The 72,089-nt window shown below is 40.8% G+C and overlaps 1 long non-coding RNA gene across 4 annotated transcripts; it reads right to left on the reverse strand.

Annotated features, from left to right (window-relative positions):
• Nucleotides 1-13,728: 13,728 nt before the first annotated feature.
• LOC115029878 (uncharacterized) lies at nucleotides 13,729-52,042 on the reverse strand. Of its 4 annotated transcripts, none has more exons than XR_015046055.1 (7): nucleotides 51,955-52,042; nucleotides 34,906-34,968; nucleotides 33,671-33,958; nucleotides 33,153-33,196; nucleotides 32,453-32,605; nucleotides 16,751-16,989; nucleotides 13,729-14,145 (listed from the first exon to the last, which is right to left on the reverse strand). It is a non-coding gene; the product is annotated as an uncharacterized LOC115029878 (long non-coding RNA). The 4 variants fall into 4 exon arrangements; XR_015046054.1 differs by lacking the exon at nucleotides 16,751-16,989 and adding an exon at nucleotides 20,617-20,663; XR_003835466.2 differs by lacking the exons at nucleotides 16,751-16,989; nucleotides 51,955-52,042 and adding exons at nucleotides 20,617-20,663; nucleotides 47,395-47,646.
• Between the last annotated feature and the right edge of the window lie 20,047 nt (nucleotides 52,043-72,089).

Raw genomic sequence — 72,089 nt, forward strand, 5'->3', positions numbered from 1 at the left:
CGTTTATCAAATTGTATCTTATATCTTGGGTATCCTAAGTTTTGGGCTAATACCCACTTATCAGTGAATACATATTGTGTGAGTTCTTTTGTGATTGTGTTACTTCACTCAAGATGATGCTCTCCAGGTCCATCCATTTGGCTAGGAATTTCATAAATTCATTCTTTTTAATAGCTGAGTAGTACTCCATTGTGTAAATGTACCATAATTTCTGCATCCATTCCTCTGTTGAGGGACATCTGGGTTCTTTCCAGCTTCTGGCTATTATAAATAGGGCTGCTATGAACATAGTGGAGCATGTGTCCTTTTTACCGGTTGGGACCTCTTCTGGATATATGCCCAGGAGAGGTATTGCTGGATCCTCCGGTAGTACTATGTCCAATTTTCTGAGGAACCGCCAGACTGATTTCCAGAGTGGTTGTACAAGCTTGCAATCCCACCAACAATGGAGGAGTGTTCCTCTTTCTCCAAATCCTCGCCAGCATCTGCTGTCACCTGAATTTTTGATCTTAGCCATTCTGACTGGTGTGAGGTGGAATCTCAGGGTTGTTTTGATTTGCATTTCCCTGATGATTAAGGATGTTGAACATTTTTTCAGGTGTTTCTCTGCCATTCGGTATTCCTCAGGTGAGAATTCTTTGTTCAGTTCTGAGCCCCATTTTTTAATGGGGTTATTTGACTTTCTGGAGTCCACCTTCTTGAGTTCTTTATATATACTGGATATTAGTCCCTTATCTGATTTAGGATAGGTGAAGATCCTTTCCCAATCTGTTGGTGGTTTTTTTGTCTTATTGATGGTGTCTTTAGCCTTGCAGAAGCTTTGTAGTTTCATGAGGTCCCACTTGTCAATTCTCGATCTTACAGCACAAGCCATTACTGTTCTATTCAGGAATTTTTCCCCTGTGCCCATATCTTCAAGGCTTTTCCCCACTTTCTCCTCTATAAGTTTCAGTGTCTCTGGTTTTATGTGAAGTTCCTTGATCCACTTAGACTTGACCTTAGTACAAGGAGATAGGAATGGATCGATTCGCATTCTTCTACATGTTAACAACCAGTTGTGCCAGCACCATTTGTTGAAAATGCTGTCTTTCTTCCACTGGATGTTTTTAGCTCCCTTGTCGAAGATCAAGTGACCATAGGTGTGTGGGTTCATTTCTGGGTCTTCAATTCTATTCCATTGGTCTATTTGTCTGTCACTATACCAGTACCATGCAGTTTTTATCACAATTGCTCTGTAGTAGAGCTTTAGGTCCGGCATGGTGATTCCACCAGAGGTTCTTTTATCCTTGAGAAGAGTTTTTGCTATCCTAGGTTTTTTGTTATTCCAGATGAATTTGCAGATTGCACTTTCTAATTCGTTGAAGAATTGATTTGGAATTTTAATGGGGATTGCATTGAATCTGTAGATTGCTTTTGGCAAGATAGCCATTTTTACAATGTTGATCCTGCCAATCCATGAGCATGGGAGATCTTTCCATCTTCTGAGATATTCTATAATTTCTTTCTTCAGAGACTTGAAGTTTTTATTATACAGATCTTTCACTTCCTTAGTTAGAGTCACGCCAAGATATTTTATATTATTTGTGACTATTGAGAAGGGTGTTGTTTCCCTAATTTCTTTCTCGGCCTGTTTATTCTTTGTGTAGAGAAAGGCCATTGATTTGTTTGAGTTAATTTTATATCCAGCTACTTCACCGAAGCTGTTTATCAGGCTTAGGAGTTCTCTGGTGGAATTTTTAGGGTCACTTATATATACTATCATATCATCTGCGAAAAGTGATATTTTGACTTCATCTTTTCCAATTTGTATCCCTTTGATCTCTTTTTGTTGTCGAATTGCTCTGGCTAGGACTTCAAGTACAATGTTGAATAGGTATGGAGAAAGTGGACAGCCTTGTCTAGTCCCTGATTTTAGAGGGATTGCTTCAAGCTTCTCACCATTTACTTTGATGTTGGCTACTGGTTTGCTGTAGATTGCTTTTATCATGTTTAGGTATGGGCCTTGAATTCCTGATCTTTCCAAGACTTTTATCATGAATGGGTGTTGGATCTTGTCAAATGCTTTTTCCACATCTAACGAGATGACCATGTGGTTTTTGTCTTTGAGTTTGTTTATATACTGGATTACGTTGATGGATTTCCGTATATTGAACCATCCCTGCATCCCTGGGATGAAACCTACTTGGTCAGGATGGATGATTGTTTTGATGTGTTCTTGGATTCGGTTAGCAAGAACTTTATTGAGGATTTTTGCATCAATATTCATAAGGGATATTGGCCTGAAGTTTTCTATCTTTGTTGGGTCTTTTTGTGGTTTAGGTATCAGAGTAATTGTGGCTTCATAGAATGAGTTGGGTAGAGTACCTTCTGTTTCTATTTTGTGGAATAGTTTGTGAAGAACTGGGATTAGATCTTCTTTGAAGGTCTGATAGAACTCTGCACTAAACCCATCTGGTCCTGGGCTTTTTTTAGTTGGGAGACTATTAATGACTGCTTCTATTTCTTTGGGGGATATAGGGCTGTTTAGATCATTAACCTGATCTTGATTCAACTTTGGTACCTGGTATCTGTCTAGGAACTTCTCCATTTCATCCAGGTTCTCCAGTTTTGTTGAGTATAGCCTTTGGTAGAAGGATCTGATGGTGTTTTGGATGTCTTCAGAATCTGTTGTTATGTCTCCTTTTTCATTTCTGATTTTGTTAATTAGGATGCTTTCCCTGTGCCCTCTAGTGAGTCTGGCTAAGGGTTTATCTATCTTGTTGATTTTCTCAAAGAACCAGCTCCTTGATTGGTTGATTCTTTGAATAGTTTTTCTTGTTTCCACTTGGTTGATTTCACCCCTGAGTTTGATTATTTCCTGCCGTCTACTCCTCTTGGGTGAATTTGCTTCCTTTTGTTCTAGTGCTTTTAGGTGTGTTGTCAAGCTGCTAATGTGTGCTCTCTCTAGTTTCCTTTTGGAGGCACTCAGAGCTATGAGTTTTCCTCTTAGAAATGCTTTCATTGCGTCCCATAAGTTTGGGTATGTTGTGGCTTCATTTTCATTGAACTCTAAAAAGTCCTTAATTTCTTTCTTTATTCCTTCCTTGACCAAGGTATCATTGAGAAGAGTGTTGTTCAGTTTCCACGTGAAGGTTGGCTTTCTATTATTTATTTTGTTATTGAAGATCAGCCTTAGTCCATGGTGATCTGATAGGATGCATGGGACAATTTCAATATTTTTGTATCTGTTGAGGCCTGTTTTGTGACCAATTATGTGGTCAATTTTGGAGAAGGTACCATGAGGTGCTGAGAAGAAGGTATATCCTTTTGTTTTAGGATAGAATGTTCTGTAGATATCTGCCAGATCCATTTGATTCATAATTTCTCTTAGTTTCACTGTGTCCCTGTTTAGTTTCTGTTTCCATGATCTGTCCATTGGTGAAAGTGGTGTGTTGAAGTCTCCCACTATTATTGTATGAGGTGCAATGTGTGCTTTGAGATTTACTAAAGTTTCTTTAATGAATGTGGCTGCCTTTGTATTTGGAGCATAGATATTCAGGATTGATAGTTCCTCTTGGAGGATTTTACCTTTGATGAGTATGAAGTGTCCCTCCCTGTCTTTTTTAATGACTTTGGGTTGGAAGTCAATCTTATCAGATATTAGAATGGCTACTCCAGCTTGTTTCTTCATGCCATTTGCTTGGAAAATTGTTTTCCAGCCTTTCATTCTGAGGTAGTGTCTATCCTTTTCTCTGAGATGAGTTTCCTGTAAGCAGCAAAATGTTGGGTCTTGTTTGTGTAGCCAGTTTGTTAGTCTATGTCTTTTTATCGGGGAGTTGAGTCCATTGATATTAAGAGATATTAAGGAAAAGTAATTGTTGTTTCCTGTTATTTTTGTTGTTAAAGTTGGCATTCTGTTCTTGTGGCTGTCTTCTTTTAGGTTTGTTGAGGGATTACCTTCTTGTTGTTTCTAGGGCGTGGTTCCTGTCCTTGTATTGGTTTTTTTCTGTTATTATCCTTTGAAGGGCTGGATTCGTGGAGAGATAATGTGTGAATTTGGTTTTGTCGTGGAATACTTTGGTTTCTCCATCTATGTTAATTGAGAGTTTGGCTGGGTATAGTAGCCTGGGCTGGAATTTGTGTTCTTTTAGTGTCTGTATAACATCCGTCCAGGATCTTCTGGCTTTCATAGTCTCTGGTGAAAAATCTGGTGTAATTCTGATAGGCTTGCCTTTATATGTTACTTGGCCTTTTTCTCTTACTGCTTTTAGTATTCTATCTTTATTTAGAGCATTTGTTGCTCTGATTATTATGTGTCGGGAGGTATTTCTTTTCTGGTCCAGTCTATTTGGAGTTCTGTAGGCTTCTTGTATGTTCATGGGCATCTCTTTCTTTAGATTTGGGAAGTTTTCTTCTATAATTTTGTTGAAGATGTTTGCTGGTCCTTTGAGTTGAAAATCTTCATTCTCATCCACTCCTATTATCCGTAGGTTTGGTCTTCTCATTGTGTCCTGTATTTCTTGGATGTTTTGAGTTAGGATCTTTTTGCATTTTACATTTTCCTTGATTGTTGTGCCGATGTTCTCTATGGAATCTTCTGCACCTGAGATTCTCTCTTCCATCTCTTGTATTCTGTTGTTGATGCTGGTATCTATGGTTCCAGATTTCTTTCCTAGGGTTTCTATCTCCAGTGTTGCCTCATTTTGGGTTTTCTTTATTGTGTCTACTTCCCTTTTTAGGTCTAGTATGGTTTTGTTCATTTCCATCATCTGTTTGGATGTGTTTTCCTGTGTTTCTTTAAGGACTTCTACCTGTTTGATTGTGTTATTCTGTTTTTCTTTAAGGACTTCTACCTGTTTGATTGTGTTATCCTGTTTTTCTTTAAGGACTTGTAACTCTTTAGCCATGTTCTCCTGTAATTCTTTAAGTGAGTTATTAAAGTCCTTCTTGATGTCCTCTACCATCATCATGAGATATGCTTTTAGATCCGTGTCTAGCTTTTCCGGTGTGTTGGGGTGCCCTGGACTGGGCTAAGTGGGGGTGCTGGGTTCTGATGATGGTGAGTGGTCTTGGTTTCTGTTAGTAAGATTATTACGTTTACCTTTAGCCATCTGGTAATCTCTGGGGTTAGTTGTTATCGTTGTCACTGTTTAAAGATTGGAGCAGAAGCTGTGTTCCACTCACCAGCAGTCTCAAAATCCTGCGGCGGGGGTCTTGGGTAGCTGACGGTACCCCGGTGCTGGTCCAGCCGGAAGAGGCCTGTGGTCCTACTCAGGCCGGTTTCTGCTTCCCTAACTAATGCAGTCTCTGGTCCCACGTGCAATTGGATTGGAGCAGAAGCTGTGTTCCACTCACCAGAAGTCTTAAGATCCTGTGGCGGGTGTTGTGGGTAGCTGGCGAGTGTCAGCCGACCCTGCGCCCCAGCTGCCCCGGTGCTTTTCTGACCGGAAGAGCGTCAGGAATTTTCTAAATTTAATATTTTCTTTGCCTGATTTATCTATTTCTTGTATTGTATCTTCAGTACTTGAGATTCTCCCTTCCATTTTTTGCATTCTGTTGGTTAGGCTTGCATTCCTAATTTTTCTTTTCCATAATTCCCTCAGTTTGTGTCTTCTTTATTGCTTCTAATTCCATTTTTAAGTGTTGAACAGTTTTCTTTGTTTCCTTCAACTGTTTGCATTTTCTTGGCTTTCTTTAAGGTATTTATTCATTTTCTTTACTCTGGAATAAACATACAAATTAATAAAATTAATAAAAGTAATGGATGTATTTAACATCTAATTTGCTTGTTGTTGTCAAATGTTCCAGTAAGTCTTTCCTCCCTTGGACACCAGACATACTGAAACCTCCAGAGTCAGAACAGCTGAAGCAAGCAAGTGATGAGTGAAGAATTAGTGATGGTAAGGAATATTTCAAGAATCTTGGAAAGTGAAAGGTAGCGATTGCTCTTTATGAGGAAGCACCAATGTCCACTGAAGCGCAAGAATCACCAACTTATAGCAAGAGTGGCTAATCTTTGCCTTAATGAGCTCTTTTTTGTTGTTTCAATGCAAGGCTATCTCTGTGTTCTCTGAACTTTATGCTTCTACGTCTTTCTGTCAAGACATCCATGAGTTTTTCACCCCTTCTTCCCTCCTGCCTTTAGAGGTATAAACTGATTGATACTATCATGCTAACCTTTCTTCCCACGCTATGCCCCATGCTCTACCTGAGCTTTTCTCTATTTACTACACCTTATGTTTCTAATAATTATACATGGACCACATGGTCTCAGCTTCGTAATTTATTCTTTTTTTCTCTACGTATAATTTTTCAAGTATATTCTCCTGTAGTATGTGTTCCCCAAGGTCAGGTGCTGTGACCTTGTAATTTTAAGTGAATTAACAATTTCCTGGGATACTGTGGTGGTTTGAATACACTTAGCACAGGGAGAGGCCTTTTTTAGAGTACATATAGCCTCAATAGAGAAAGTGTGTCACTGTGGTGGTGGACAATGAGGGAACCATGTGGGAACCAGTCTTCTCCTACTGGTCTTCAGATGAAGATGTAGAGCTCTCAGCTCCTTCTGTACCATGCCTACCTAGATGCTGCCATGCTCCAGCCTTGATGATAGTGGAATGAAACTCTGAACCTGTAAGCCAGCCCCAATTAAATGTTGTCCTAATAAGGGTTGCCTTGGTCATAGTGTCTGTGCACAGCAGTAAAATCCTAACTGAGACAGAAATACCAAGAGTAGGTTATTGCTGTAACAGGCCTAACCATGCTTTTGTTTGGAGGAGTGCAAATTTGGAGATTTTGGAAAGCAATGGAATACTTTAAGTAGGGCTTATTGGGCTATCCTAGTAATAATTTGGAAGACTTTGTTGCTGAGGGTGATTTGAACTGTGGAAGCCTGGCTAAAGAGGTTTCAGAGGAGAAAATTTTTAGTATGTGGCTGAAAGGCTGTTCTTGTGATATTTTGATGAAGAATTTGGCTGCTTTTTGCTCTTTCTGAAAAGCTTGCCTGAAGCTAAGGTGAAGAGAATCAAATTAATTGCATTGACAAAGGAGGTCTCCAACAGCCCATTTTAGACTCTTGTGCTGTGGTTTAGTCTTGTGAAGAGCCTTTTACTGAAGTATAGCAAGCTTAAAAAGAAAAAAATACAAAATATATGGTTCAAGTATTAAAGGGGCACAAAGAAGTAGAATGGAGCTGAATCCTATGTTCTGAGACATAAACAGATTAAACGTATGCTGGCCTCAAAGCAAGTTCAGGCAAGGTGGTACACACCTTTAATCCCAGAAGATCTCTAAGTTCAAGGCCAGCCTGGGACAGAGCAAGTTGTAGGTAAAGAAAAGCTTAAGTCCAGGCATGGTGTTACATGCTTTTAATCCCAGCATTCAGGGGACAGAGCCATGCAGATGTCTGAGTTCAAGGTCAATCTAAAGAGCAAGTTCTAGGACAGCCAAGCATAGATAGTGAGATAATTCTATTACAGAAACCTGGTAATAGAATAAGGGGGTGGGGGATGGTCCATCCCCAACAAGCAGCAGAACTCAGCAGCTTCAGCCATGGGGCTATAGCTTTAGAGTCAAGAGTAGAAGGGACTACTAGGACAATGGATGCTGGTTAGCTGTAGCTAAGAAATTAGCAGTGATTAAGAGGAGACCAGCATCACTGAGGTAACATCTTCTGAGAAATGTTTTCTGAGATCATAAAGAAGCTGTGTTCCAAAGACAGCAAAGGTTGTACCTCATGTTTTAGCTAGACTTGATAATGTATAAGAATCACTCAGATGGTACTAGTTTTGAAGGTGTGAAAGGGTCAAGAAAAGTAGCTGAGGCTTGCCACTGTGAGAGGCCAGGGACGGTCATTCATTGGTAAAGGAGAAGGCTCAATTGAAGTTAATGGCCCAGGTCTGAAGGGGTTGTGCAAAGAATTTGAGGATTGGCACCATGAAATGAGCCTAAGTGCAGTGGATTGAAGATGTTTAGCCCAAGGAGTGGCACTTTTAGGAGGTGTTGCCTTGTTGGAGGGAGTATGTTATCATGGAGGTGAGTTTTAAGAACATCCTCCTAGCTCTCTTTTTTAGTTGGGTCCTTGTGTCGTTTAGGTATCAGAGTAATTGTGACTTCATAGAACGAGTTAGGTAGTGTTCTTTCTGTTTCTATTTTATGAAACACTTTGAGGAATCTTGGTATCAGGACTTCTTTAAAAGTCTGGTAGAATTCTACATTAAATCCATCTGGCCCTGGGCTTTTTTTGTTTGGGAGGTTTTTAATGACTTCTATTTCCTTGTGCAATATGGGCCTGTTTAGATAGTTTACCTGCTCTTGATTTAACTCTGGTATGCAGTATCTTCCTAGAAAACTATCCATTTCATCTAGATTTTCCAGTTTTGTTGAGTATAGGCTTTTATACTAGGATCTGATGATTTTTTTTTATTTCCTCCATCTTTGTTGTTATGTCTCTCTTTTCATTTCTGATTTTGTTAATTTGGACACAGCCTCTGGGCCCTTTAGTTAGTTTGGCTAGGGGTTTGTCTATCTTGTTGATTCTCTCAAAGAACCAGCTTTTGGTTTTGTTGATTCTTTGTATTGTTCTCTTTGTTTCTATTTGGTTGATTTCCCTGAGTTTGACTATTTCCTGTCATCCATTCCTCTTGAGTGAATTTGCTTCTTTTTGTTCTAGAACTCTCAGGTATGCTGTTAAGTTGTTAATGTAAGATCTCTCCAGTTTCTTTACCAGGGCACTTAATACTGTGAATTTTCCTCTTAGCACTACTTTCATTGTGTCCCATAAGTTTGGGTATGATGTGTCAGTATTTTCGTTAAATTCCAGGAAGTCTTTAATTTCTTTCTTTATTTCTTCCCTGACCAAGTTATCATTGAATAGAGAGTTGTTCAGTTTCCACATGTATGTGGGCTTTCTGTGGTTTTTGCTGTTATTGAAGACCAACCTTAGGCCATGGTGGTCTGATAGGATGCACGAGATTATTTCAATCTTCTTGTATTAGTTTAGGGCTGTTTAGTGACCAATTATATTGTTGATTTTTGAGAGAACTTCAGACTGATCTCGCTTATGAATATCGATACAAAATTGCTCAGTAAAATTCTTGCAAACCGAATCCAAGAACACATCAAAACCATCATTCACTATGACCAAGTAGGCTTCAACCCAGGGATGCAAGTGTTGTGACCTGAGTTCACAGGAAATCCAGATGAGCCCAAGAATTGCAAAGTCTGCTGCAACTTGCAAAGGAGTCTTTTATTTTCAAGTTCTAACTCAGTTCACCCACCTAGCACTCATTGCATGAATGCTGGCAGGCGACCCAGATGGGAAAGATCTCAGAAAATGGAGAGATCTCCCATGCTCATGGATTGGCAGAATTAATATAGTAAAAATGGCCATCCTACCAAAGGCAATCTACAGACTGAATGCAATCCCCATCAAAATCCCAACACAATTCTTCAAAGACATGGAGAGACCAATCCTCAAATTCATCTGGAAAGACCAAAAAAAAAAAAAAAACAGAATAGCCAAAACAATTCTTAACAATAAAAGATCAGCTGGGGGAATCACCATCCCTGACCTGAAGCTTTAATACAGAGAAACAGTGATTTTTTTGTTTAAAATTTCATGGTATTGGTACAGAGACAGACACATTGATCAATGGAATAGAATTGAAGACCCAGAAATAAAACCACATACTCACGGACACTTGATCTTTGACAAAGACACCAAAAATATACAATGGAAAAAAGAAAGCATCCTCAATAAATAGTGTTGGTCTAACTGGCTGTCTGTATGTAGAAAAATGAAAATAAACCCATATTTGTCACCTTCCACAAAGTTCAAGTCCAAGTGGATCAAGGACCTCAACTTTATGTTATATTAGATTCACTGAATCTAATAGAAGAGAAAGTGGGAAAGAGCCTTGAAGTCATTGGCACAGGGGAAATTTCCTAAACAGAACTCCAATGGTTCATGCTCTAAGATCAAGAATTGATAAATGGGACTTCATGAAACCGGAAAGTTTCTTTAAGGCAAAGGACATAGTCAATAAGACAAATCAGCAACATACAGATTGGGAAAAAAGTTCTTCAGTAAGCCCACATAGAAAGCTAATCCAAAATATATAAAGAACTCAAGAAGTTAATCACCAAAAAAAACAAACAACCCAATCAAAAAATTGGGTATAGATCTAAACTGAGAATTCACAACAGAGGAATCTCAAATGGCTGAGAAGCACCTAAAGAAATGTTCAGGGACTGGAGAGATGGCTCAGCGGTTAAAAGCACTGACTGCTCTTCCGAAGGTCCTGAGTTAAGATCCCAGCAACCACATGGTGGCTCACAACCACCTGTAATGAAATCTGACACCCTTTTCTGGTGTTTCTGAAGTCAGCTACAGTGCACTTATGTGTAATAATAAATAAATCTTTGGGTTGGAGCAAGCGGGGACTGAGCAAACAGAATTGACCAGAGTGAGTAGAGGTCCTAAAAGAAAATTCAATTCAATTCCCAACAACCACATGAAGACTCACAACCATCTGTACAGCTACAGTGTACTCATATAAATAAATAAATAAATAAATAAATAAATAAATAAATAAATAAATCTTTAAAGAAGAAGAAGACGACGACGAGGAGGAGGAGGAAGAAGAAGAAGAAGAAGAAGAAGAAGAAGAAGAAGAAGAAGAAGAAGAAGAAGAAGAAGAAGAAGAAGAAGAAGAAGAAAGGAAGGAAGGAAGGAAGAAGAAGAAGAAGAAGAAGAAGAAGAAGAAGAAGAAGAAGAAGAAGAAGAAGAAATGTCCAAAGTTCTTAGTGATGAGTGAAATGTAAGTCAAAACAACCCTGAGATTCTACCTTACACCAATCAGAATGGCTAAGATCAAAACCTCAGGTGACAACACATGTTAGAGAGGATGTGGGATTACAAACTGGTACAACCATTGTGGAAACCAATCTGGAGGTTTCTCAGAAACTGGAAATAGATCTACCTGAAGACCCAGCAATACCACTCTAGAGAATATACCCAAAAGATGCCCCCCCATGTTATAGGGGTGTGGGGCAGTGAGCTGTGCACAGACAGCCTGGTCCCCAGTTGAGCAAAGGTCTGGAACCCCGTGACCCGATGGGTGGTCACGGGGACACCTGCAGAGGACAGCAGATGTTCGGCCACGCCTCCTGGGTCCCTGGCTCCTGTCATATAGCTTCAGCCTCCCACACACACACACCCCAGAGAGGTAAGTGACCATCAGTCATGTAGGAGCAGCACCAAGCCCTCCCACACGCAAATAAGGTTTCCCCAAAGCTCTCAGACCAAACCAACGAGAAGTACTGTTGTCAGACCCTTACCCATCCCAAAACTGTATATAAGAATCCTATCTGGAAGGATTAGGAGTGCGAGAACTACTCCATCATCTGAGCCTTTTGTCCTAAGAACTGTAACACTTGGGAAGAGATTTGCTCTCCCAAAGCACCGCCTGAGGCTCCTCACTCCTCACTGGCTAGTTGGCCTCTTGTCGGCTCAGCCCAGCCCTACCCTACTCAGTGCAGGGTGGCACGGAGTTACTGAGTAACCTGGAAGGCTCATCAGAGATGGAGGTGGAGCCAACCACCCACCAGGCCTAGCCAGAGATCTCCTGGAAAGTCTCTGGTACTCAGAACCACACAGGGGCACATGTTCCACTATGTTCATAGAGGCCATATTTATGATAGCCAGAAGCTGGAAACAACCCAGATATCCCACGACAGAAGAATGGATACAGAAAATGTGGTTCATTTACACAATGGAACACTACTCAGCTATTAAGAATGAGGAAATCCTGAGTTTTGCAGGCAAATGGATGGAACTAGAAAATATCATCCTGAGTGAGGTAACTCAGACCCAAAAGGACATGCATGGTATATACTCACTAATAAGTGGCTAATAAGTGGATGTTAGCCAAAAAAAAAAAAAAAGGGCATAAACTACCCAAGATACAGTCCACAGAACTCAAAAAGGTCAACAAGCTGAAGAGCCCAAGTGAGGACACCTCAGTACCACCTGGGAGAGAGAAGAAAGCAATCACAAGGGGGGAGGGAGGGGGAACCTGGGAGGGAAAGTGGAAGGGGTCAGGAGAGGGGAACCTGGTCTGGCATTGGATGAGGGAAAAGGACTGAAGCCCCGAGGCCCAGCAGAAAGAATGGAAACAGGCAACCTCAGGAAATAGGAGGTTGGGGGAACCCTCCAGAATGCACCAGAGACCTGGGAGGTAAGAGACTCTCAGGAATCAAAGGAAGGGACCTTCGATGAAATGCCCAACAGTAGGGAGAGGGAACTTATAGAGCCCACCTCCACCAGGAAGACAGGGCATCAAGTGAGGGAGGGGGTGGCCATCCCACAGTCAAAACTCTGACCCATAATTGTTCCTGTCTGAAAGAATTACAGGGATGGAAATGGAGAGGATCCTGAAGAGAAGAAGGTCCAGCAACAGGACCAAAGTGGGATCCAGCTCAAGGGGAGGTCCCAAAGCCTGACTTTATTACTGAGGCTGTGGAGCGCTCACAAAAAGAGACTTATCTTGACCACACTCCGGAAAACCCAACAAGCAGCTGAAAGTGTCAGACCCAGATATTTGCGCCCAACCAATGGACAGAAGCTGCTGACCCCTGTGATTGCATTAGGGAAAGGCTGGAAGCAGCTGAGGAGGAGGGCAACCCTGTAGGAGGAACAGCAGTTTCAGTTAACCTGGACCCCCGAGATCTCTCAAACACTAGACCACCAACCAAGCAGCATACACAACACACGTATACAGCAGAGGACTTCTGGGTCTGGGTCCAGTCGGAAAAGGTGCACCTAACCCTCAACAAACTGGAGGCCCCAGGGAGTTTAGAGTTCTGGTTGGGTGGGCGTGGGAGGTGGGGCATCCTCGTGGAGAAAGAGGGTGGGGAGGAGGTATGGAATGTGGAACTGTCGAAGGGTGGACGGGGTGGGGGGGATAAAATCTGGAGTATAAATAAATAAATAAATGACAAAGAAAAAAGAAAAAGAACATCCTCCTAGCTGCCTGGAAGTCAGTCTTCTAATAGCCTTCAGATGAAGATGCAAAACTCTCAGCTCCTCCTGCACCATGCCTGCCTGGATGCTGCCATGCTCCTGCCTTAATGATTATGCACTGAACCTGGAAGCCAGCCCCAGTTAAATGTTGTCCTTATAAGAGTTGCCTTGGTCATAGTGGTTGTTCACAGCAGTAAAACCCTTAGACAGACACTGACGTGCTTAAGATAAAGTGACAAGTGTGTGTGTCTTCAATCACCACAGATATGAAAATAAGTTGCTCCCTGGTCCTTTAAAGAATCTGTTGTTTACAGCTTTGTGTTATGCCTTTGCATTTTCAAGATGGTTTTGGTAACAAAGCTAACATTACTTTACTTATAAATGTCAATAAAAATGGTGATTTTTTTTACACAGTCCCACTCAACACCTCGATATTTTTATATATATTTGATACATGTCAAACAATTTTTATATGATCCTCTTTATATTTTGGCAGCAAACAAAGTATACACACTGGTACATATGTACGTCTTAAAATAGATTTGTTGAATCATTTTATTTTATACTATTTTTACATTTCTTCTCTTTTTTGTTCACTTTACATTCTGATCACTGCTTCCCACTCAGTCCCCCCTCCCATGGTCCCTCCTCCCATCCCCATCCCCTTCTCCTCTGAGAGGGTAGAGGCTCCTCCATGGGTATCCCCCCACCCTGACACATCAAGTCTCTGCAGGGTTAGGAGAATTCTCTGCCACTGAGGTCACACAAGGCAGTCCAGCTAGAAGAATATATTCCATAGACAAGCAACAGCTTTTGCAATAGCCCCCACTCCAGTTTGGAGCTCACATGAAGACTGAGCAGCACATCTGCTACGTATGTGCAGGAGGGAGAGGGTATCATGTCCAGCCCATGGATGCTCTTGGATTCACAGTTCAGTCTCTAAGAACCCTCAAAAGTCCAGTTTTGTTGATTGTGTTGGTTTTCCTGTGGAGCTCTCATCCCCTTCCGGGCCCTTAATCTTTCCCCAAATTCTTCCATAAATGTCTGCAAGCTCTAACCACTGTTTGGCTGTAGGTCTCTGTATCTGTCTCAGTCTGCTGCTGAATGGAGTCTCTCAGAGGACAGCCATGCTAGACTCTTGTCTGCAAACATAAACAAAGTATCATTAATCATGTCAGGGATTGGCGTGTGCCCAAAATTATTTCATTGAAATTATAATTTAATTGCATTTCTCTATTCCATTTTCTCCTTTCAAACCCTCCCATAGACTCATCTCCTCTTTGCTTCAAATTCATGGCCTCTTTTTGTTTTTACTGGTTGTTGTTGCATTCATATATGTATATACATAAATATTCTTAAATACAGCCTGTTCCATAAAAGTAATGATACCTGTAGGCATGATTGCAAGACTGTTTGGCACTGGGGACAATCACCTCTCATGTTCCCAGCTTTCCTCATTTACCAATCATTCTTTCGGTAGGGTCATGTAGTTTTGGTTTGGGTATTTTGTTTTGGTTTGGTTTTGGTTTTGGTTTCTTTAACGTTTGTTCTCAGTTCTTTTATAAGACATGTATAGAAGACAGAGAATTTTTCTCATTGCATGGGCTTCCTCTTCACCCAGTTCATTTAACTGTGCAGAAGGTTTTAAGATTCATGAAGCCCCACTTGTCAATAATTGACCCTAATTCTCGGGCGAATGGAGTCCTACTCAGAAATTTTTTTCCTATACCTGTAGGTATTGCCTAAGATTCTTCTAGTACTTTCACTGTTTCAGATTTCACAGTTTAGGTCTTTGATCTGTTTAAGGTTAGTCTTTGTGCGAGGTACTTGATACTATTCTAATCTGGTTCTTCTGCTTGTGGACATCGAGTTCTCCCAACACCATTTGCTGAAGATGCTTTCTGTTTTCCAGTATATCTTTTAATGTCTCTGTCAAATAGTTAGTGGTTAAAGTTATATGTACTCATTTTAGGTCTTTGACTTTGTTTCATTGGTCCACATGGTTGTTTTTGTGCCAATGCTATATTGTTTCTATTACTTTGGCTCTGTAATATACCTTAATATCTGAAATGGAAATCCCTCCAGTTGTTCTTTTTGCTCAGGATTGTTTTGGCTATTCTGGGTCTTTTGTGGGCCCATGTGTATTTGGGGCTTTTTTTTTTCTATTTTTGTGAAGAATGGTATGGGGATTTTGATTGTGATTGCCCTGAATATGTGGATAGTTTTTGGTATATTGATCATTTTCACGATGTTGGTAATACTAATCCATGAACATGGAATGTATTTTTATATTCTAGTGTGACTCTTTCTTCAGAGTTTTTAAATTTTCATTGAATATGCCTTTGGCTTCCTTGGGTAGGTATGTTCCTATATCTCACCTACTGATTACAGCTAGTTGGTTCTGTATTCTACAACAGTGCTGAATTTGTTTGTTGTTACAAGAAGATTTTTGGCAGGATAGTTTGTATCTCAAATCTATAGTATCATGTCATCTGCAAATAGGGATGGTGTGATAGTGTGAGGTCTTCTTTCCCTATTTGTATTTCTTTAATTTCCTTGTCTCGCCTTATTGCTCCAGCTCGTATTCTGAGTACAGTGCTAAAAGTAGTGGGCATGGTAAACATAAACCTGTCTTGTTCCTGAATTCAGTGGCATTGCTTCTAGCTTTTTTCCACTATGATTATGTTAGCTGTGAGCTTCCCATGAATAACTTCGTGTTGAGGTATGTTCCCTCTAGCCCTACATTCTCAGTGACTTTTATCACTAAAGTATATTAGATTTTGTCACAGACTTTTCCTGCATCTATTGAGACAATTGTGTGAGTTTTGTCTTCAAGTCCATTCACGTGGCTTATTACATTTATTGGCTTGCTTATATGGAATCATCCCTGCATTTCACTAGTAAAGCCAAGTTGGTCAGCTGTAAAGTCTTTTTTCAATGTATGTTTATGTTGTGTTTGAAAGAATTTAATTGAGTATTTTGAGTCTGAGTTAATAAGGAATATAGTTTTGTTTTTTTATTGTATCTTTACATAACTATTCCCTTATAATAGTTTCTTTGACTTTCTTCAGTAGCTGTTGTTACCTATGCATTTCTGATTTGGCTAATTTGGGTCCTCTCTTTCTTCTGGCTACTTGTTTTGAGTCTACCTATTTTGTTTATCTTGTCAAAGAACCAGCTATTGAAATTGTTGATTCTCTGCATTGTTTTCTTTATTTGTATTCATAGATTTTTGTTTTCTGTTAGTTCACTATTTTTCACCATCAACTTGATGATACAAAGTGTTCCATATTCCCTGTGTTTCTTTCCTGTGTCTTTTTTTATTTTTAAGTTTTCACATTCCCTATTTATTCCATCTATATACTCTGTTTTATCACTGAGACGTACTTAATATTCTGTCTTCTGCTAGAATCATTCTATGTATAAGGCTTTCCTTTGAGTTTTCTAGTTGAACTACTTAGTTTTCCAATTCCATCTTCATTTCATCTTGAGTTCTCTTCAATGTTTCTATCTCCAAATTCAATTTTGTCCTCAAGTCTTGAGTACCCTTCATCATTTCCATCAGCCTTATATTTTTGTTTTCTGGGAAATCATTTGGTAATTTATTTTCCTTCATCTCTTTATTTGTGTTCCATTAAGGTATTTCTTTGTGTTCTTGGGGTGTTTGGGAGGGGGTGCTTTGTTTGTTTGTTTGTTTGTTTGTTTGTTTTGAGACAGGGTTTCTCTGTTGGCTGTCCTGGAACTTACTTTGTAGACCAGGCCTGCCTCTGCCTCCCAAGTGCTGGGATTAAAGGTGTGTGCCACCATGCCAGCTCTTCTTTGTGTTCTTTTAAAACTCTGTGAATTCTTTGGCAAGTTTTATGATCATTCGCTTAAGTCCTATGTCCTGAAGTTCATCTGAACAATTCTCATTGGCAAACATTTCTACTGGACTGGCAGGCTTTGAAGAGAAGATGCTGGCTTGGTCTTTCATATGGTTGGTATTCCTGTAATGAGATATGGGCACGTGGACTTTCATTATTTGTTTTGAGTTGTTTATGGATTAAAAAAACAAGTTGGGGAAGAAAAACTGATGGTTGGGTCTAGAGACTGAGAATTTCTTGGGTGGAATGAAGTCTAGTGGACAGAAGGGACTGGGCTAGTATACCAGGTGTGCTTCCCATTCCAAGACAATGTAATGTGTTGGGGTAGATAGGCCTGAATGGAAAAATTGGGTATGATGTGGGAGAGTCCTGTAGTTTCGTGGAGAGGTGGAGAGAATCCTGACTTAAGTCTCTATAGGCTTTGTAGTGAGGGCAGGAAAAGCCAGAACAAGCTAGCACACTGGTTGTGAGTCCCAGGAATGGGGTGGTAGAGACTAGATTAAGAGCTGAGTAGATGCAGAAGGGGTGGGTCCTAATAACCTAGGAGGTTGATAGGAGGAGGTAGTCAGAGTGGGCAGAGACACTGGCTGTGAGACCCAGGGTAGATCTACTGGGAAGAGAGAGGGGCAATCAATTTGTAGGGGATACTCATCATAGTAAAACTTAACACAGGATGTCTGGTGTCTGTGTATTGGATAGGGTGGCGGAGGCAGTACTGAGGAACCTGTGGGTGAATGCAGTAACTATTCTATTCTTAGCCTAAATATTGAACTAAGATCAGTGGTATTTAAAAAAGAAAGGTTCTTTGTGTATAATACTTTGTACTGAGTTAATATAATAAACTATGAATCTCAGAGTGAGACTGCTGTGCTAGAATGCAGTTCCCTCTGTCTTCTACAAACTTGTCAATGGCATCTGAATATAGTGTGTTAATGAATGCTGTCTGCTTAATAAAAGGTGACTCCCTTTCCAGTACTTCAGAAAAGAGACTTAGTAGCTTACATTCTGAAATTCAAAGTCTTCCTCTAAACTAAAATTATCTTTTTACTAATACCTAAGTGTGTATGTGTGTGTGTGTTTTATTGGTGTGATTATCAGGCTGTAGTCCAAATAGTCCAATACTGTATGTCTCTTAGAAAGTCCAAGAATCCGATAGTTATTGAGTCCACATCTCAGGTTGTCTTCAGTATACACTGAAAACCCGAAGAAATTGGCACTAATGCTAGTGAAGAAATGAACGTGCCAGTGAGAGTGAAGGCAAACAGGCAAAAAGCAAGAGCTTCCTTTTTCCACATCCATTATTCAGGCTGCCACCAAAAGGTGTGGCCCAGATATGAAGTCAGTCTTCCCACTTCAAATGATCTGGATTTAGGGTGGGTCTTCCTACCTCAAGAGATTCAATCAAGAAAAATCCCTCACTGCTGTACCCAACAGCTTCGACTTTAGCCAACTCCAGATGTAATCAAGTTGATAACCAAGAATAACTAAGCCAAGAGACTTTCATTAGGAATACTGAGAGCTTTGGATCTGGATGCAGTTACAAACAAAAGCAAAGACGGGGCTTTGTGCACAGACGGGCAATTGCAACACATTTAAAAACATTTGAAGATTTTATAAAATGACAGTAAATATGTATTTTTAGGTTGTATTTTATTGAAATGTTTCAGGAAATCTTGAAGGCAGTCATAGTTCTTTTGCACAGACAAAAATACTACATACAGTGGGCTCAACTACTATGTGATACCACCCAAACTCATGTACAATTATGGAAATCAACCTAAATTCTTTTTTCATGTTTTTCAAGAACATTTAATATCCCAAAATGTACAGTGTTAAAAACAACTTACCGATGTGTTCAAATGAACAAGTACTTTTCATAATCTTTGAAAATTCAGCTGTGAATGCTACAGCTGAGAAAGGTAAAGTCGGTGGGGAAGTAGAGTATAATCAATATCATCAATGATTTCATGGTCTCCTTCTCATAACAAAGCAGCACAAAAGAAGATGGTAGAAATCAATTTCAGAGTGTGGATCCTCAGCTATAGGGAATAACCCTACCCTGACATGGCAAGTTAATTATCTACAGTTGTTCCTGAAATCCAATATGCAACACACTTTACATAAGAATGAGATAGTTGAATGGGATATATTCATCATCCGAAGTTAGGATTGACATAGGCATAAGGAGAAGAAATTCATGTTTAAGGTCATCATCACTATAATAGAAATATGTGATGTGCTAAATTTTCTCCCAAATGTTTCTGTAAAGTAATGTAAAGCTCTAATTATAAAACATACTGGTATTCTTTCTTATCAGTTACCTTCCCCTCCTCCTTCTACTCCTCCTCCTTCATTTCTTTGTCTTTAATCCATAGGCTTTTTAGAAACTGTGCTTTAAATACTACTATATAATAACAACTTATAACCACATTTATTCTGACATCAAAGAGTAAGAATAAATCACATTTATCTAACTTAAACATTCAGAACCAAAATTAATTGTTAGCAGCCATTTTAAAGAAACATGGTGTTAAGGGATGAAACATGTCGTTTTCTGTGATTGAAAACAAATAGGTTTTAGCCTCATCCTTTTCCTCCAAGATAGGAGTTATTTACTGCCACATGCCCGTTATGTGCATCATCAAAACCCCTAGATTCATCAAATCTACAGCTTCCATCATTGATAATGAATCTTTACAGAAGATAGTATGTAGAAAACAGTGACTTCTAGGTTGGTGCATGAAGGTATTTCGTAGGTGCAGTAGTCATTTAAATTGCATTGACTTTTCCTCTATGAAATACTCTTAAGAATATATACAGGGCCTCCTTCAATAACTTGAAGTACTTAAAGGTAAAACTCAGCTTTCCTATGTAAAGAATTCTGCTCCAAGTCTTCCACATTAATTTGGGTCTGCCATCTTGCTTCTTTGCCTACAAATTTTGAACTTGCAGCTTGCCAGCAAGTGCAATAATGTAAGGCAATGCCTCACAAGTAAATCCGAGCAGACAGGAGCTCCCCTGCTCAAAGTTAGCTGCACAAGAGCCTCCCATACTTTTCCATATTCCATGATTCTTGTCATCTCTAGGGAAGGACAAATGCCACCAATACTAATGCCCAAGAAGCAAGGATGCTGTGCCTTACTGGATATCTGTGAACTTAACTATACTCTTGATTCTATTATCTTTGTGCAAGAAATAATGTCAACAGCTTTCTTTATAGATCTTTGAACACATCACATTAAACATTAACTAAGACAGTATGCTTTCTTATCACTGGGTAAATTTCAGGGTATTTCCCTAGTCCTCATGATGAATTATAAGTTACATTTTCTAACTCTTTGCATTTACAGAAGTTGACATTTGGTATCAAGGCTTGACCCTGATCTTCCCTAGAAAGAAATCCAAGTTTTATTCTAAAGAATCTCCTAAAACATCTTCTATCTAGCAGTTATTTTCATATTCTTGTGTTACACATAAATAATCTTCAGGGAATTAAACAAAAGAAAAACATATTTCTGGCGCATGTTGTATGAATCATTAATATAAGATACACTATTTGCAAAAATAGATACTTCCTCTCAGCAGAGTAGAAGGTAAATACTATTAAAACAAATGATAGATGAAATTTACAGTTTGCTATGTGAGCAGAAGAATGAGAACATTAACTAGAAACACCTGGGGAAATTGTGAGTAATAAATTCATTCCTCTTTTGCAGTTTTATATTTGTTTCTTATAAATCAGTTACTTACTGATCAGTTTACATTCCCTGGGACATTAGCACCATTCTGATTGTGATCTGTGATGAAAAAAAAAAATGTACACAAGTAATTCCTGGCCTCAAATGTAATCAATGTCTGATCAATGTCTAATGGATGTTCCAATGAGTAGCACTGTATTAAAAGTTTCAAATGTATGATTTTCTTTAACAATTCAGCATAGGTTCATTCCCTCTCTCCCGAAAGAATTTATAATAACATGAAGGCTCAATCATTCTCACAGGATCATCAAGTAACAGAATGATTTCATTCTGGGTGTTTGGAATCCAAACCATAAAATTATCATGTTCAAGCTATAAATCAACCAGTAAAGAAAAGCAAAACAACAAATTATGGAGATAAGGTAATAGACAATACAACCCCCAAAGGCTGAAAATGTGACATTCAATATTATGTAGCCAAGAAAAACATCAGTCTACTCAGAGTACTAGTTAGTTTTGTTGTTGCTGCTGCCGTGCTAAACTATGACCAAGGCAACTTAAAGAAAAAAAAGAGTTTATTGGGGCTATGGTTCTAAAGCAATAAGATTCCACTGTGGTGGGGTGAAGACAAGTGCAGGCATGAGAGCAGAACAGTGAGAGTCCACATCTTCAAATGCAAACAAGAGGGGAGATCAGACTGGAAGCAGGCTGAGGTGACATACTCTCAAAGCTAAGACCACAACTCCTATACCTCCACAAACAGTGTATTCAAACAACAGATTCTATGGAGACAGTTTTCATCCAAACCCCTACATATAGGTTTGTGTCCTTCAAAAAAGAATTTTTTAATTAAAACAAACAAACAAAAAAGGAGCCAAAGATTACCTAACAAACCCCCAAAAACAAACATGAGAAGCTTTTGTTTGAGTTATGTTCAGGGATGTCCAGGAGACTCCAAAAACATACAACCTACTGTTGCTGCCTTTGGTCGCCCCCAGAGGTGGAAGGCAAGTCTCTATTGCTGAAGATACCATGCACTTCAGAAACAGAGAGCTCTTATCTGGAATTGACCTGAATGTCCCCTCCCTGAAGACTAGCTTTCATGGCACAGAAGGCTCCATGCAGGCTTCCAAAGGAGGGAAGTAACCAACAGTCCTGTATAGCTTTGATCTCTAGGAACCATATCAACAACCATTATGAAAAGATAGCCCTAAGGCTGCAGGAGTAGCATGCATACCTTGCTGGTAGCCACTCTCTATTTGGGCTTATGGCCCTCTCATAAATGAAGAAACAGTGTCTGGAACTAGAAACCTAGCTAATCTCTTGATGCTAGTGACGTCATGGTTATTGGAGGAGACTCTACAACCACTAATTTACTAAACCAGCACAATCCCTACCAACAGTATATAAAAACTTGCCCTTATCACCACAGGTAAGTATAGTCCTCACCCCTCATCAAGGAAACTTCTTGTAACAGACAGAGATCACTAGAGAAAAACTCAATAAATCAAAATGCAAAGTTGTGGAGACCAATTCCAATGGAAACATCTACAAAGCACTCCCAGGGCTCAGGGAACGCTGTGGAAGTGAGAGCAGAAAGATTGTAAGAGCCAGAGGATACGGGAGTTTGCTGTAAGATTGTGTCTTCTAGAAATGTTGGAAGCTGTCTCCTGAGAGGCTCTGCCAGAGACAAATACAGAGTCAGATGCTCACAGCCAACCATTGGACTGAGCATGGGGACCCCAATGGAGGAGTTAGAGACAGGACTGAAAGAGCTGAAATGGTTTGCAAAACTATAAGAACAACAATATCAACCAACCAGACCCCTCAGAGCTCCCAGCAACTAAACCACCAACCATGGAGAATTCCATGGCTCCAGAACACAAACATAGCAGAGGATGTTACATCAATATTGTTGGACATCAATAGAAGGAGAGGCCCTTGGTCCTGGGAAAGGCTTGATGCCCCAGTGTAGGGGAATGCCAGGGGGGAGAGGCAGGAGTGGGTAGGGGGTGAGCACCCTCATAGAGCAGGAGAAGGGAGATGGGATAGGGGGTTTGCAGAGGGGAAACTGGAAAAGGGAATAACATTTGAAATGTAAATAAATAAAATATACAATGAAAAAAAGAATGAAGTTAGCTTGAAAAGAACTACATTTAGACTAATACCATATCACATATTTGATGACTTTATATACCTGTGTTAATTTTCTAATTTAACTATTTCTAAGATACTTATATATGGCAATGTATTGTAGTTTAAAAAATATTCTTTATATTCTAGGAAACTAGGACTTTTGCTGCACCTCACAGTCAAAGTTAAGTCACTTAAGACTTAAGGCTGCTCAGTACAGTAGAACGCAGTGGAACACCAGGGCCGAGAAGTGGGAGTGGGTGGGAAGGGGAGTCGGGGGGAGGGTATGGGAGACTTTTGGGATAGCATAGGAAATGTAAATGAGGAAAATACCTAATAAAAAAAAAGACTTAAGGCTGCTATCCTACTGTGTGCTCACCCTAGTTATTGAACCTGCTAGTAAGAAACAATGTAACTCTCAATCTTAGTTTCCTTGGATTTCCCATGTAACCAAGTTTTACAACCCAAGCTAATGCAGAGTTGCAATTTTAGTTTATGTACTCTTCCATGACCAAGACCCAAAATGATGTATATGCATCATTTGTAGAAAGTCACAAGTATAGGGATTTAAAAACATCTTCTATAGAAGATACAATTTGCTAAACGCATGAAACTCAAGAAGAATGAAGACCAAAGTGCGGACACTGTGCCCCTTCTTAGAATTGGGAACAAAACACCCATGGAAGGAGTTACGGAGACAAAGTTTGGAGCTGTGACAAAAGGATGGACCATCTAGAGACTGCCATATCCAGGGATCCACCCCATAATCAGCTTCCAAGCGCTGACACCATTGCATGCACTGGCAGGATTTTGCTGAAGGGACCCAGATATAGCTGTCTCGTGTGAGACTATGCCGGGGCCTAGCAGACACAGAGGTGGATGCTCACAGTCAGCTATTGGATGGATCACGGGGCTCCCAATGGAGGAGCTAGAGAGGGTACCCAAGGAGCTGAAGGGATCTGCAACCCTATAGGTGGAACAACATTATGAACTAACCAGTACCCCAGAGCTCTTGACTCTAGCTGCATATGTATCAGAGGATGGCCTAGTTGGCCATCACTGGAAAGAGAGGCCCATTGGACACACAGACTTTATATGCCCCAGTATGGGGGAACGCCAGGGCCAAGAAATTGGGAATGGGTGGGTAGGGAAGTGGGGGGGAGGGGGGACTTTTGGGATAGCATTGGAAATGTAGTTGAGGAAAATACATAATAAAAAAAATAAAAATAATAAAAAATAAATAAAACAAGGCTTACCAACTGGCCTTAGTATGGAAAGCCTTCTGGGGTACTGTTTGGCAGGAGTCTGACATTGGCCAAGGACAAAGAAATGGGCTTCAGACAGGAATCTGACATTAGGGCATAATAAGGAAGTAAGTTTCCACAAGAATCTAACTTTAGGCTGTAATAGACAAGTAGGGTAAGGCAGGAATTTTAGTCTTAGGGTGAAACAGAAGAACTAGGCTTCAGGCAAGATTTTGGGCTTGGATGAGGAAGTGGGCTCAAGTATTTCGGTCATTATGACAAGCCCTTTTAAACAACTGTCATGGGAATAATTTCAGGACTTCACTTGCTGCTTTGTTAGCTCCTTATGGTACTGCTTGCACATAATACTTGCTAGTAATTAAAATGGTATAAAAAGTAGGTTGGAAAATAAAAATTTGCCTCAGAATTGACTGGGGTCATGCTGAAAAAAAAATTAAAAAAATAATCTTCTAAAATAAATATCCATTTATGGATATTGACTGATAAACAACAATGTTTGTAATGCAGTTATTGTCTAAGTCAGTTGGTATCAGCTGGACCCAGTGACATAATCCTTTGTAAAACCTCATTAAAGATTTCTGTAACATATTCCAATCACTCCCCACATGACACTTTCTGTGCTAGTTAATAAAGACAGTGTGAATCCTGAGTACCAGTGTTTTAAAGTCTTTTGTTGCACACACATACACACACAAACACACACACACACACACACACCTCATATTGAATACAAACAAATCTAGGATGTCACAAGTACAATTTACAGAAATCTAAGATGTCACTTAAAGAGATATGCTACTGAGTGGCAGCAAGACTAAGTTAATCAATCTTGGGTCAGAGGAAGAACTCAAACTGTTTAGGGTAGAAGTGACTTCGCTCAACTTTAATGTATCTGGTTTATTTTAAGCTTATCAAAAATAAGCATACTCCTATGCCAGTCTCTAATGGTTGCATGCATAGTGGTTGAGTATGATCAATAATTTTCTGTCTTTCAACCTTAACATGGCATGAAGGCAACACATATGGAGTAAAAAGTGAGTTTGAATGTTGAATTTAGAGCTTATCCTGGACTAGTGATATAATAGTATGAGTCTCCTTTGCCATGCTGAGCAGCTATTGTGGGTCACAGTCTTCGATATGCTGTATCAAAAGTTACAAACAGCCATACTGTAACATATGCGCTTCAACAAAGAATAAGAGTAGTAACCCTAAGATATTGGGGGCTACATAAAAATCTCATTGTGTTTCTGAGTAGGACGAGGTCTTGAAGGAATGCAGCTGGCAGAGTAACCATCATCTATTGCTGATCATGAGACCAGAGAGAAGTGAGAACAGAGCTTGCTGGGCAGAAAAGTCTGATTTTCCCTGCTCTCGTAGTAGATAGAAGCAGGAAGGCATGTCCCAGAGGAGGGAAAATGACATTATTTACAAGCATCACTGATGTCTACCACGTATTTGTCATCTAATACACTTAAAATGCCTTCCCTACTCAGATAACCCCCTACTTGTGATTTCTTCACTAGCATGTTGTCTACATTATTCTCATTTATGCTTAGATTTTTACAAAGGTTTGTCCCTGAAAATCAAGAGTCTACTCATTAAATCTCATAACATAACTCAACAATAGAAGGACTTTAGTGCAATGAGTGAAGGTCATATTCACTCTTTCTATAGGGATGCACCCTCTTACAAAAAACATCAATAGAAGGGCATGTAAAAGCTCCAAACAGGATTACCTGTAATAATTACAATATAATCAATATCATTATGTTACTTTTGAGATGAAATGGTGTATGAATTAAAAACATTAGTGACTAACTCTGAGTCACCAAACATACATCAGTGTCACATTAAGAAATGAAAGCATGTCCCCTTGGCGTCATTTAACCAAGGGCAAGTTCTCTACTTCATGCTTCCTGTATCTTCCCTCATGTCTATTGTATGACTCTTAATCCATACCTGCCTAAAGGCTGTCTAGTGAATCTGTCCTTGTCTCTGTGTGTGCCTGTGTCTTCTGTCTATGTGTGTCTGTACTTAACAAAGGGTTTCACTCTGTATTTACTGAACAGCACAGAAAGTGTAACATAGAGAAGAATGAAGGATACTTTACAGAAATATTTAAGAATATGCAATAGATTAAATCATTGGCTCCAACTGACCCAGATAACAAACAGTACTACAAATATCATTGTTTACCAATCAATAACAATGGGTGTGTTTTTTAATGTTTAATGTTTCATCTTAGCAGAGTTTCAACTTCTGTGTTTGCTGCTTTCAACAAATAATATTGTTCTGGATCTGGAGCATGAAAGACTATATAACTTAAGATTACAGTTATGCATTAGCTTGGGATGTAAAAGTTGATTACAGGAGAAATTCAAGAAAGGTAAGGTTGATTGTTACATTGTTCTCTTGAAAGTAAGTTAAACAAAAAACATTACTTAACTGATGCTTATACTTCTGTATATACATTAACAAAATGCCATTGATTACCATAAAGATGATAATCTTGACAGACTCCAAGCATACCTAATGATCGAGCCACAGTTATTGCATTCATATGCATTACAGATATAGTAAAACCCTACTAAAAGTCATCAACTACATCTGTATTATTCAAACCATAGCTCACTGAGGGTAATGACATAGATGAAGAAATCCATCACTTACACGTGTTGAGAATCCAAATGTTCTCTCAAATAGAAGATGCTGGTTTCAAGGCTTAAAGCTATAGTGACAGGGACCATATATTAATACTTGAAGGGAAAAATATAACAATTACTTATCCATTGGGTTTCTTATCAATTCATTCAAAATTGGCCTTCTCATGGTATTACTGCCATGTCCAGTTATTCCAACACTGTATTACACCAGAATCCTACTTTGAAATATCCCTCATTCAAACTATCTTCTACAATAAAAAAAAAAATGGTCTCCATGTTTTTCCACAATTCAACATCATTTTAGACTGCACCCCTTCCTCATGCCTGAGTAATGGTATACTGTATGGTTAGTGCTGTGGGTGTAGTTCCTGCTTAGATCCACACTATCTCTGAAATTTTTTCCATCATAAGTAAATACCTAAGGCAATTAGCTTATAAAGAAGAAAAGGTTTTGCTTCCATACCAAGTGGCTCTACAGCTTTGGATCATTGGTAGGCAGCACATCTTGTCTGGAGTGTATAATGGAGAAGGCCACTCATATCATGAACCAGAAAGCAACAAATGATAAAGGGGCCAATGTACTATGCACAACATTCTAGGATATAGCCTAAGTGAGCCAGGGTCTGCCAACTGCAGTTTCCACAACTTTTCAATGGCAATACAATGAGGACATTTTTTTAAATAGACTGGAGATATGCAATATATAAACTATAGTCATCTCTTACCCAAGTTATTGCAACAATGGCTTCTGAAGGCTCTTTTGTCGTTCCTCTATAATATTTTTTTCATTTGTAATTCAATTTATCTTCATAGACCACAAGTCAGATAATATCTGTTGCTTTTTAAAAGTGTAAATATGCCTTTGTTTCCTATAGCATAAAGCTTAAACACTCTAGTGTGGATTGAATTATTATGCTTTGTATTTCTGTAGTTTCAATAGATTCATATTCTTCTTCTCCATTCCTATTTCATACAAAACAAAAAACTAAACTAAACAGACTTTCAAATTTCAGGTATCTTTTGTTTACTTCTTTTATACAAAGTTACAAGAAATTTAGTGAAAAAGCCATTCAAATACTATAATCAATTATCAGTCTCTATTTATATATACAGCTATATGTTGACTATATGTCAATCAATTACTTTTTTGATGTGTATACACTTATTGGACATTCAAAAAGGAAATAACTTCTATCTGCCTGTTAGAAGGAAGCAAGAAAAAAATAAGAAGTAAACATATATTCTAAAATGTGGGCCTTTCTAATGTCCAGAACTTGAACAAATCACAAAATAGTTACAATACACAGCATGCTCCTGACCACAGGAGAACAACACAAGATACGATAGATGAAAGTATTGAGAGATTCCAGCCATTGTGAAGCAAAGAATTCAAGTCTAAATTGTGGGTTTGCTGGGGGAAAAAAAATCAATTGACACCCAGGATCATAGGATCAGAGGTAAAGAGGACACAACATCTGCTCCAACACCAGAGGTAACTGGAGGCAGCAGGACCTGGGCATCCAGGAAATCTGCCTGACCAGTGGTAAGGGTTCCTTCCTGTCTGAGCCAGTGACTTAAGCAGACCTTGGATGCTAACTCCACATCCAGTCCCACAACACCCAGGAGAAGCTCCACTCCCAGGCTTTCTAATACACTCAGGACCACAGGATCTGAGGATGCCAGGATCCCAAGACCTTGATCACACCAGGATCTCAGGGTCCCAGAGGCTTTAGTCCCAGGAGCTCTGACATACCCTGGATCTCAGGATCACAGAATCCTAGAATCACAGGATCACAGAGACAGCTGAACTCTAAGGAGCTCTGACACAACCAGGATCACAGGACGAACAGGTTCCAGTCAAATATAGCAAGGGCAGGTAGCACTAGAGATAATCAGATGGCAGGAGGCAAGCATAAGAACATAAGCAACAGAAACCAAGGTTACTTCGCATCATCAGAACCCAAGTCTCCCACCATAGCAAGTACTGGATACTCCAACACACTGGAAAAGCAAGACTCAGATCTAAAATCACTTCTCATTATGATGATAGAGGATATTGAGAAGGACATAAATAACTCCCTAAAAGAAATACAGGTAAACAGCTAGAAGCCCTTAAAGAGGAAACATAAAAATCCCTTAAAGAATTTCAGGAAAACACAATCAAATAGGCAAAGGAAATGAACAAAATCATTCAAGACCTAAAAATGGAAATAGAAACAATAAAGAAATCACAAAGGGAGACAACCTTGGAGTTAGAAAACCTAGAAAAGAGATCAGGAGACATAGATCCAAGCATCACCAACAGGATACAAGAGATAGAAGAGAGAATCTCAGGAGCAGAAGATACCATAAAAAACATTGACACAACAGTCAAAGACAATGCAAAAAAGCAAAAAGATCCTAACCCAAAACATCCAGAAAATCCAGGACACAATGAGAAGACCAAACCTAAGGATAATAGGTATAAAAGAGAGCGAAGATTCCCAACTTAAAGGGTCAGTAAATATCTTCAACAAAATTATAGAAGAAAACTTCCCTAACCTAAAGAAAGAGATGCCCATGAACATACAAGAAGCCTACAGAACTTCAAATAGACTGGACCAGAAAAGAAATTCCTCCCACCACATAATAATCAAAACGCCAAATGCACTAAACAAAGAAAGAATATTAAAAGCAGTAAGGGAAAAAAGTCAAGTAACATATAAAGGCAGATCTACCAGAATTACATCAGACTTCTCACTAGAGACTATGAAAGCTAGAAGATCCTGGGCAGATATCATACAGATCCTAAGAGAACACAAATGCCAGGCAATTATACCCAGCAAAACTCTCAATTACCATAGACAGAAAAACCAAAATTTTCCATGACAAAACCAAATTTACACAATCTTTCCACAAATCCAGTCCTACAAATGATAATAGATGGAAAACACCAATACAATGAGGGATACTACACCCGAGAAAAAGCAAGAAAGTAATCTTTCAACAAACCCAAAAGAAGATGGTCACACAAACATAATTATACCTCTAACAACAAAAATAACAGGAAGTAACAATCACTTTTTCTTAATATCTCTTAACATTAGTTAAAATAAATAAATAAATAAATAAAAAGACATAGACTAAGTAAACAGGACCCAGCATTTTGCTGCATACAGGAAATGCACTTCAGTGGCAAAGACAGACACTACCTCAGAGTAAAAAGTTGGAAAACAATTTTCCAAGCAAATGGACCTAAGAAACAAGTTGGAATAACCATTCTAATATTGAATAAAATCAATGCTCCAAATCTATGCTCCAAATGCAAGGGCATCCACATTCATTAAAGAAACTGTACTATAGCTCAAAGTGCACATTGCACCTCATACAATAATAGTAGGAGACTTCAACACCCCACTCTCATCAATGGACACATCATGGAAACCGAAACTAAACAGACACACAGTGAAACTAACACAAGTTATGAACCAAATGGATCTAACAGATATTTATAGAACATTTCATCCTAAATCAAAAGAATATACCTTCATCTCAGCACCTCATGGTACCTTCTCCAAAACTGACCATATAATCAGTCACAAAACAGTCCTCAACAGATACAACAAGATGGAAATAATCCCATATATCCTATCAGATCACCATGAACTAAAGCTGGTCTTAAATACCAAAAAAAACAACAGAAATCACACATACACATGGAAGCTGACCAACGTTCTACTCAGTGATAACTTGGTCAAAGAAGATTAAAGACTTTTTAGAATTTAATGAAAATGAAGCCACAACATATGGGACACAATGTAAACAGAACTAAGAGGAAAACTCATAAATCCTCCAAAAAGAATCTGGAGAGAGCTCACACTAGCAGTTTGGCAGCACACCTGAAAGTTCTAGAACAAAAAGAAGCAAATACACCCAAAAGGAGTAGATAGCAGGAAACAATCAAACTCAGGGCCGAAATCAACCAAACAGAAACAAAAGGAACTATACAAAGAATTAACAAAACCAGGAGCTGGTTCTTTGAGAAAATCAACAAGATAGATAAACCCTTAGCCAGACTAACCAGAGGGCACAGAGACAGTATCCAAATTAATAAAATCAGCAATGAAAAGGGAGACATAACAACGAAATATATCTTAAAATAATTATTCTGTTCATTGAATATTAGCAGTTGAAAATATTAAAATCATGTTCTACAAACATCATGGAAATATTATTGATAATTTTTCTCACTGTGCTTGAAATTAGCACTTTCTTAATGTTTAACTTCACAGAGTTTATACTATTTTGAAATTTTTAAAATATACTAACTGGTAAAATAATTTCTCTCCTAGAAACACTGATAATCTTTTTTAAGTTAACTGATTGTTAGACAATGTATACCGATAATAATGTGTTTTAAATATGTTCTCACTATATCAGGTGGTATTATATAAGGGCTTTTGAATATATTTCTTAATGATTCACTTTTAATATTATATTCTCTTTTACTATGTTTAACTCCCAAAGAATATTTTGTATGTTTTGAAACAATTTAGTATCCAACATTAGATACAGGATCCTCAGTTATGGATAGTATTAAATATTCATTAATGATATTTTAGGGTATCAAGGGATATGAATATAAAAGTTGAACAAATTTTTATGTATTATTTGATTCTCAAAATACTCAATATTATTAATATGTTTGATGTATAAAATGAATTTAAATAATGAAATTTTAAGGAAAAAAGAAAGTATTGAAGAAAATTATATAAATACATGAGGGAGGACCTCTGAGTTCAGTGATTGAGTTTGTGAAATCAACTGAAAGTAAGCAGATTGACAGGGAAGGTGCTTACTCCATGTATGGAGTCATGTTATGAATAAAACTTCAGACATCTATAAACTTTGGGCCCTATTCAGAAGGAAGAAGGAAGATGACATGTGTGGAGTTTAGGGTGAGGCATTAAATGAGTTTTAGTGAAGGTAAGTGGCCCTCAGAAGAAGAATGGACAACCTGTGACAATGTCTATCCCCATATGATGTGAACCCCTGGTCTTTCTCTTATAAGAGAAATGAATCTTTCTTGGTTGTTGAGATTCTTAGGGACAGATTTATGACATTTCATTCATTAGTTTTTCTACAGGTAGATAAACATGTTCAGAGGAAATGCCTTCCTATATATGCTGCTCACCAAATGTCCCAGTATGAAGTAATTAGCATTCTGAAGTGGCAAATGAGAGAGTGTTGCCTGGACTCCTTTCTGGGTACACATGTACTCTTCAACCTCCACCTTTTGCCATCTATGTATGGGGCAGTCATATGCTCAGAGTAAGTGTATACCTAGAATTATATATGTTTATTTCCTAAGAGGTTTCATGTTGCAAAGAAGACAAAAATGTTCTATGAGGAGGTGAGTCTATAGTGTATCAGTAAGCACATGTAGCATATGGAATTCAGGATTTCAGAGTTCCATGTCACTTCTTGAATTGCTGACAACAAATGCAGACAATAGAGTCCCTGCATTGTAAGATGATGCTCAATTCTAGAGCTATGGAATAAGAAATTTTTATATGGTTATTGCTTATTTCATAGCACAATCCTATGAATGCTTTGCCAATATTTTGCTGATAATCAATGGGGTGAGCAACAATTCAATTCTGTTCTGACAATAGGTGCATTGCTGACTTCAAATACATGTTACATGTCTCCATAATGGCCTGCCCTTCTGACCAAGTATTTGAGATGCCCGTGACCTTCTTAGGCTTGACAATTTTGTAGAACAATTTATAGAACTCTTAAATATAGGGCAAGGTCTGAAAAGTTTCAAAACATCCAATTTCATTACCTTGTTCTGGAGAGCCAGTATACATCAAATTCTCTGTACTTGGTGTATTTACCAAATAACAGGAAGGCACCAACAAAACTGGATGTCCATAATTCTTATTGGACATTTCAATCTTCAGCCGCCACACCTTCACTCTCAGGGAGTTTGACTGCCCTGTCAAGAAAATAAAAGAATAACTTTAAATGATAAAGTAGTGTATGAGGACACTTAATATGAAATTGGGAAGCTATTGGGAGTCCGATCTTAGATGCATAGCTAAACCTCTACCTCAATGGATAATGTAAAGTGACCTTAGACATCACTAACTTCAGCCAACCTTCAGATGTAGAACCCTGTTGCCCACAACAATCGATATTGAGACAAACCTAACACTTTGCTACAGACCCACTTAGCTTTACAGCCTCAATCATAATTCATAGTAAATAATAAAGCGGTGAACTCCTTTTCCAGAAACTGCCATTTCATAAAACTCTTACAACATATTTTCAAGATTGCTTGAATCTGTGCTTTTTAGACTATACTGCTCAGATTCATGGGTTTTTCTTTTTTTTTTTTTCAACTAGATTGATTTTCTTCTCTATCAACAATACTAAATTTCCAAACTTCTAATTGCATAATGTGTCTTTCTGGTGACCAGCTGTCAGCCTAAAGCTATTAGGGGTCTCATTTGTCATGTTATTAGCACAAAGTGTACTCTTACCACTCAGAGGACTTCAGGTTTTTAGATGTTCTGCACCAGGAAATCTGGGGAGAGAATGAATAAATAAGTACATATTTTATTGTGCAACACCATCCATCGTGGGTTCTTTTTGCCATTAAATTCTGAACAATTTTAATAAATAACTAATTTCTTCACTTACACAATGTAGGAAAAGAAGAGTGAGAAAAGGACCATTCATATCCTTTATCCAATTTACCCTATTGTTACCATGCAGCCTTATTTGCTTACTTCATCTCTTCATCTTCCCCTATTCTCACCCCCATCCACATTTTTTTCTCTGAACTGTGTGACAGTATGAACATGCACTACACTTAGGTTACCATTAAATACTTGCTTATCACATTTTACTCCTTGTCCGTACAAGTGTGTTTACATTCATTGCATCGCATATTTCATTTCTACTTTGTACTGTCACCAGTTGTGTTAGTTACTTTGCTGTTACTCTGATAAAATACCACGACCAAATACAACTTGAAGAAGGAAAAGTGTATTTCTACCTTAAAGTTTCAGGGAAAGGGTTCACGATGTTTAGGGAAGCAGTCAGCCACAGCAAGAAATGAAAACATCTTTCTTCAACCACAAACATAAAGCAAAGAGAGCAAACAAGAAGTTGCAGAAGGCTAGAAACTCTTAAAGGCCACTTGGTGATATACTTCTTCCAGCAAGGCAGCACCTCTCCAGAACCTCATGAAACAGCATCACCAGTTGGGGACCAGGTGTTCAAAACTGTGAGCTTATGGGGACATTTCTATTCAAGCCACCACAGTAGTTAGGTTCATTCTGACCTGCAAAGACACCAATATTTTACATACAAAGCCTCAGCCCCACTATTAGTTGCAACATAAACCTTATCTTATGAAGATAAGGAACAATAATCTCTAAAATATTCCCACATTTTTCCAGAACCCTGGAGATTCCACAGAATCTTTCAAGGACGCAGCTTTCCTCCTTCCTGTGGATTCTCTTGTTCCTCTCTTCCCCTTCCTTTTTGTCAGCCACAGAATCCTAGAAATACTTTCTAACTAGTAACCCCAGAGGATGTGCCTAACAGAGACTCAGACAGGTGATTCATACTATCTTTCCTGTTCTCCATTACAATCCTTCCACTGTCACCATCAGCCTAGTAGCAACCTGCTTTCAGGTGCCCCTTCTCCACCTCAACTCCATCCACTCCAACTTTTAGTTCAGGATTAGAGTTCCCATAGCCCTTTCATCCCTGTCTCTTCAGATTCTTCTATGTCTTTCTTCAATATACTTATAGGAGCCTTTCCTCTTACAACACTTCCAGCCTTCCTGGGGACCGTGCCTCTCGGTGTGGACAGAATCCTCTTAGCGCTTTCTTTTAACTCTTTCTCCTAACCCAACTCTATTCCTTACTGTCATCCCTGACAAACAGAAGCACTGTCTACCCAGAAACCCACCACACTTTCCTAAGAGCCAGAGAGAGCAACAAATTAAAGTCCAGGGCCAGATGGTTTCAGATCTGAATTCTACAAGACCTTCAAAGAAAAATTAACACTAATACTTCTAAAATTACTCCTCAAAGTATAAACTGAAGGAATGTTGCCCAATTCTTTCTATGAGGCCACAATTACTATGATAACTAAACTACATAAAGACCCAAGAAAGAAAGCAGACTGCAGACCTAATGATCATATATGAAATTTCTCTCAGTAAAATACTTGCAACCCAAATCCAAGAATGCATCATAAAGATTATCCACCATACTCACCGTGGCTTCATCCCAGAAAAGAAGGATCATCTCAATATATGGAAATCAACACATAATTTGACTCTAAACAGATTCAAAGACAAAAGTACATGATTATATCACTAGATGCTGAAAAAGCCTTTGACAGCATCCAAATTTCCAACACAATAAAAGTCCTGGAGAAACTATAAATACAAGAGACATAGATTAATATAAGAAAGACAATGTACAGCAAATCCATACCCAGCATCAATATAAATGGAAAGAAACTCAAAGCATTTCCACTAAAATCAGAACCAAAACCAGGATGTCCACTCTCTCCATGCATATTCAGTATAGCACTTGAAGTCTCAGTTAGAATAATAAGACAACTAAAGAAGATTAAGGGGTTACAGGTGGAAAGAAAGATGTCAAAGTATCTCAATTGAAGATGATATGACTTTATACAGAAAAGACCCTCAGTACTCCACCAGGAACCATGTACAGCTGATAAACACTTTCAGCAAAGGAGTAGAACATTGAGCTAACAAACAAAAATCAGTAACCTTCCTATACACAATGGCAGACTAAGAAATAAATCAGAGAAATAACACCTTTCCCAATAGGCTCAAAAAAAAAAAAAACATCTTGGTATATCTCTAATTAAACAAGTAAAAGACTTGTACAGTGAAAACTATAAAACACTGAAGGAAGGCATTATAGATAGGAAGATCTCCCATATTAATGGATCAATGGATCAGTGGTATTAATAAAGTAAAACTGACCATCCTACTAAGAGCAATCTACATATTCAATGTAGATTAAAAAACACAAGAAAACTCTTCACAGAAATTGAAAGGACAAATTTAAAGCTCTTGGAGAAAGCTTTGTCAGGCCAGATGAGAAAAGTTCACTTAAATATTTATATATATATATATATATATATATATATATATATATATATATACAAAATTATATGTATTGTAACTATTTTAAGTAAATAGCCAATAGTATGAGTTCATAACTTTTTCAGACATCATTATTATTTTACCCTCCTCCCTCTTTCTTCTGTATCTACTTCACCTGCTGTCTTAGTTAGGGTTTACTGCTGTGAACAGACACCATGACCAAGGCAACTCTTATAAAGACAACATTTAATTGGGGCTGGCTTACAGGTTCAGAGGTTCAGTCCATTATAATCAAGGCAAAAACATGACAGTATCTAGGCAGGCATGGTTCAGGAGGAGTGGAGAGTTCTACATCTTCATCAGGATGCCACTAGGAGAAGATTGGCTCCCACATAGTTAGGAAGAGGGTCTCATTGCCCACCCCCACAGTGACACACTTCCTCCAACAAAGCCACACCTCTTAATAGTGCCATCCCTGGGCACTATTAGGAATGAAAACTACAACCTTCCACTTTCTGGTCCCCATAGGCTTGTTCCAACACATGAGTCTATTGAAGCCATACCTAGTCATTGCATAATTAAAAAATACATTTAGTCCAACTTCCAAAGGCCCCATAGTCTATAGCAGTCTCAACAATGTTAAAAGTCCAAAGTTCAAAGTCTCTTCTAAGATGCATCCAATCACTTAACTGTAATTCCTGAAGCAAGCCAGAAAACCACCTAGGCAAACTATAAACTCTGCATCTTCATGTCTGATGTCAAAGCAGTCTTCAGATCTCCAACTCCTTTCTGCTTTGTTGACTTCAACAAACTTCTCTCTCCTGGGCTGGTTCTACTCCCTGTTAGCAGCGTTCCTCAGTGATATAGCACTGCTCTGGCATCTCAAACCTCTTGGGGTATCCAAGGCAACTCAATAATAGAGCTTCTTTTTCCAATGTCTGGGATCCACACATGAACTTCTGGGCTCCTCGAAAGAGCTTGGGTCACAGCTCCAGCTCTGCTCTTTGTAGCATTCTAAGCTTTGGTTTTCTCCGGTCCATTGCTACTGCTGTTCTTGTAGATCATCATAAGGTACTGACATCTCCAATACACTGGAGTCTTCTGCTGCAATTAGGCCTCACCAAAAGCCCTTTTGTAGGCTCTCTTCATGGTACCCAGCCTCAACTCCTTTGCATGATCCTTTCAGTCCTCACTCCTCAACTGTAACTGAGGCTGCACCTCCACCAATGACCTTTCCTGGCCTCTCATAGTGCCAACCCTCAGCTGCTCTCCATGACTCCTTCATGACAATAAAACCAATATCACTGGAGTGATTCTTACACATTACCAAGTCCAGCTGTAGCACAAGGTACAGCCTTGGCTAAATCTGAAGCACAGCTTCTTTGTGCTCTCAGAAAACACTTCCCAGATTTTACCTCAGTGATGTTGATCTCTTCTTAGTCACTACTAACTTCTTGGCTACAGCTAACCAGCATAAATTGTCCTAGTAGCTCCTTCTATTCTTGAATCTAAAGCCAGAGCGACATGGCTGAAGTTGCCGAGTTCTGCTCCTTGCTGGAGCTGGAACATGGCTCCCTTGTTCTATTATATTATCACCAGCTTTTGGTTTTCCAGCTCCTTCACTGCTAAGCTTGGCTGTCCTAACTTGCTCTGTAGATTGACCTTGAACTCAGAGATCAGCATGGCTCTGTCTCCTGAATGCTGGGATCAAAAGCATGAACCACCATGCCTGGACTTAAGCTTTTCTCTACTTTGTTGCCTGCTTTTCTCCCTCAGGCTGTCACAAAATCCTGAGTTCACAAGTGTCACTGACAATTTCTTTTTCTTTTTCTTTTTCTTTTTCTTTTTCTTTTTCTTTTTCTTTTTCTTTTTCTTTTTCTTTTTTTTTTTTTTAGACAGGGTTTCTATGTGTATCCCTGGCTGTCCTGGAACTCACTTTGTAGACCAGGCTAGCCTCGAACTCAGAAATCTACCTGCCTCTGCCTCCCAAGTGCTGGGATTAAAGATGTGTTCCACCACTGTCCAGCCACTGACAATTTCTTAATGAATTTTTAGAATACAAAATTATTTACCAGAAACTAATACAAAAGTCTGCAATCAAAATCTATGGAGATGGTGAGATTCTTGATTTTCTAGGTTTTGTATAAATGGTTTTGACCATGACTAGGAAATGCTTAGCTTATTGACAGAAGATGCTAAGTCAAGATAAAGAGAGTGACATAAAACGTCATCCTTCACAACACATAAAACTTGTTCTAGAAAGCCTTATCAATAGAGTGGGGTATAGTCGCTTGGCCTAATGCTGCTTGGTTGATCCAGAGACAAGAGAGTCCACATATAAGACACTGAATGACCATGACCCCAAGTTATTTCTAATTGGTAAATAAAGATGCCAACTGCTAATTGTTGAAGAGACGTAGGTGGGGCTTAGGTTTCAAGAGCTAGGGGGTTGGGAGGAGGACAAGAAAGAGAAGGACATGCAGGAGAGGGGAAAGAGAAGCCACCTGGCTAAAATGTCAAGAGAATATGGCCTTGAGGGCTGCCCAATTGGAGTTAAGAGCAGCCCAGATGGTATATAGTAAATGGTAAGTAATGACTTGGGGTTATAAATAGGAAAGAAGATTCTAGCAGCATGAAGGGTAGGCAGCTGCCCAGCTCTTGTGTTGTTTAAGGCTTATTGTAAATATAAAGGCTGTGAGTGTGTTTTTTATGCAGGAACTCAATAACCAAAGGCAGGGATAGAAACCCCAGGCCAGGAATTAAAGTAATTTCTACAACATATACAGAATTTAAAGTATAAAATAATTTCTTGTACACATATACAGAAGTACAGCTCTACACTCAGGAGCATGAAATGGCTTTGGAGGGAAGAGAGCCCTCCTGCACTTTATGTCCTCTGGATTCTTAGACTGGCTTTTGGAATTAGCTTTCTTTGTTTTCCTTTCTCTCTTACTTTATTTTGTAGCTAGACTCATCAAAACGGCTTCAACTTGGTATAATTATTTTAATTGTATGACTGCTATAAAGCCATTAAAGCAATTTTAATTTTTACCAGTAAATAGGTTTTATTACAAAGGTATATTGTTGCTTATAGCTATCCGATGTAATGGGTACTTAGAAACGTATTTCAGTCTGGGTTATTATGACTCCTTTTTCTACTGTATACCTAGCCAAGTGTTAAAAATTTTGCCCACAGGATAGCAAAAACATGCTAATAGGAGCAATTAAAGATATGAATAATATCGACATCTTTTTATTATCTTCCAGGTGCCATTGGAACTGCCCAGAAAATTAAATGGTAATGATGCAGTTACAGTTATTTGCTAATTGAAGTGTTTCCTGGGGAAGAACAGAGATATTTATTTCCAAATCTTAAAGGCTTTTGTACTTCATTATTAGGTGTGAAAAATAAATTAGACATCTACAGAATTTTCCAAATGGTGATAATACCACGGTCCTGCAAGCATTCAGCACACACACAACACTTTTTATCCAAATAAGGCGTAGCTTCCAAGGCAGTTTTGCAAGCAAGGTCGGCCTGTTATGGTTGTTTTCATTTTTTGTCTTTCTGCCTATTTTTCCCTCCTATTACTCCTCTTGATGTCTTTGTTTTGATCTTGTGATTCTGTGTTCTCTCTGCAAACCCTCATATATTCCCCACAAGTGAAGAATTGGACCCACCCACTGCTTATAAACCTGCAAGTTGAAAAGTACAACCTGCCTAACAGGGCTCTTTATCATGCTCCCTGTTCATTCGTATGTGTAACAAAAGCATTAAAATTATTATCTTTATTTCTTTGTTTCTTGATCACCTCCTGTCTTGATGTTAATCTCTTCCCTTACAGTGATTGTTCATCCCGAGTGCCATTCCCGTGAGGTCTGACAAGCCTAGGGTGAAATATTGTGCTTGCATCTGCTTAACCTTCCTCCCTGCCCAATCATCTATTTCAGCCATCTGAGTTTCTTAGAAAAACAAATATGTCAGGATTAGTGTGTGTGTGTGTGTGTGTGTGTGTGTGTGTGTGTGTGTGTGTGTCTCAATTCCACCTAAAAAGCAAATGTAAGAAATAGGTCAATGAAGGAAAATGAAAGTTTACACTCAGTTTGACTTCAAAACGGTGAGAGCTGACTTTTCTTGGTCTGAGATTGGCAGCCATAGACCCTCAGTATCTGAGCCTACAGGAGAACTTGCCACATAGGTTCTACAATCAGTTTCCATCATTCAGAATAGGGAGAGTGAATGGCCTGGACTCACCAGGCTAGAAGAAACTGCAGGGTGGGAGATGCCAGACTGTTTTTTCCTGTAATCTCCAGGCTCTGAGGGATATGGTAGAAGTTGGCTGCTTTCTGAGATTCCATGAATGGAGGGTTTTTTGTTGCTGTGGCCTTACTTTATAGTCCTAGTTTGAGGTAAGGGATATCCTTTATTCCAAACCCTTTATATATAAACATCATAGTGTAAGACCCCCAAAGCTGGGCCTCCGCTCAAGTCCCAGGATGAGCTGGCCAGCACACCAGTGTCCAGAGAGAAAACCACACCTGATGCAAACTGCAAGAGGCCGCAGGGCAGGGCAGGGGAGTTCGACCCGAGTGGTGACAGTAGGGGGCTTTTAACAGCTAGCTGAGGAATTGGGAGGAGTTGGGAGGAGAGTTGGGAGGAGTTGGAAGGAGTTGGGAGGAGTTGGGAGGAGTTGGGAGGAGAGTTGGCTACAGCTGCAGCCTCCTCTCAGGCACCTATCTCCATGTCCTTGGCACAGGAAGGCAGGCATCTCTGGTTGTACAGTATAGAAACAAAAAGGTCTTTTGCTGGCTATAGAGAACAAAGAGCTTCTTTCTAGCTATATTTTTAAAGATCAGGGAAAACAAGCTTGGGGAACATCCAGGGGCTTTACCTTCCAGGGAGAAATGCTCTAAGTCGGGGTCTCACATAGGAAGCAGTCTTTACTGTCAGGCTACCTCCTGCTGACAGAGAAAGATTTGTTAGGAAGTTTGCAGTGTGAGTGACTCTAGGGAAGTGTGGCTTTTGCTTCATCTTATGTGGTAATGACCAAGAGATGGTGATGATTCATTCTAGAAATAACTTCTGTACAAGTTTTAAAGATGGGTGAAAGAAGGAGGAGGAAAGGGATGAGTGGGGAAAGGAGCCAGAATGGGAGGGAATCAAGAGCCCATCAAAGGAGAAGGCTGAATTCTCCACATTCAGGCTCTGAATCTTTGGGTCCCCCCTCCAAACAGTTTGGATTTGTGATCATTGCTCCTGGAGGAAGACACAAATCCTTCCTTTGGCATTTGTCAGGAAGACTCTCTGATTTTAGAGTATCATGATGGCCAAAGAATCTACTTGATCCTAAAGGGTGCCAAAATTATCTGAAATTTCCTTAAGGTTTTCTGAGAAGTGGCGACACAAAGAGGTAAAATAATTTAAAAAATAAAAACTGCTGAGTCCAGCCATTTCTGTCTGGAGTCCTAAAAGCATGCTCAGAGTGGTAAGAAGCCACCTGAGTCAGACATCCCATTAGCTGGACAAAAGACATTGGTATCAAGGAAAAACTGGTTAGATACAGAGGGGAAGTTGGAGCTAACAGTTGGCAGCAGAGTTGGGTATGAATTAGGAGGGAGGGTTGAGTATTTGCCTATAGCAAGGAACTCAGGTCTCAAGAAATACTGAGAATCAGAAAACAAGCCAGAAAAGATGAAAGTAGGAAGGCTGGTGAGATGGGTGGTGCCAGAAGGGCACTGTCTAGACTTGTGGAGAAAGGTAATGATGATGAGGTTGTATTAGTAAGGTTGAATGGAACGGATGGAATAGGGAGGTGGGAGTCTGTGAAGCTGTGTAGGGCCCTTGTCGAGTGGGTGACCAAGGCAGCTCAGTCAGTCAACAGGGTCTCAAGGGAGGGAGGGAGGATCAAAGAGAAAAAGACAATTAGACAAGGTTATAGCATGACCCCAGCAAGAACTGAGGCAGCTGTTTTGTTTTGTTTTGTTTTGTTTTGTTTTGTTTTGTTTTGTTTGCTTTGTTTTCCAGTCTGCTTTTATACAGTTCTAGGTACATACAAAGAATATGGTCAGTTCTAGGTCAAAGACAAAGTAGTCAAGGAACAAACAAGACATAAACAAAGGTCCCTTGCTTGCTTGTACTCAGGAACTTTTATCAGCTGATCAAGACACAAAGAACAAAGAATACATTTCTCAGCTGTATTCATCTTGAGCCTTGTCTTTGCCCAATGTCAAATTCTTATCTGAGCCTACTCTCTCGTTACTAGCCCAATGTAAATCCTCTTGCCAAATTCCTAGACATGGCCCCAAGAGCTCTCCACAAGAGGGCTTATTCTTGACTGATAAGATCCCTTGAGCAGAGATGATGGGAGGAGCAAGCTTTACAAGATCAAGGAATCTTTCTAACTACTAGTCCATCACTTCTTCCTCTCAGAGGTCATCCTAACCACTGTTAAGGACTTAGGGGCACAGACCACTCTACTTCCTAGCTAGCAAAAAGTGTTGTACAGGAGAGAAAGCAATTAGAGACCTTCAAAAGAGGGTCAATCTAAGGGACTATAATAAACTTAACAGATGTCAAAGATCTAGAACGTAAGACAGCCATATGATAACAGTGTGCATCTTTGGAACATAGTATGCAAATTAGGTAGCATCTATAATATACAAAAAAATGAAGTTATCAGTACTATTATTATTTTCATTGAGAGTTTAGTTTAGTTTAGAAAATTGTTGAGGCAGTTTTGACCTCACTAAAGGAGGATGACAACCAAGAAAACTAAAGATAAGCTTTGACATAGATGCTAGCAAGACAGAGAGAGAGAGAGAGAGAGAGAGAGAGAGAGAGAGAGAGAGAGAGTGTGTGTGTGTGTGTGTGTGTGTGTGTGTGTGTGTGTGTGTGTTCCAGACTTTCAAAGAAGATGTGTAGTTAATCCTCCTTAAACTACTCAAAAAATAGAAAAAGGAGTACGTCCAAACTCCTCCTATTGCCAGGACAGGAGCCATGTTGAGACACAGTGGAGTAATGGGAGATTCAGTTCATAAATAAACACCTTCTCTTCTGTTCTACTGCAGTGTGTATATTGCTCAGCTAACTACAAAAGATATAAGCAGAGTGCAAGCAGTGTAATACGTCTGTCTCAGTTCCCTCTTCCACACTTCACTGTCATTATGGTCTTGTTTTTCCTGAAGAACATTTTCCTAGTCATTATCTCCCGCCTGCCATTTTCCTCAGTCACAGAGCCCCATCTACATCAGGGATTGTACTAGAGAAAGGAGCTGCAGAACATCAAACCCAATCAGCTCCCCTCTTCTGATTGTGTCACGGTGACATAAACCAATCCTTTCTTGGAGAATCAGCCTTTTCTGGATTCTTGGGATGCGGAGGCAGCCTGTTAGAAGTAATAAAAGACTAATAACAACCAACGTTAGATTTATCAGGATTTTAGTGGCTTAACATAGTAAAATATTAAAGGGATGTGATGCTGTAAAGTACTTTGAAGTTCATCTATAAACTGTTGGCCAGAAACTATTGACAAATGAGAATGTTCTAATGAATGCGTTTTTTGATGTAATTGGCGATGGTCAATAACACTGTTGTATTGAGTCTATACTTCCATCTGAATAGCTTTTTAACCAATTCACATGGGTATTTATATTTATTATGAGGTAAATCAGAAATACAAACATATGTGTGATCATATGGCAGTTTTATCAATATTTAATAGCTTATGCTTGTTACCTAATCCAATAAATGTTATCAATGAAAGCATCCAAACTTTTGTGTCCTTTTTATCTTTGAAACAATTCCAACCATTTCATTGGTAAACTGAGCTGTTTATATTTCATGTTTGAGAGACAACACTCCCGCCATATCATCCCGCAGTTATGATTCTAAGAAGTATTAGGATGCCAACAATTAACCATCCTAAAAAACCTTTTACTCCTAGTTTTTAGTACTATCAATAATTTCCCCAATGGAACATTTGTATTTCCTGAAGAGCATGCTTCTTTTAGTTTTTATAGAAACCAATATAAAAGAGGGTTGTTTGATATCTTCAATGCAGAGTTGAAGACATTCTTAATATATAGAATAACATGACAAGAAGCATCACAAAATACGGCACAGACTGTCAGTGTAACAAAAAGAAGTTTGGTGATGGGGATAAGAATTAGAAGTTGCATGCAGTTTATATGTGGTTGAAACTTAGGAAAGTTGTTCCTGAGCAGTTAATCTTTTTTTCTCTCTTTTTGTTTTATGTATTTGATATTTGTGCAAAAAAATAAACTCATTTAATTATGAATTCCTTGAGGATTATAGAGAGTGTCATGAGAGACATGGACTTCCAAAACTTTGCAAAAAGGAGATAAATGTTTTAGATACATATGCAGAATGATTGTCTGTTTTGATTTTTGTTGAGATCCTCATAACAAAGAGACTCCTTTAGAAAGTGTCTGTAGACAGCTTAAACAGACCCATGTGCTTGATCAATAGCAAAAATAAAACCTGAACATTATCAATACAAATATGGAAACAAATTAAATGACTAGAGAAGATTTTATTTTTAGCCTGTATCTATGACAATTTTAATTGTTTTTATAAAGCTTTAGGAACCAGAACTTATTATTGTTACCAAGAATAATAGACTAATAACATCTGACAACATGGGATTTTTTTTCCATCCCAATCACAGTTAGAAGTTTCCCTCCCTTCACTCCCCCCTGCCCTATCTGAGTCTCTGTCCCCCAAGCCACGCCCATCTTCCCTGTACTCCCACCCCCATCCACTCCTGTTTCATTTCCCTTCAATAGAGGGCAGGCCTCCTAGGGGTATCAACCAAACAGCATATTAAGTTGCAGGTAAGACTAGGCACCTCGTATTAAGGCTATACAAGGCAACCCAGTATGAGAGGCAACCAACCCAGGATGAGGAAAAGTCTCAAAAGCTGACAAAAGAGTCAGAGACAGCCCATGTTCCCACTGCTAGGAATCCCACAGGAAGGCCAAGCTATGTAAGTGTAACAAATATGCACAGAGCCTAGGTCACTCCCATGTGGGTTCCCTGATTATCAGTTCAGTCTCTGTAAGTCCCTGTGAGCACAGGTTAGTTGATTTTGTGGGTTGTGTTCTCCTGCTGTCCTTGACCCTTTTGACTTCTGCAATCCTTCCTCCCTGACTTAAGCATTAAGCTCTGCTTAATGTTTGGCTGTGGGTCTGTGCATCTGTCTCCATCAGTTGCTGGGTGAAACTTCTCTAATAACAACTGGGTTAGGCACCCATCTATGAGTCGAGCAGAATATCATTAAGAATTATTTCACTGACTTTTTTGTGGTTCGTCCTGTTTGGTTCCATCCTAGGTCTCTGGGCCATCCAACCTCTGGGTCAAGGCCCTCCAGGCAGTGTCAGGGCTGGGTTCTCTCTCATGGCATGGGTCTCAAGCTGGATTAGCTATTGGTTTGTCATTCCCACAATGTTTGCACCAACTTTACCCCAGCACATCTTACAGGCAGAATTTTAGGTAGAAGTTTACATGGCTGGGTTGGTGTTCCAATTCCTCCACTGGAAATCTTGCCTGGATACAGGAATATGGAGGTGTTCCTCATTGCTAGGAGTCTTAACTAGGATCACCCTCAGATTCCTGGGAGTTTCCATTACAGGAGGTTTCTAGCTGATCTCCAAGAAACTCAATTGATTTAACTGGAAGCTTAACCTCAATGTATCAAAATTTGAAGTTTTAGTATCATCTTTAAGTCCCATCTTTTATGTACCTTAAGTAACTTACTGAGACTTTCACAACTGCCATAAATTTATTTTTCCTTTCCTTCTGGACATGTTCATCCATTTTTAACCTTCAAATATAAACCCTTCTTTATTAAAAAAATCTTTCCATATTTTTATCCACTGACCTTTCTTGGCTATTTCCCCTTTTAATGCCATGAGATTTAGGTGCTAGATTATTGAGTAGTCACTAAAAAGCTAAATCTGTGGGGGTTTTTGGGTTTTTTTGTTTTGTTTTGTTTTTTTAATCGTTAGAGTGTAGGGGATTAGTAAAAAGCCAGTTTTGAAGTCAGTAGCAACAGTATGCAAACTTTGAGACTGCTCTCCTTTGAAACTTGTCTGTGAGTTTGCCTATCTCAGTGGAAGCCTGAAACAAAGGCAAGGCCTGATTTTTTACATTTGTAGTGAAGGAAGATGGAATATTGTAACTTGTTTAAGATCCCACAGCCCTGATCTGGGACTGAGAACAAAGCAGAACAGCCCCCAGGCATGCCAGGGCAGGACTGTTGTTAAGGCATTCCTAAGAACATCTTGGCCATAAAGATGAAAAGGTATTCAAGGACAAATGGGACTATATTATCTAAGCTAACACCATCTGGCCGGAATCTCCCCTCAATCCGAAGACAGGCAGGGTCATCTTATCTAGTCCACGCCACCTGGCCGGAACCTCCCTTCTATTACCCCTTGGCGCCAGGTACAAAGATAAGCCCCAAGCCCACCGGAACAAAGCTCTGATGCCCCTTTTGCTGATATGTAATCTTTCTGTTAATGAATCAATCCCATGCCTTTGTCAAAATTCTTTGTATTCCTAACCCTTTGCTTCTTTAAAAACCCCTAACTCCCGAGCCTTGTCTTCAATTCCCCTGCCTCCTGTGTGAGGTATGTGTTGACCCAGAGCTCTGCCAATAAAAGCCTCGTGCGTCTTGCAACAAGAGAGGATTCTTGTGTTCGTGGGTGCTCCCTGTCCCTGGACTAGAGTTGGGGTCCCTAGGTTTGGGGTCCTACATCTTGGGGGCTCGTCAGGATTTGGGGGGCACCCAGAACCCCAAGAATACCCCTTGGAGGTACGTCTGTGTGAGTTTGGTGTGTCTGAGTGCGGCGCCGCTGAATCTGTGTCTCGGTTTTCCAGTGTTAGTATTCTGGCAGCTGCCGCTGAGATCCGTGAGGATCCAGTGTGTGTGCACGCAGAAGGAGATGTCCTGAGCCACAAAGCTGCAGCCCTGGGGAGACGTTTCTAGGGCGATCCTGGAGGAGGAAGTGCCCAGGGTCAGAGACAGTCGGAAAGACCTGGCTGTCCTTTGGCAGAGTGAGGGAGATAAAGTGCTCTTTCTGCCAGAGCGGGAGTGGACATGGAATCCCACTCCGTCAGAGGTAGCATTTGGCTGGTTGTACAAGTCCAGGCAGGGACGAGTGTGCTTGGACGTTCTTGTGTCCCTTGTCTCTGTCTTCGTTTTGTCTCTGTTTCTATTTTTCGTTATGGGTCAGACTATCTCAACCCCGTTATCTTTGACTGAGGACCATTGGACAGACGTTAGGGCAAGAGGACAAAACTTATCAGTAGTAGTTAAAAAGAAACCCTGGCAGTCTTACTGCACCTCGGTATGGCCCACCTTCAGAGTGGGTTGGCCTCAAGAAGGGACGTTTCACCTCCCCACCATTAGGGCCGTAAAGGCCGTTGTTTTTCAGGAAGGCTCCAGATCGTTTCCAGATCAGCAGCCATATATCACAGCGTGGGGAGATTTAGCACGATTCCCGCCTGCCTGGGTTCGCCCATTTCTTCCACCCCTACGTCCAGGTACCAAGGTTCTGACGGTTCGAGAGAATGCTGAGAAGGAGAAATTAAAAATACTACCTGAAGGAGCCAGCGAGAAATCCACCCCACCGCAACCAGCAGCTGTTTCTAAAATCTATCCGGAGATAGAGGAACCTCCGGAATGGCCCGACTCTCTACCACCGGCTTATCCCCCAGTCCTCCAACCTGCACCCTTTCCCAGCTCCGCAGCCCAGCCCTCAGCTCCACCTTTGGGTCTAGGGAGTGGGGAGGGAGGTCCCTCAGCAGGAACGAGAAGCCGGCGGGGAGTGCTCTCAGAGGGGCCAGCCGATTCTACGGTGGCACTTCCACTTAGAGCTGTTGGAGCTCCCCCTACCAGCCAGAATGACCTACAGCTTCTGCAATATTGGCCGTTTTTGTCCTCTGACCTTTATAACTGGAAAGTAAACCATCCTTCTTTCTCAGATAATCCTACAGGGCTTACAGGGTTGATAGAGTCTCTGATGTACTCACACCAGCCCACCTGGGATGACTGCCAGCAGCTCCTACAAACCCTGTTTACCACCGAGGAGAGAGAGAGAATTCTCCTCGAGGCACAGAAGAATGTCCGAGATGGAGCTGGACGGCTGGTCCAGACCTCGGTCGAGATAGACTAAGGATTTCCCTTAACTTGCCCCCAGTGGGATTATAACACAGCACAAGGTAGGGAACGGTTGTCCAATTATCGGCGGGCACTAGTTGCGGGTCTCAGAGGGGCTGCTCGAAGGCCCACAAATTTGGCTAAGGTAAGAGAAGTTATTTATGCAGGGGCCAGCTGAGCCCCCCTCAGTTTTTTAGAAAGACTCATGGAGGCTTATAGGAGGTATACCCTGTTCGACCCTACGACAGAGAGGCAGCGGGCTTCAGTGATTATGGCCTACATAGGGCAGTCAGCTCCTGATATTAGAAGGAAGCTGCAGCAGATTGAAGGATTGCAAGATTATACTATAAGGGATGTGGTTAGGGAGGCTGAGAAAGTGTATCACAAGAGAGAAACAGAGGAGGAAAAGTTAGAGAGAAAAAAGAAGGAGAGAAAAGAAGATGAAGATAAGAGAGACAGGAGACAGGAGAGAGCTCTGACTCGAATTCTGGCCACAGTGGTAGGTAGAGAAAGGGATAGGGCTAGACATACAGGGGACCTGAGAGATGAAAAAAGGCAGGGGCCAAGGAGACCAAAAAAAGACCGACCGCGCCTAGAAAAAGATCAGTGTGCATACTGCAAGGAGAAAGGCCACTGGGCCAGCGAGTGTCCTAAAAAGAAGCAAGGGATACAAGTATTGTCTCTCGGAGAAGGTGAAGAGTAGGGGAGACGGGGCTCGGTCCCCCTCCCCGAGCCTAGGGTAACCCTAGAAGTGGAGGGGACCCCTATAAATTTTCTGGTCGATACGGGCGCAGAGTTTTCAGTGCTTAAAACCCCGCTAGGAAAGTTAAAAAAAATGAGAAAACCTTAGTAATTGGAGCCACAGGACAAAAGTCATACCCATGGACTACGACCAGGACAGCAGACCTAGGACGGAATCAGGTGACTCACTCGTTCCTGGTCATTCCGGAGTGCCCTGCGCCCCTGCTAGGAAGAGACTTATTGACTAAATTGAAGGCACAAATAACCTTTTCCCCTCCTGGGCCGATAGTGTCATGGGGAATAGAACAGCCTCAGACTCTAGCACTATCTCTGCAACTGGGAGAAGAGTACCGGATTTATCAAAGCAAGTCAAAACCCCCTGAGGGGCTACAAGACTGGCTTGATCAATTTCCCCAGGCATGGGCCGAGACAGGAGGAATGGCGTTGGCAAGACAAGTTCCCCCTGTAGTGATCGAGCTTAAGTCGGGGGCCACCCCCATTGGTGTTTGCCAGTACCCTATGAGCAAAGAGGCACGAGAAGGTATAAGTCCTCATATCACCAGATTACTTCAGCAGGGGATCCTAGTTCCCTGCAAATCTCCTTGGAATACCCCACTGCTCCCAGTAAAGAAGCCAGGAACAAACGACTACCGCCCAGTCCAAGACCTTAGAGAGGTAAACAAAAGAGTACAAGACATTCACCCTACAGTGTCCAACCCTTATAGCCTGCTTAGCACCTTGCCACCCGAACGAACTTGGTACACTGTTTTAGATCTTAAAGATGCCTTCTTCTGTCTAAGATTGCATCCCAATAGCCAACCAGTGTTTGCCTTTGAGTGGCGAGATCCGGAGAGTGGAAGGGCGGGACAGCTCACCTGGACGAGGCTGCCCCAAGGGTTCAAAAATTCACCCACTCTGTTTGATGAAGCCTTACACCGGGACTTGGCCTCTTTCCGAGTCAATAATCCACAAGTGACTCTGGTGCAATATGCAGATGACCTTTTGCTAGCTGCAGGGACACGAGAGGAGTGCGAACTGGGAACTCAGAATCTCCTGGTCGAGTTAGGTGAGTTGGGGTATCAAGCCTCAGCTAAGAAGGCGCAGCTATGCAGGACCCAGGTGACCTATCTGGGATACATCCTGAAAGATGGACAACGATGGCTGACTGATGCCAGAAAACAAACAGTGATGCGGATTCCAACTCCCATCACTCCCCGTCAGGTAAGAGAGGTCCTGGGAACAGCAGGATTCTGCAGACTGTGGGTACCGGGATTTGCCACCCTAGCAGCCCCTTTATACCCCCTGACGAAAGAAAAAGGGGAATTTACCTGGACCCAAGACCATCAGTCGGCTTTTGAGACTCTGAAAAAGGCTTTGCTTCAGGCTCCAGCCCTAGCACTGCCAAATTTAAATAAGCCGTTTACCCTATACATCGATGAAAGGAACAGTATAGCACGAGGGGTCCTCACTCAGACTCTGGGGCCCTGGAAGCATCCCGTGGCTTATCTATCAAAGAAGCTGGACCCTGTGGCTAACGGATGGCCTTCTTGCCTGCGTGCGGTAGCGGCTACAGCAGTGATGGTAAAGGATGCTGATAAACTAACCATGGGCCAAAATGTCACTGTGGTGGCTCCACACTCCCTTGAGAGCATTATCAGGCAGCCGCCGGACCAATGGATGACCAACGCTCGAATGACCCACTATCAGAGCCTGCTCCTACCTCTCTCAACCCTGCCACCTTGTTACCCGAAATTGACGAGACTCCAGTGCACAACTGTGAAGAAATATTGGCAGAAGAAACTGGAACTCGACCAGACCTCACAGATCAGCCATGGCCGGGAGCAGCGACTTGGTACACTGACGGAAGTAGCTTCGTGGTGGAAGGTAAGCGCAAAGCAGGGGCAGTGGTAGTAGATGGAAAATCTGTTATATGGTCCAGCAGTTTGCCTGAAGGAACATCAGCCCAAAAAGCTGAGCTTATTGCTTTGACACAAGCTTTGAGACTGGCTGAGGGCAAGGTTAGCAACATCTACACGGATAGCCGATATGCTTTTGCTACGGCTCATGTCCATGGGGCAATCTATAGACAGCGTGGCCTGTTAACTTCTGCAGGGAGAGACATCAAAAACAGAGAAGAGATTCTTAGCCTGCTAGAGGCTGTCCACCTGCCTCTCAAGGTGGCGATCATCCACTGCCCAGGACATCAAAAAGGAACTGGACCAATAGAGAGAGGAAACCAGATGGCAGACCAAGTGGCTAAGGAGGCGGCCCAGGGGCCAATGACTTTGGTAATCAAAACCGCGCCCCAGACGGTTGAAGGGGGAACTGAGAAAAGAGTTCTCACAGAAGAAGAGGGGCTAAAATATTTAGCTGACATTCATCGCCTGACTCACTTAGGAGTTAAAAAGATGATAAGGCTGGTCAGTAGGTCCCCTTATCGAATCCCTGGACTACAACAGGCTGCAGAGGGTTTAGTGAGAAACTGTCGAGCCTGTGCACTCACCAATGCCGGATCCAGTAAGCTCTATGGTGGAAAACGTCTAAGGGGGGATAGACCGGGGACCTACTGGGAAGTCGACTTTACAGAGGTAAAGCCAGCCCGATATGGAAATAAGTATCTGTTAGTCTTTATAGATACCTTTTCAGGGTGGGTTGAAGCGTTCCCCACCAAGAAAGAAACAGCTACTATAGTAGCCAAGAAGATACTTGAAGAAATTCTTCCTCGCTTCGGAGTACCCAAGGTAATCGGGTCAGACAATGGGCCTGCTTTCGTCTCTCAGGTAAGCCAGGGATTGGCCAGACAGTTGGGGACAAATTGGAAATTACATTGTGCCTACAGACCCCAAAGTTCAGGGCAGGTAGAGAGGATGAATAGAACTCTCAAGGAGACCTTAACCAAATTAGTGTTAGAGTCCGGCGAGAATGATTGGACAGCCCTTCTCCCTTGTGCTCTATTCTGGGCTCGAAACACTCCTGGAGCCCTAGGTCTAACACCTTTTGAATTATTATATGGGGCGCCCCCGCCCATCTATATGATGGTAGAAAAAAAGACTTGCCCAGACATTTCCTTTGTTCCTTCTACTCGCCTTTTAGCCCATCTCAAGGCTCTTGAAACGGTGAGGAAAGAAGTCTGGGAACAATTAAAAGAAACCTATGTCGCTGGTGATATTCAGGTGCCGCACCAGTTTGAAGTGGGAGACGCTGTCCTGGTGAGGAGACATCGAGCGGGGAACCTTGAGCCATGGTGGAAAGGACCCTACCTGGTGCTGCTGACAACACCCACTGCCGTCAAAGTAGAAGGAATCCCTGCCTGGGTTCATGCGTCCCATGTCAAGAAGGCTCCCCCAGAGACTGACCCAGATGAGTGGACTTTGGAAAGAACTGCTAATCCTCTTAAGCTACGCCTGCTGCGCAGGGGCGGCCCCACCAGACTTTAACCCTCACACTCCAATTCAGCAGTCTTGGGAAGTGCTTAATGAAGAGGGAAACATTGTGTGGGCGGCCACCGCAGTGCACCCCCCTTGGACTTGGTGGCCTGATCTCACACCCGACATCTGTAAGTTAGCGGCAGGATCTCTCACTTGGGACCTCCCTGATCATACCGATCTTAGTAACCCACCCCCTGAAGAGCGGTATGTCCCAAACGGGATAGGGAGCACGTATGGATGCTCGGGGCAGTTCTATCGAGCTAATCTTAGAGCCACAGATTTCTATGTTTGCCCTGGTCAGGGTCAGAGCAGAAGGCTTCGACAGGAGTGTGGAGGGGCATCAAATTTTTTTTGCGGTAAATGGGGATGCGAAACAACAGGAGACACCTACTGGAATCCTTCCTCTGCCTGGGATCTAATCACGGTAAAACGGGGTAGTGGCCATGAGGGGTCAAACCAAGGAGAAAGGGACCCCTCTAAATATATGGAAAATGGGTGTACTTTTAAAAACAGCCCCCCAGGACCATGCAAAGGTAAATACTGCAACCCCCTACTTATAAAATTCACCGAGAAAGGGAGACAAGATCGTCAGAGTTGGCTTAAGGGAAATAGGTGGGGCTGGCGAGTATACGCTCCATCAACAGACCCTGGGTTCATATTTAAGATCAGACTGACAGTGGGAGACCCAGCAGTGGCACCCATAGGGCCCAACAAGGTCCTTATGGAACAGGGCCCCCCAGCCAAATCCAAATCCCCGACTCTAATGCCCGCCCTGCCCACGGACCCCTCTTATACTGCCTCTCTCACTCCCACCGCCACCTTACAAAACCCCCTAACTGTGGCCCCAACAAACCCTTCGACGGGACAGAGAATGTTTAATTTAGTGAGAGGAGCTTTCTATGCCCTCAATAGAACAAATCCAGATGCCACTGAGGACTGCTGGCTATGCTTGTCCTCGGGCCCCCCTTTTTATGAAGGAATTGCTTTTGATGGAGATTTCAATAAAACTAGCAACCATGCCTCTTGCTCATGGGGGACAGGGCAGAAATTGACTCTGACCGAGGTATCGGCAAGAAACCCAGGTCTCTGTATAGGTACCCCCCCCTCCTACCCACATACATCTGTGTGGCCGAATTCAATCTGTATCCAGAACAGAAACTAATTATTATCTTGTGCCGTCTCCAGTTGGCTGGTGGGCCTGTAATTCAGGACTTACCCCCTGTGTATCAACTAAGGTTTTTAAATCTTCCCATTATTTCTGTGTTATGATCCAACTGTTACCTCGAGTGTATTATCATTCTACATCTAGCCTAGAAGAAATGTACGCTGGTACAAGATTTAAGAGAGAACCTGTTACTTTAACCTTAGCCACCTTTTTGGGCATTGGAATGGCAGTAGGAGTGGGGACGGGAGTATCGGCCTTAATTGAAGGGAGACAAAGGATCCAATCCTTAAGAGATGCTGTTAACAAAGATCTAGAGATGTTAGAGAAGTCAATTGATGCTTTGGAAAAATCTTTATCCTCACTATCAGAAGTAGTGTTACAGAATAGGAGAGGTCTTGATCTGCTCTTCCTAAAAGATGGAGGATTGTGTGCAGCCCTGAAAGAAGAGTGCTGTTTTTATGCAGATCACACTGGGATAGTCAGGGACTCGATGCAAAAGCTGAGGGAAAGACTCGAACTGCGAAAGCAAGAACAGGAGACACAACAGGGATGGTTAGAGTCATGGTATTCTCTTTATTTTCTGCCCTAGCTGGACCTGTTATTTTCATATGTCTAATTCTGATCTTTGGTCCCTGCATAATTAATTAGGGGAATGGCTTTCATCCAGAACAGGATAGATGCAGTCAAACTCCTAGTTTTACAACGACAATACCAACCCATAATTCAGATAGAAGAAGAATTAGGAGACACAGGGTTCTGAATTCTAGGATTAGAATTATTTAGTAGAAGAAGAGGGGAATGAAGGAAGATGGAATATTGTAACTTGTTTAAGATCCCACAGCCCTGATCTAGGACTGAGAACAAAGCAGAACAGCCCCCAGGCATGCCAGGGCAGGGCTGTTGTTAAGGCATTCCTAAGAACATCTTGGCCATAAAGATGAAAAGGTATTCAAGGACAAATGGGACTATATTATCTAAGCTAACACCATCTGGCCGGAATCTCCCCTCAATCCGAAGACAGGCAGGGTCATCTTATCTAGTCCACGCCATCTGGCCGGAACCTCCCTTCTATTACCCCTTGGCGCCAGGTACAAAGATAAGCCCCAAGCCCACCGGAACAAAGCTCTGATGCCCCTTTTGCTGATATGTAATCTTTCTGTTAATGAATCAATCCCATGCCTTTGTCAAAATTCTTTGTATTCCTAACCCTTTGCTTCTTTAAAAACCCCTAACTCCCGAGCCTTGTCTTCAATTCCCCTGCCTCCTGTGTGAGGTACGTGTCGACCCAGAGCTCTGCCAATAAAAGCCTCGTGCGTCTTGCAACAAGAGAGGAAGGATTCTTGTGTTCGTGGGTGCTCCCTGTCCCTGGACTAGAGTGGGGGTCCCTAGGTTTGGGGTCCTACAGTAGCAATTAGAGGCCTAGTCAGATTTTGTGTTTTCATAAGTCAAGGGAATAAACAAGATGGTCACAATCTATTTATTATCCCTATTGTTCCTATTGTTGGCATTTCTTCTAGGCTCTGCCCAACAATTACCTGGCAACAGCCAGGTAAGCCTGGTTTGCTATAAAAGGGGCTGTTTGGCCCTTCCTTGCTCTCTCTGCCCTGCCCCCCCTCTCTCTAACTCTCTTCTCTCCTTGACCTCTTTCTCCCTCTCTCCTCTTACCTCTACCCCCCTCTCCATGTGTTCCTGCCCAGCCTCTTCTCCTTGCCTCTCCCCTCCCCTCCCCTCTTCTCTCTCTCTCTCTCTCTCTCTCTCTCTCTCTCTCTCTCTGTGTGTGTGTGTGTGTGTGTGTGTGTGTGTGTGTGTGTGTGTGTGGTATATGTGTCTTTGTATTTCTACTCCCCTCTTAATTCCCATGCCCTAAATAAACTCTATTCTACACTATACCTGTCATATGGCTGGTACCTGGGGGAAGGGATGTCTCAGCATGGGCCTGCTGAGGAGCCTCTCCCACCTCACCATTCCAGGCTCATAAAACATATACTTGGCTTTTTAAAAACACAACACTTATTTTTATAGCTTGTTATAGAAGATTTTAAAAGTCCATAAAGGTCTATAAGTTTTTGTCTGTTAATGAAAGAAGCCCTCGAGTGTGCTGTAAAATCGGGAACTTATTTATTTTTATTTACTTGCTTTATGCCCTTGTGACAGAATCTGTGAGCCTGTTGGGAGGCTCTGTTATTTATTGTTTGCTTCTTTGTTTGTTTCTTTGTTTTATTAACCAACTGAGAGTTGGCAGGTAAGTGAACCTCTATGGGGCGGGGGCTGTTGTTTTGTTTTAAGAGATTGAGGTAATTAAACTTTTAATGCTTTTAAATTTGTACATCAGTAAGCAACATCCCCACTCTTTGTATCCAAAAGTGTTGCAAAGCTATAATATTTTTAAGAAGAAAGCTTTTTTTTTTAATCTATGGATGGTCTGGCCAGGAAACCTCAGGAAAGTTGGTAGTGGAGGCCTGCTCACTGCTCCGGGAGAGGTAGCAGAACTGATGAACCGTCTGAAGATAGAGCCTGGGCCAAGGAGAACCCACACACAGCGCTTAACTGTGCCCAATGAGGAGTAGTTACAAAGCAACCAGAAGGGAGCTGAAGTCTCTACGCACTCCCGGCAAGTCTGAAATCTTTCTTTTAAATGATCTTGGTTTTAGTCATTTTCTGGGCTTTAAAAACAGTATTCTTTTATATCTTAGTTATTTTCGTCTGAACTAAAGGCTTCATACGTGGGTGCTGAGTGCTGCTGAAGAATTCTCATTTCCCTAGCAGTTCGCTGGCCTTTGAGCTCAGCTTTGTCTAGCAGAGTCTCCAAAGCAACAGCAACAGTACTCCAAATACAACAGAATTTCACAGGAGCTGGTTCCCCTTGCTCCTGTTTTTGTTTTACAAGTCTCTTTACTCCTTTCCAGTACTCAACTTCTAACATTACTGAGGTGCATAGTTTGCATAACAAAGCACACCTGGCCTTGAGGTTCTCTCAGTCCTTACCTGGAATACTCTGCCCCCAACCCTGGGTCTGAGCTGCCCTTCCCCCAGAGGCTCTTTCCTGTATAATCCAGACGTTTGCTCACTCTTGCTCCCTCCTCCCCCCTCCCCCTCCCCCTCCTCCTTCTCTCTCTGAGCATGCCCTTTCTCTTTTTCTTCCCCCTCCCCCTTATCTCTTTCCCCTTGGTGACTTCCCTAGCCTCAGTCCTTGGGGCCAGTGATCTTGCCTGAGACCAGCTTCCCAGTAAACCTAATATCATCTAATCTGGTTCATTTCACTGGCAGAGAAAAAATTTAGCAATAAACTTTTTTGAAAACCATAGAATAGCCGGGCGTGGTGGCACACGCCTTTACTCCCAGCAATCGGGAGGCAGAGGCAGGCAGATTTCTGAGTTCGAGGCCAGCCTGGTCTATAAAGTGAGTTCCAGGACAGCCAGGGCTACACAGAGAAACCCTGTCTCGAAAAAAAAAGAAAAAAGAAAAGAAAAGAAAACCATAGAATAATATGTCCAGTAATATGTCTACCATTGATCTAAATCATTCTTACCAATTTTAACTCCGTTTAGCTTTAAAGTATGATAAATTAAAGAGACATAACATTTCCAAACACTTTCAGAATTCCCATGTTCTCAGGTACCCTACTCGTCTCACGTCTCAGTTTCCTCCAAGTTTGCGCACACTCCTTCGTCAAAACTGAAAACGCTCTGCACTGTGAGTCCCTGAGTATCCTTCAAGCTTCATGTTGAGTAGCTTTTGCCATGGCCAAAGCCTCCATGGGCAACACAAGGACCTGAAAAAGGGGGGGGGGGGGGTAACCACAGAGACACGGGAATCTGGATTCACTTCAGGAATGAACAAACTTCTGGGTTTTCCACTGCTCTGCAAGCCAACTAGGAACGAACAAGGTAATAAGGTCTTTGACCCCTTTATCTGAGAGTGTTCTTCTGTGTTTCCCTATCCTGGGGTCTTGGCCCAAGGACAGTCTTCCTACATATTACCTCCCTTCTACAGTTTTCCTCAGTCAAGTTGCCACATCGCCAGGGTTTGTGCATGAGAAAGGAATTTTGTAGACCATCTGGACCCTGACTGTGAAAGCAGAGTCACTATAATGCCAAAACCAGACAAACATACAACAACAAAGAACTACAGGCCAGTATTCCTGGTGAAGAGAGAGAGAAAAGTGGGGTAACCTAAATTTGTGTTTCCTGTCCATGGTCACTTAAAATGGCTCCAGGATAAGCTATCTCTTATTCCCTTTAATATCAAAGCCATGGTTTTTGCCTTTACAAGCATGGCACTACAATGTGCAACTCTGAGATGGTCCAGGTCCATGTTTCAATGAAGAAATCACCTGACTGTCCAGGTACCTGCATCTAATGTTATTTCCTTGGGTGGATTCTCAGTGAGTATTCTCCAGAAATGCCATGTTTTATCCAATAGTCCATTTTGTTTATTCTGAGCTGATTAAAAAGGATCTTACTTTGAAAGATACCTTTTTGGTCTTTTACCCAACTATTTGGTATAAGGTATCAGGGTCTGTCTGTTTGCTTTGAAAGCATTTTAGTGTAGACATTTGGTTTTGTTTTGTTTGCTTGCTTGTTTGCTAGCATTCAGATCTCTAAAAGCATTTTGGAATTTTTGCTTTTTGCAAATTGTTTTGAAGGTAATTTGGTTTCTGCTTTGTTTGTTTTTAAATGTATTTATTTATTATCATTTGGCCTTGTCTCCTATTGTGACTGCTCCAATACATAATTCAGCTTTTTCTGCTACTTTTCATGTGACCTTAAGTTTTAGCTAGGAATTTTATGAGCATCATGATAAAGACATAAAAAAACAAGAGGTAATTAGTACCTCTCACCAAAATGTGTGGCAGTGTCAGGGGGAATACATCCATGATGCACAATAACCCTCTCAGGAAAACACAGCCAACATGCTTCATGTCTCTGTAAGAAGGAATTTTGTCAGCTTGCCCAGGAAGAAACAGACCCCATATCATGAGCACAGTCATGTTTATATAACTGTGCAAGATAACTTCCAGACCCAGTAGGAAAAGATGGACTCATGGGAAAATCTGAGAAAGTCAGTCTCAAAAGCAGCAAAATAATCTGGCCCAAAATACATACTCCCTGAGTCTCAGTTACAACCAAGGCCACTTAGAAAAGAAAGTCTTCTAACTGGGGACTTGTTCACAGTTCCAGGGAAAATATTAGTTCCTAACCATCATGGCAGGAAGTGTGACAGCAGGCAAGTAGGCATGGTGCTGAAGAAGCAGCGGGGAGCTTTCATCCTATTGCTAAGTTGGAGGTCTTATGAAAGTGAGACCTTGCCTGGCGTGGGCTTTTGAAACCTCAAAGCTCACTCCCAGAGTCATGTTTCCTCCAACAAGGCCACACCACCTGGTCCTTCTAAAACAGTTCCAACAACTAGGGACTAAGCTTTGAAATATATGAGCCAATGAAGGCAATTCTCATTCAAGCCACCACATGTCATTAGCAGACAGGAAATTTTTCAGGAGAAAAAAAGCTCTGGAATTTATACTGAGACCCATCTTCAAGAATTGTCAGTAAGTTTCCCTGTTTGTCATTTGACTAATCAAACCTGTTAAACAGGATTCTGGTTTTTTGTTATTGTTTGTTTGTTTGTTTGTTTTGTTTTTTGATTTTTTGCTTCTGTCTTGTTAACCCACTGAATGTTTGAGTTCTACGGATCTCCAAAACAGACAGTTCCTAGAGCAGCCATACTCTGCTTTGGACAGAATAGGAATTGTCAATCTAGTTATAATATGTAAGTGTTGGTTATTTTAGGAAAGTTTGTTTCAAAAGCTAACTTTATTCTCCATTAGGATAAACTGTATTTCTGGTTAATTTTCATCACAGTAAGCCTATGCCAGATGTTAGTGTTATGCCAAATATAGAGGGTGGAAAAACATACCTGAGTCACAATGACTGAGAGTTTCGGTCTGATCCAGGAGTTGCTCTTTTAATGGCCGTTACTAGTTACTCTTCTCTAAACTCATTCTGTCCACTACTCAGCTACGCCTACATCAGATTCTAGCTATAAGGGAGTTTATAATATTTTAAAATAATGTGTGCCCTCCCCCATGGACACAACATATGATACAGGGCTAACAGAGTGAACAGTGAGTGAGAATTCATGAAACATAGCAGTGTCTGCAGAGAATGATCGACTATTGGAAGTTCAGCACCTTGGGGCAATTGAAATGTTGTAGCTCAAGAGGCTAATTACCTGTCTTAGGCTAGTTATAGGCCTCTAGAACAACAAATTGCCCACCTAAGTGCCAGAACTAACTTTTTGTGACTAATAGATTTTTAAAAATCTTTTGAAATCTATTAACTTAGTAGACCACTAGCTTCCACCAACTGCAAAGCTAAGAGAGTCATCAAGTAGAATCTTGGACATAATAGAGAAGCTTCCCCCTTCATGTTATACAGACCTCTATGTGCACCTACTAATTTACTTTAAACTTAGCTTCATTTATGACATTTTGTTCTATAAAAGAGCAAAACTTCATAAGACTGCTTCAACATTGGAACATGGAATTAGAAGTAACCAAAATCTGTGTTCCTGGGACATGATCACTCAAACATGGCTCCAGAATAAACTATCTCTTACTCCCAATTTTTAAAAATGAAAATAAATACAGATATACATCAAAAAGATTATCCACCATGACAAAGTTGACTTTCTACATAAAATATAGTGAAGGATCAATATACAGAAGTCAATAAAGGAGGCAAATGACATAAATATATTTAAAGACAAAAATAAATGATCATTTAAATAGATACAGAAAAATCCAACATGCCTTCATGCTAATAGACCCAAAGAATGAAGCACTAGAGGGAATATAACTTGACATAATAAAAGCTATATATGATAAAGTCACAACCAATATCATCCTAAATGGAGAAAGAATTGAAACCATACCATTTGAGTCAGAAATGACACTGAAAAGTCTACTAACCCCATTTCTTTTCAATATTGTTCTCAAAGCATGAACTAGAGCAAAATAAGGAAATCAAAGGGATACAAATACAGAAGTCAAATGATCCCTATCTATACATACCATGATTCTCTACATTGGAAACCCCAAAATTCTACCAGAAAACTTTTAGGCACAATAAACAAATTCAACAGTGTCGCAAGATATAGAGTCAACATGCACAAATCAATGGCTTTCCACACACTAACAAGAAACATACAACAAAAGACATTATGGACACATTCCTATTCAGAATACTCTCAAAAAAATATCTAAGAATATACCTAACCAAGGAAGAAAAGGAGCACCCCAGGGAAAACTTTAAACTCAAAAGGAAGAAAGAAAGTGAGAGAGAGAGAGAAAGGAAGGAAGGAAGGAAGGAAGGAAGGAAGGAAGGAAGGAAGGAAGGGAGGGAGGGAGGGAGGGAGGGAGGGAGGGAGGGAGGGAGGGAGGAAGGAAGGAAGGAAGGAAGGAAGGAAGGAAGGAAGGAAGGAAGGAAGGAAGGAACCAAAAATTGAAAAGAAAGCTCATGTGGTAGAATTAATATTGTGTAAAAATGCTCATTTTACAAAAAGTTATTACAAATTCAATGTAATACCAATCAAAACTCCCCACTGATTATTCACAAAAATAGAAGAAAAAAAACTATCCTATAGTTCATACTAAACCCCAAAAGACCCAAGACAACAAAAACACTCTTGAACAGGAAGAATGATACTGGAGGAATTACCATTCCAGATCTTAGGATATATTACAGAGCCAACATAACCAAAACAATATGGCACTGGCACAATAACAGAGAGTAGACCATAAAACAAAATTAAAAGCACAAACAAAATTACATGTAACTTCAGTCACTTAATATTTGAAAAAGATTCCAAAAGGACAGCAGAGAGAAGAAAGTATCTTCAACAAATGGTGCTAAGACAGCTTGATGTCCACATGCAGAAGAATACAATTAGATGCATACAATTCCATGTGACCAAAGACATAAACATAAGTCTGAAACGAACTCTAGAAGACAACACAGGCAGTGCCCTACATGATGAGGCTGTAGGAAAGGACTTTAGAATAGGACTCCCTTTGCCCAAGACTTGATGGCAACAATGACAAATGGGGCTTCATAAAACTAAAGTGCTTCTGCAAAACAAAAAATAAAAATAAATAAAACATTCAATTGGGTGACTGTTGGGAGCGATCTTGTTTAAACATTAACTGCTTTACTGCCTTGTCAGCCATAAGTGCTTACTGGCACAAAGTCTTGGCCTCTGTGGGAAAGTACTGGCACAGTTAAGAACAAATAGCTATAGATCTTGTGGACAGGTACCTAGCAACCCATTCTGTTCTGTTCCTCCTGCTGAACTTTTTACCTGGCCAATATCCTGCTTTTGGGAACAGGTGCATCCCCCAGAAACAAAGCACCTCCATGTCACCCCCCTCTACCTCCCTTATCCCATATCCTGCTTCTATGAGTATATAACCTGTGTGGGAACAATAAAAATTTGTCAGCTTGATCAGACCTCCTGACTTGCTGTCCGTTCTTCACATTTCTTGTCCCTCGTTCTCTCCACAAGTGATCCTCAGACCCCGTTTGACTGACCCACAGGTCGAGGCAGGTGAAGAAAAAGAGCATAGAATAGGAGAGAATCTTTCCCACTTATACATCTGACCAAGGATTAACATCCATGATATATAAGATACTAAAAAAATAAATACTCAAAAACAAACAAACAACCCATTCTAAAAAACGGCCATAGGGATTTCTCAAAAGACAGGGAAAAGCTAATGGCTAAGAAACATCCCAAAGAGTTTTTGTTGTCCCTAGAAATCAGGGAAATGCAAATCAAAATAACTTTGAAATTTTATCTTACCCCAGTCAGAATAGCAAGGATCAATAAAACAACAGACAAAAGAAAAAAATTACGGAGGTGACATGGAGAAAAGGGAACTCTCATTTAACTGTTGGTAGGATTGCAAACTGATTAAGCCACTGTGGAGAATGCTTAAAAGCTAAAAATAAAAGTACCTTATTACCCAGGTCTGTCACTCATTGATACATGGCCAATAGGCCTGATATCTTACCCTCACAAAACAGAGTATACTCAGACATGTTATTGCTGCTCACAATAGCTAGGGAATAGAAACAACCTAAATGTCCTCCAACTGAAGAACAGATAATGAAATATGGTACACATACACTGTGCTATTTGTCTATAAAGGAAAATTAATGTGTAGACTTTACAGATTAAATGGATCAAACTAAAAAAGATTACATTGATGGAGGTAACCCAGACCCAGAAAGACAAAAGTCTCATGTTCTAATGGAGGCTCCTAGCTCTAATCTACAGATATAAGTGTAGTCTTCACCCCACATCCAGTAAATTCTCCTAGCAATAGTTGTATTATAGAAAACCACAACTAAGCAAATTGCAGAATTGTGGGTCCTAGACCCAAAGGATGCATCTACACCTAAGGGTCTGAGATCATTGTGGAAGAGGAAGAGGAAAGACTGTGAAAGCCAGAAGACCAGGAAGTTTGCTGTGAGATTGTGTCTTCTAGTAATTTCAGATGCCATGATAATGAAATCCGACTATAATGACTGCCTAAACATTCTAACATGGATGGGAGAAATCCCTAAGAGGTCTCAACTCTACACAAAGAACTACAGGCAACTAAGAAATGCTGAGAAAAAGATGAAGCAGTCTTCTCCAGGGAAGCACACCGATTGGCTAACCAATACCACATGATCAGCTCTACAATCATACTACAAGTAATGCTATACAGACTAAGCAGACTGTATATATTATATGCAATACATGCCATCATACCATACAGAAAATTTAATTGAAATAGTAAATTCTTTTGTCATATGAATAGAATTTTTAAAACTATTCATATACCAATTAGCATTCTAATTGGTTTTCATAGTGAGAAATATGTGGTAGAAATCTTACTTTTCTTGAGATAATCTGAGAATATTATTACAAAGTTTGTTTAGAAGTCATAGTCACTTAAAGACATTTACTTATTTTAAAAAGTAAATATAAAAAGAACTTTTGTCTGGATTAGCCTTTCAGAAAAAATTAAAGTTGGATCACTGTACAAAAACTAAAAAGGGAAATATTGTGATTTTTCATATTGTCTGAATCTAGCATGCAAGAAATCAAAAGAAAGACATATCTATCTCTTCTGCCATTTTTCACTTTACATATCTATCTAGTCTATTCTATCTATCAGCAATTTTTTTTCATATTCATCACATCCAAAGTATCTCCTCTGATCTATGGCAATCATATTCATGTTCTAGAACACCCATGGTTAGAGTCCTTTCCCCCCTGGGCACATGAGTCTGTGGTTACTTTTCCTCCCAGAGGTCACACATAAAAGCTATCCTGATTCATTTTGAATTTCATTTCTATAATACCACATCCAACTTCCCCATATCTTCCCTCAGGGTATAGCCTGGTGAGTCACCCTGAACATCCACACCTTTCCCCAAACCCAGGTTCTATAGCCAGTGCCCCGATCCTAGTCTAACTATCCTGGTCTGAGCCTCTGTGAACCTGTAGGCTTCCACCATACATGCCCTACCAATACATGCAATTACACACAGGTTCCTTCTGTTACTCTTCTAACCACTCCACCAAACAAGACTTCCCATTACTTCTCCCAGATCTTACAAAGTTGTACAACCACAGCAGCACACACATACACATGAACTACTACAGCAGTATACACTGGTATACTTGTACAACAGAATAGACAGATGTACCAGGACAGCAGAGCCCACAGATGTCCGAGTAAACATGAAATATGGAGGTGTTAGTAAAACACTACCTGTGGAGGTAACAGTACAGAAGTGGACATGGATGTCCAGCTACAGAAGAGATCCTCAGTTTATTAGAAGCGCAGAGAGCTGCACATTAATATACTGGTATAGAAGTACATAGGGATGTACCACTAGAGCAGTGCACCTGGATTTACCAGAATAGCAGTATGCATGGAAGTAGCAGTTCTGCAGCACAAATTAACATACCAATACAGTAGGGCACACGGTTGTACTAATACAGCAGTGTCTGTGGATGTACTGGTATAAACAGCAGGCTCATAGCTGTATTAGTTCACCACTGTACATGAATGAAAAGTATAGCTATGAGAATCAGTGTAGGACTTACTAGTAGAACAGTGCCCACAGATGTAGAAGTGCATCCTCAAACACAGATATACTAAAACAGCAGCACATGTGAATATACTGGAGCGACATCCATTGAAAAAGTACTGCACTGAATGCAGATGTGTAAGAATATACTAATATAGCAGCACACACATATGTATTAGCACTGGGAGAATGGAAGAACTACCATAGCAACGCAACTGGATTTGCTAGAACATATGGATATACTAGGACCACAGCACAAAGGACCATACCAGTATATCAGCACAGGCAGATATACTAAGAAAACAGTATACAGCCACACACAGGAATGTTATATGCTTTGAATCATTTTATTATACTCTAATTTTTAAATTATTTTTAAGATTATAATTTAATTACATTTCTCCTTTCCCTTCCAAACCCTTTCAAAGGCCTATCCCCTCTTTCCTTCAAATTCATGGCCTGTACATTGTCCAGTGTCCAACAACCAGCTCTGAACACATACATGCAAGTATTATTAGGACTGAACAGGTATATGCAGAATACATATCTTAGGATTAGTGGTGCTTTGGTGAAACATTATGGCCAAAAGCAAGTTGAGAAGAAAAAGAGGGTTTTTGTTTTGATTTGTTTTTTAATTTTTACATATTCACTTTATATCCCAATCACTGCCCCCCTCCCAGAGACCCCCTCCCACAATCCTTCCCCTATCCCCTCTCCACTTCTCCGCTGAGCTGGTGGGAGCTCCCTTGGTATACCCCCACTCATGGCACTTCAAGTTTCTGCTAGGCTAGGAGCTTCCTCTACTACTGAGGCCAGACAAGACAACTTAGCTAGAAGAACATGTGCCATATATAGGCAACAGCTTTTAGGATAGCCCTCCATTCTAGTTGTTCAGGACCCACATGAAAGTTAAGCTACACATCTTTTACATATGTGCTGGGAGACCTAGGTCCAGGTGTGTATGCTCTTTGGTTGGTGGTTCAGAATCTGATAGCCCCAAGGGTCCAGGTTAATTGACTCTGTTGGTCTTCCTGTGGAGTTTCTATCCCCTTCAGTGCCCATAATCCTTCCTATATTCTTCCATAAGAGTCCCAAAGTTCCATCCACTGTTTGGCTGTAGGTATCTATATCTGTCTGAGTCAACTGCTGGGTAAAGCCTCTCAGAGGACAACATGCTCCTGTCTGCAAGCATAACAGAGAATCATTAATAATGTTAGGGATTGATGCTTGCCCATGGGATGAGTCTCAAGTTGGGCCAGTTATTGGTTGGCCATTCCCTGAGTCTCTGCTCCCTCCCTCATGTCTATATTACTTGTAGACAGAATAATTTGGGGGTTGAAAGTTTTGTGGGTGAGTTGGTGTCTCTATCATTCCACTGGGGTTCCTGTCTGGCAACAGGAGGTGGCCTCTTGATGTTCCATATCCCCAATGTAGTGAGTCACAGCTAAGGTCACTCCCATTGATTCTTAGGTGCCTCCTTTATTCCAGGTCTCTGTCTTTTCATGGCGATGTCCTGCCACCCCCTCCCCCACCCCGTAACCCCCATCAGGTGCAGATTTCCATTCATTTTCATGGTCATTTAGCCATCTATCCTGTCCTTCCCCACACCTAATCCTGAATTCCCCCATTCCCCTTCCCCTCTCTCCCAGTTCCCTCTCTTCATCTGCCTCTTATGACTATATTTCCCCCTTCTAAGTGAGATTCAAGCATCCTCATTTTGCAGTTTTATGAGGTCCCATTTATCAATTGTTGATCTTAGACCCTGAGCCATTGGTGTTCTGTTCATGAAACTGTCTCCTGTACCAATGTGTTCAAGAGTATTTCCTACTTTCTCTTCTATTAGATTCAGTGTATCCAGTCCCTGATCCACTTAGACTTGAGTTTCATTCAGGATGGCAAGTGTGGATCTATTCCCATTCCTCTGCATGTAGACTGCCAGTAGATTCAGCATCATTTGTTGAAGATGCTTTCATTTTTCCATCGCATGGTTTTGGCTTCTTTATCAAAAATCAGGTGTCCATAGACCTATGGTTTTATTTCTGGGTCTTCTATTCTATTCCACTGATCAGTGTGTCTGTACCAATACCATGCAGTTTTTATCACAATTGCTCCGTAGTACAGCTTGAGGTCAGGGAAGGTGATTCCTCCCAAAATTCTTTTATTGTTCAGAATTTGTTTTGTCTCTCCTGGGTTTTTTGATTTTCCACATGAAGTTGAGAATTGTTCTTTCAAGGTCTATAAAAAATTGTGTTAGAATTTTTATGGTGATTGCATTAAATCTGTAGATTGCTTTTGGTAAGATGGCCATTTTCACTATATTAATTCTACATATCCATGAGCATAGGAGATATTTCCATCTTCTAGTATCTTCTTCAGTTTTTTTTTTTCTTTAGCAGCTTGAAGTTCTTGTCATACAGATCTTTCACTTGCTTGGTTAGAGTTACACAAAGATATTTCATATTATTTGTGTCTATTGTAAAGAGTGTTGTTTCCCAACTTTCTCTGCCCATTTATATTTGTATAAAGAAGGGTTACTGATTTGAGTTAACTTTGTATCCAGCCACTTTGCTGAATGTGTTTATCAGCTGTGGGAGTTCTCTGGTAAAATTTTGGGGATCACTTATCTGGTAAAATTTTTGGGATTGCTTATGTATACTATGATATCATTCATAAATATCAATACTTTGACTTCTCCAATTTTCCTGCCTCTCCTCCATCTCCATCAGACTTCTGAACTATACAGGTAAACTTCTCTTCCCTCGCCCATCTTTCCTGCTGTCTGAGCCCTCTGGGCCAAGCCAAAAATCCCAGGGCCAGATAGATTTAGGGCACAATTCTAACAAACCTTCAAAGAAGAGCTAATACCAATACTCCTCAAACTATTGCACAAAAGAAAAACAGAAGGAGCACTACCTAACTAATTCTATAAGGCCATAGTCGCTCTGATACCTAAACCTCACAAAGACTCAACAAAGAAATGGCTGACTGATTTCTCTTGTGAACACTGATGCAAAAATATACAATAAATACTGGCAAATTGAATCTAGGAACACCTCAAAGGCATCATCCATCAAGGTCAAGTATGCTTCATCCCAGGGATGCAGGGATGATTTAATATATGAACATCCATCAATATAATCCACCATACAAACAAACTGAAAAAAATTGCATGATTATCTCATTATACACTGAAAAACCTTTAACAAGATCCAACACCCTTTCATACTAAAGGTATTAGAACAATCATGAGTATAGGGCACATCCCTAAACATAATCAAAGGAATATACAGCAAGCCAAGAGCCAATATCAACCTAATGGAGAGAAAGTTAAAGTATTTTGCACTGTTCACCATGGATAGAAGTCAGGGCAGGAACTCAAACAGGGCAGGAATCTGGAAGCAGGAACTGATGCAGAAACCATGGAGGGGTGTTACTTACTGGCTTGTTCCTCATGGCTTGCTTAGTCTGCTTTCTTGTAGAACCCAGAACCACTAGCCCAGGAATGGCACTAATCGTAATGAGCTGGGCCCTCCCACATCTATCACTAAGAAAATGCCTTACAGACTTACCTACAGCTGCATCTAATGGAAGTGTTTCTCAAGTTAGGCTACCTCCTTTCTGATGACTCTAGTTCATATTAAGTTGACATAAAACTAACCAGTACAACTGTCAGCTTGACACACAAATACATCATTTTTCAGTACTTTCTTTTCTCATTTATCCCCAAGCTAGCATGTTAATATTAATATCACAATATAAAATATAATAATTTTAAAAGTCCCACATTTCTTGCAAATTTAAACATATTAAAACCTCAGTCTTTCCAGGTGGTGGTGGTGTATACCTTTAATCCCAACACTTGGGAGGCAGAGGCATGTAGATTTCTGAGTTCAAGACCACCCTGGTCTATGAATTAAGCCCAGAAGAGCCATAGCTACACACAAAGATACGCTCAGGAACAACAAAAATAAACAAACAATCAAGAAACTTCAATTCAATCTCTTTAAAAACCCAAAATCTCTTTTAAAAGTTCAAAGCTGTGGGCTCCAGTAAAACTCAAAATTAACTAAATATCTCTCACATCAAGAGAAAAGAACCAGGGCACAGTCACAATCTGAACAAAATAAAACCAAAACCCAATAGTATAAATAGTATAAATTACTCAATGTCCATTGTCTGAGATCCACTCATGATCTTCTGGGCTCCTCCAAAGGGCTTGGGTCACTTCTCCAGTCCCACCTCTTGCAACACACATAGCTTGTCTTTTAAGCCTGGCTAGGCTCTACTCCAAGGTTGTTGCTGTTCTTGATAGTCAACTCATGGTACTAGCATTTTCAAAATGGCAGGGTCTTCTGCAGTACCTGGGCTGGACTTTCACTAATAGCCTGTCCTGGCCTCTCTTCAGGGTGCCAAGCCTCAACTTTTCTGCATGATCCCTTCAATCCTGGGCCTTCAACTGTTAATGAGGCTGCACCTTCCCATATGACCTCTCCTCGCTTCTCACAGTGCCAAGCCTCAGCCGTTCTCCATGACCCCTTCATTCCTTCAAAACTAATACCACCTGGGTGACTCTCACATTACCAAGCTCAGCTACCAGCACAAGGTACAAGCTTGACCTCTTCTGGAACACAGCATCTTTGTGCTGACCCTGAGGAAACACTTCACAGAAGATTTCACCTCAATGATGCTGATCTCTTCAGGATCACTGCTAACTTCTTAGCTCCGGCTAACCAGAATCAATTGTTCCGTTAATGCAAAGGTTTCACTTCGGTGGGGCTGGTCTCTTCATATTTCCAGCTGGCTCTTTAGCCCCAGTTGACCAGAATGACAGAATCTCTATTCAAAATAGTAAATGGTCCTGACAGAATCTTTGAATTTCCCTCTAAAGCTTCACAAGCCAGGCTTTCAACGTCTGTATTGCTCTCAACATTCTTATCTTCTAAAATCCCACAGAACATCCCATTGAGCTCTTAACACCCAATGGTCTTCTAGCCCAACATTGCAAAATCCTTCCACAATCCTCCCAAAACTCTGTTACCTCACTCTGTTGGTATCAACTTCTGTCTTAATTAGCGTATCTATTGCTGTGATGAAACACCATGAGCAAAAACAAATTGGGGAGGAAAGGGTTTATTTGGCTTACACTTTCACATCATAGCTCATCATCAAATTCAGAACTTGAGCAGGGCATGGGACCTGGAGACAGGAGCTGATGGGAGGATGGAGGGATGCTGCTTACTGGCTTGCTCACATGGCTTGCTCAGCCTGCTTTCTTATAGCACCCAGGACCACAGCCTAGGGATGGCACCACCCACAATGAGCTGGGCCCTCCCACATCAATCACTAAGAAAATGCCCTACACTGTAGAGCCTACAGGATTGCATACAACTCAATCTTATGGAGGCATTTTCTCATTAGAGGTTCTTACCTCTCTGATGGCCTTATTGAGTTGTCATAAACCTACCCAGTAAATACATATATCCATGCAATAATAATTAGTAAAAAAAGGACTGGGGGTGGATAAAATAAAAAGGTGAGGAATGGATCACTCAAGAAAGGGGAAATAGGCCGGGCGTGGTGGCGCACGCCTTTAATCCCAGCACTCGGGAGGCAGAGGCAGGCGGATTTCTGAGTTCGAGGCCAGCCTGGTCTACAAAGTGAGTGCCAGGACAGCCAGGGCTACACAGAGAAACCCTGTCTCGAAAAACCAAAAAAAAAAAAAAAAAAAAAAGAAAGGGGAAATAAAATTTAGGCTGGGAAGTGGTGGCGCACACCTTTAATCCCATTACTTGGGAGGCAGAGGCAGGTGGATTTCTGAGTTTGAGGCCAGCCTGGTCTACAGAGTGAGTTCCAGGACAGACAGGGCTACACAGAGAAACCCTGTTTCAAAACAAAACAAAACAAAAACCAAAAAAACAAATATACATATACACATACATGTGTGTGTGTGTGTGTGTGTGTGTGTGTGTGTAGTTATATAGTTAGTTATATAGTTATGGAGTGTACTGGCTGGCTTTGGGTGTCAACTTGACACAAGCTGGAGTTATCAGAGAAAGGAACTTCAGATGAGGAAATACCTCCATGAGATCCAGCTGTAAAGCATTTTCTCAATTAGTGATCAAGGGGGGGGAGGTCCCATTGTGGGTGGTGCCATCCCTGGGCTGATAGTCCTGGGCTCTATAAGAAAGCAAACTGAGCAAGTCAGGGGAACCAAGCCATTAAGTAACTTCCTTCCATGGCCTCTGCAACAGCTCCTGCTTCCTGACCTGCTTGAGTTCCAGTCCTGACTTCCTTTGGTGATGAACAGCAATGTGGAAAGTGTAAGATGAATAGATCCTTTCCTCCCCAACTTACTTCTTGGTCATGTTTGTGCAGGAATAGAAACCCTGACTATGACAGGAAGAGTGGAATTGGAGGATTCAATGGAGAGAGTGAGAGAATAGGGAAAGGAGGGAACACAACACCAAGGGCCATTTGAGGGCTCATATGGAAACCTACTGCTGTTGAAGCTTCTTATATATACTTAAGAAGATACAAACACACACACACACACACACACATACACACACACACATAGTCAGGTAGTGGTGGTATAAGCCTTTAAACCTAGGTCATGGATTTCAGAAAAGAACCTACTACCACCATTTCCCTAGACCAGCAAAATTCCTTACCTACATTCTAAATTTTATGCATATGCCCACTGATAAATATAGCTCACCCTTCTTCAAATAAGCCTCTTTACAGCAAGTGGGGACCATTACAGAAAACTACAACTGGACACAATGCAAACATCAATAGGTTTGGGGGAGCCCAGCCCCCTTAGATGGAAGCACAGCTCTTGCATCTGTGGCTCAGGAAACCATGTACAAGAAAGGAGGAAGATTTTAAGAAACAATAGCAGGCAGTCTGCTCTGTGACTGACTCTCTTAGAAATGGTTACATAAGCAAGATCCAAAGAATAATACCAATAAACATGTAAATGAGAGAGAAAAATCTCATGGGGTCCAACCTGAGACAAAAAACCTCAGGCAACTAATGCCGTTAAAAGAAGAAAATTTGTCACTCCCAGAAATGAGTTCCTTGACTGTGTTCCAGCACATAGTGGTAGCTCTGAAACCACATTCACAAAGACAAAAACAGACTCAGCAGGTTGTACTTACTTATATGAGTGGTGTGTGTGTGTGTATGTGTAATAATAAAAAAAAATAAAGGCAATCTGAGATTGGAGGGAATGAACATGAGGACTGGAAGGAAAGGGAAGTAATTATAATTAGAGAAGAGGGTGTTGGATTCCTTGGAACTGTAGTTACAAGGAATTGTCACTGTTGTAAGCTGCCATGTGGATGCTGGGAACTGAATATGGATCCTCTGAAAGTGTTCTTACCTGCTGATCCATCTCTACAGTCCCTAGTTTGATAGGTTTGGGGGGAGGGTAATTTTTGCATGTAAACTCATAAAAGATGTTACTTTGTAGCTCTTGTCTAGGACTTAATCCTGTTCTGGCTTCATAGGTTGTTGGAAAGTGTTTCCACCTCAAGTTTTTGGTGAGTGGAGCATTGGTACAAATTCTTTGTTTGGTAGACTTCACCAATGAAGCTAGTCCTAGACTTTGTTTTTGAGTTTTTAACTGGTTCACACTTGGCCTAACCTGCTCAGAC

The sequence above is a fragment of the Mus caroli genome, unplaced genomic scaffold, assembly GCF_978045245.1.
Source record: "Mus caroli unplaced genomic scaffold, Mus_caroli_1 scaffold_19, whole genome shotgun sequence".
Lineage (NCBI taxonomy): Eukaryota > Metazoa > Chordata > Mammalia > Rodentia > Muridae > Mus > Mus caroli.